Raw genomic sequence first — 70,272 nt, 5'->3', positions numbered from 1 at the left:
TTGCATCCCACACTGAATAATAGGAACTCATTTTGTTAGATAGAAACGACTGTAGTGTGGAATACTAAACAAAGAAATTCTGGAGACAGCAGTTTCTAAAGGCTGTAGCAACAAGAACAAGTTCTGGCCAAATTCCAGCAGGCAGAGCATAGATGCTGTGTATATCAGCAATACCTTGCTGCATCTCTTCCTGCATCTGGAGTGCTGCTTCTGGTCCGTAGCTTGACTTGTGGTTTAGGGAAATGCCCTTTCTGGTTGCTCTCAGATGTCAGAGCTTCCTTGTGGGAGCCAAATCAGCACCCATGAAGTTCAAGTAAGTTTCAAGTAAGATAGGAGAAATTTCCATTTTTATCAGAAACCTATCTTTAACCAAGATGTTGCAGATCTGCATGAGGGTAGCAATGGCAAGGAGAAGCTTCTCAAACAGTAGCATGTGTTCAATTTCATTTTTTTGTTCAGACTTCTGTTTTAGTAAACAGCCAAGTCTGTAATTCTTTTCAGGTAGGGAGGAAGAAAAACAAGCAACAGGTATATTTGACTCAAAGCTAAATGTAGCAATGCTGTGATCAACTGTAAGAGAGAGTTTTGTAATGGTTAATTACTACATCCACACTTAATGGTTTGGAGCGCCCATTTGTTGTGGGACTTAAAGTAATCTAAAGTCATAAAACATGGTTGTGTAGATGATAATTTGATGGTCTAATAGCAAAATGTTTATTCATGCTGAGCCTGCATCTTCATTGCAGTAGTGACACTGTTAGTATAAGCCATGTGTCTACTCAGAGAAGAAAAACTATTATATAATATAATTTAAAGAGTGTTGCTGGCTTATCTGTATAAATTGCTGATTCCAATCACTAATGGAAATTTAAATAGACTGTGTGAATATGTATAACAACTGCTAAAATAAATTCTTTGGTGATTGAGATAATTTGTTAGGAAGTCAAGCAGTAGTGAAACTGGTCGTATGAAAAGCCCTTAATAAACTGGCTACATTTTTCTTTCCAGCTTCTCAAAGAATACATGTTTTCTTTTCATAAAAATGAAATTTATCAGACACTCATGAGCCAAACAGATCAGGTTTTATAGGTTGGGGAAAATGCCAGGTAAATTTTTAATTTTTGATAGGATAGTATGTATTTTGGAAGCTGTTTTTGCAATACGCAGATTTGTGGGGGGTTTTTTTTCCGCCTTTCCCACTCCCCCCCATAATGAAGATACTATGGAAAGTTTTCAATCCAGAAAAAGCAAGCTGTGGGGGTTGCCATGGAAGTTTGTTCAGTAAAAATAGATATATGCTCTGTTCTTTCTCGAAAAATGCATGTTTGCTTTGAAAATACTTCACACAGGCTGGGAAGAGAGAAGGTCTGGATGAACATCTGGTTAGTGGGATATTTGAGAAGGGGCCTCAACTTCTACTAAAATGAAGTGGCAAAGCCAGTTATTGAAAATTGACTGAACAATAGAATTCAGTCTGGAATGGACTTGGCTAGGTTGCACTGCTTCAGCCTGTGACAGCAGAGCTTTTTTCTTATGCTGCTTTTCTGAGCTCTGGCTCATGAGGCAGACGTCCCTTGCTGAAGTAGATCTGTGCAGTTTGCTCATTTCCAAGGTCACTGTCCTTTTCCTGCTGAAAAACAGCATGTGAACTCAGTTACTTTGCCCTGCTTTGAAAAGTGACCTCTGAGGTTTTTTACTGTTGGTTGTACTGACACTTTCCTCTGTTTGGCTTTTATTTGGAAAAAAACAAACTGAGGAAGGTGGGCAAAACTTTTCAGTCTGACTCTTCTGAATGTTCCAGCTTTATCTGTGTTTCAAAAAGGAGTTTATGAATTAGATTTTTTAGTTGATAAACCTTTTTTAGAGATCATGAATAGATTCCATAGTTTCTCAACTGAATTTAAATTTAATCAATTTTCTACTTCTAAGTTAAATTGCTGTTAAATACTTCTTGATCCCTACAAAATTCTTTATGTACTATGAAATACTACTACATGAAACTGTACCTGGTAAATTAACAAGTCCAAGTTCTCCAGATTCAATCCAAATTGTACAAAATAAAAGGTAGTGAGGGAGAAGGTCCTTGACAACATCTGTGCACTGGATATTGACATATGGATATACTTCTTTTCATAATAACATGCTGTATTTAAAATTTTTTAACTGGTTATTGCATACTGTGTTTCCACTGGCCTTTCTCCCTTCCTCCCCTGATGTTCTGTGTTTTTCTAGAGACCTGTTGTACGTGACACCTTTCAGGAACCTGTGCAGTTTGAATACATTGGATTGTTACATTCTGAAACTTCCACCATGAAGAGAGCTGGGCAGAAGGTGGTGGCTGGAACTGAAGCTCCTGGAACATCACAGACAAGCAAAAAACAGAAAACTAATTTATATGGTTCAGGGTTTGGGGAATCTGACCTGTGCACCTCGATGGACTGGGGCAGCCTTCCACACCACGTGATTCTGCGTGTTTTTCAGTTCCTGACTTTAGTGGATCGAGCCAGGGCATCTTCTGTTTGTCGAAGGTGGAATGAAGTTTTTCACATCCCAGATCTCTGGAGGAGATTTGAATTTGAACTTAGCCAGCCAGCCACTTCTTATTTAAAGTCTACACATCCGGATCTCATTCAGCAGATTATCAAGAGGCACGCTGACCATCTGCAGTACGTCAGCTTCAAGGTAAGCTGTGGATGAGCTGTGGGGTCAGTGTCACGTCACTGAGCACGAAGGATGCAGCTGTTCTGTGTCAGCTGCCTTAAGGGTTGTACCTGGCAAGTCTTATGTTTCAAAATGCAACTACTGCAACATTTTATTCCCATGTGTGCAGACAGTTTTATCCCATTTTCTGCACTCTAACCTCTGCAGAGTAAAGAAATGTTGTGCAAAACAGAGGTTGAAGGTGAGGCAAAATAAGAGATTTGTTCAAAGTTACCCTTCAGGCTTACAAATTTTGAATCCGTTCATTATTTAAGATGCATGTAGATAAAATGGATTTGTTTGCTGGAGCAAGGACTTTGTTAAGTCTTTTTTGAGCTCTAAAAATTGGCAGTTTAAAAAAATGCATACATATCACAGTGTATTGTAGCACCAGTACTGTTACAGTATTGCAGTAACATGAGGTTGTTTGAAGACAAGACTTAGATTTAAGGCATGTATTCAGACTAGAATTACCCAGCAGTGACACTCAGGAAGATTTTCTAATAGTAACTTCCCTGAAGTCTTTCTGGTCTTGAAATTTTCAGTCAATGTTGCACTTTGTGCCTGTGATGATTGCATTCGGGCGCTGAGTAGATCTGGAGCCTGCAGTCTTTAGTATCCATGGTGCTGTTTTCTAAATGATACTGCAGAATGACTTCACTATTTTTAAATTGCTTTTATAGGTTGATAGTAGCACTGAGTCAGCAGAAGCAGCCTGCGACATCCTTTCTCAGTTGGTGAACTGTTCTATCAAGACACTGGGTTTGATCTCTACAGCAAAACCAAGCTTCATGAATGTCTCTAAGGTAAAGTTCTACAAACTGTAACTAGCATATTTTAATTCACTCTTAAATCACTTTAGATTTCCTAATGTTCTGTTCTTAAGTTGATGGTGATGTTTATGAAACAGTCTCTGGTTACTTTGAAGTAACAGAGGAATTACTTTCTGGAAAATAAAGACTTTCTTTTTTTTTCTGCAGAAAAACTCCACATACTTCAGGCTCAACACTGTGTCCAGTTATCCCTGTAGTTATCAATGTATTACAGTGAAATGATAAATCAGAGTAGATAAATAATGAGTGTAAGGTTAATTTTGTCACATGCAGCAGCATGTTTTTAAACAAAGATCCCCTCTGTTTATATTGAAATAATCCTTTGTTACATGAAAAACAGGATCCATGGGAAATGTTTATTTTTGTATTTTTTACCTATGTAGAATGTGAGGTCAAAGCACTGAAGTTTTGCTCATCTTTTCATAAGAATTTTTTTCCTTCTCCAATTTCTCTAAATAGGCTCATTTTGCATCAGCACTGACAGTAGTTTTTGTGAACTCTAAGTCATTATCATCAATCAAGATTGATGACACACCCCTTGATGATCCTTCCTTGAAGGTTCTTGTTGCTAACAACAGTGATACTCTAAAACTACTAAAAATGAGCAGCTGTCCACATGTTTCACCTGCTGGTGAGTACTGAATGTATGTGAAAAATGGAGTCATAAAGTATCAGTGTCACTATTGACTTAGTCTTGAGTTTGAAGTGTTGGAAGGTGAAGAATGAGGTGGTTGTTAGTGGATGAGTTGGGTCGAGGAAGGTGGGGGTGCTGCTCACTTCACTGCATTTTCTGGAATTCTTGGGATATTTTCTCATTTTCTCCAGCTCCTTTGCTACCTCTGATGATAGGCCTTGAGGCCTTCAAAAGTAGTGCAAGGATGTGGTGTTCATTGCTTTACTATGTGAGGGTAACCAAATGGGTGCTCCTTAATGTGTGCAGATTTGTAAACTTCACTCACCAGTGTTCTGTGGGAACACCACAGAACCCCTGATCCATGAATCAGCTACTGCTTGGTGGGATAAAGGAGATCATAACAGTTGTCAGCAATTGTTTTCCAAGGTGCTGCGAGTGTGTACAAATTTCAGAAAACTGTGCTGTTAGACTCTGTTTCCAGCTTCCAGAGTGCCCTGGTGTGTCCAGATCTGGGACTGGTGACTTCCTCATTGGTTGGTGAAGGACTCTCCCTTCAAAATACACCCTTGCTGAAAGTTCAGAGGCCTTCAGGGTCCCTTATCATTTTGCTTTCTCCCAAAACCTTAGTGCTGGGGAAAGGGAGTCTGGGTCTGGTCTATTCCTGTATTCTTTTCTGGAGTCCACAAAAAATGACTTAATCTGTGTACTTCATATTCCAGCAGATTAGGAAGAACTAACATTATTTAGGTCTTAATTCACAGAAGGTTGTAGCTGTTAAACTGGGTGGTGGTGATTGATATAGTTGAAAGTTGAAGGAATGAGTTTTAGGGAAGGGACTGGTGGCAACTTCAGCTGAATCTAACTTAATTTCAGTTGCTTCTTTAAAGCTGAGGAAATTGTGCACAGGGAGTGGCAAAGAGGAGATACGCAGATCCCAGATGAATGTGACTCGTGTCTTTTACCCTAAAGTGTTAATGGCCAAAACTCTGTAAAATTTTGGGATACCTAGAACTTGGGTAATTCATGGGGTTTGGATATAAGCATGAAAATTCAAGCCAGCTTTACAGAGAACAGCTATGCTTATATTCACTTTTCATTTTAGAGAGTAAACTTTTTTGTTCCTCAGGCATTCTTTGTGTGGCCGATCAGTGTCATGGACTTAAGGAGCTGGCTTTGAACTACTACATACTAAGTGATGAACTGCTGCTGGCTCTTTCAAGTGAAAAACATGTTGATCTCGAGCACCTTCGCATTGACGTCGTGAGTGAGAATCCCGGACAAGTTCAGTTTCACACCATTAAAAAGCAAAGCTGGGATGCTCTTGTTAAACACTCCCCCAAAGTCAACATTGTGATGTATTTCTTCTTGTATGAAGATGAATTTGATGCTTTCTTCAGAGAGGAGACACCTGTTACACACCTGTACTTTGGTCGTGCAGTGAGCAAGGCAATGCTGGGTCGCATTGGCATGAACTGCCCCAGGCTGATCGAGCTGGTCGTGTGCGCCAATGGACTTCAACCTTTGGATGATGAACTGATCCAGATTGCTGAGCGCTGCAAGAACTTAACGGCCATGGGGCTGGGGGAGTGCGAAGTCACCTGCAGAGGTTTTATTGAATTTGTAAAGATGTGTGGGGGCAGGCTTACTCAGCTTTCCATCATGGAGGAGGTGCTGATTCCAGATAGTGATTACAGCTTAGATCGGCTTCATCTGGAGGTCTCCAAACACCTCGGAAGAATGTGGTTTCCTGATATGATGCCGACGTGGTAAAATCTCTTTGTGGATAAAATGGTGGAATCAGAGTGTTGCTTTCTATGCAAATAAAACATTTAAAAATCAAATGTGAAAACTTCCAGATTTAAGTTTTTCTTCCTTGAGAAAACCTCTATTAGACTAACAGCAAAACACTCTAAAATATTAATTATATATTGAAATAGAAAATAGATTTAAGTGTACTTAACAGCTCTGAAAGTATGTCTGTGGTTTACAGGTGCTTCAAACTTCAGTGAATTTGGCCTTCTCTGAGCTTCAGTTTAAGCATTCCATCTACTTTAAAGTGGGTTTGCATTTTTGGAAGGTTTTTTTGTGTCTTTGTTTACTCTTTTGATCTAGTCAGAAGAGAAATTATTTTCCTTTAGGAAATCTATCTGTGGAAAGCTGGATAGAACTTTGAGTACAGTATCATTTATCATGATGTTTTATATAGCTATTTTTTAAAATAATTCATGTTTAAATTGTAAAAGCCTGTATATTAAAATACATGATCCCGGGTTAATCAGATATAATCTAGCTTAAATTCATGGCAGTATAATAAAATGTTAATAAGCTTATGCTTAGAAAAAAATTTCCAGCTTTAAATTGCACTTTAAGTAATTTTGTCAGATTACAAAACTAGGGAATGCATTGTACAGTATGTTGTTTTTGTCTTATGTGTTAAAAGGATGAAAAAGATTTTGTTAAAATTACTGATTATAAGTTTGGCTCTAGATTGATTGCTGGAGTGAATAATAAAGCACTTTGGAAACTGTCAGGACAGTAAGGAATAGCTTTGGATTTGGACTCAAGTCTTTGTAATCAAAGACTAATGTCTGAATGCTGTTCCATGCTTTCCTTGCTAAGAAATAAGACTTCATAAATGTAGCTAGTAAGAAGGAAAGATCAAATGCAATACAATTGTCTTTGATCCATTTCTATTTGGAATCAAGAATTTATAACACTTAAAATTGTCACTTAGAGGACTAAATGGACAGTAGTAATTTCACCTGTTTCTTCTAGAGCTTTGTGTAAGCCCTGATTTCTAGAGAAAGACTTGCTGAAGGTAATCCTGAAATATTTAATTCAGGACTGTTTTAATACTTGTTGCTATTAATTGTTTTTTGAGACAGATTGTATTATATTTATTTTCTTAAAAGGGGAAAGGCATGGTGAGTTGATGTAAATTAGAGTATGTATTTTTGTGTTAACATTTTGCACACTGTAAACTTTAATGCATTGTATATAAATTTTTGCTGTAATTATTTTGGTGCCACTCTTGTTGCATCTTCCTATTGATGATAAGTCTACAAGAATTTGCTGGTGGTGGTTGTCACTGTCGTGGCTTAACCCTGGCTGTCAGCTGAGCCCCTCACAGCCAGAGGGATAGGGTGGAGAATCAGAAGGTGAAAGTGAGAAAACTCCTGGCTGGATATAAAGAGTTTAATAGTCACACAGGCAGGCACCCCCCAAAAAGGGAATCCATTCACCACTTCCATCAGCCATGTCCAGGAAAGTAGGGCTCCATCACCCGTAAACACCCCACTTCCTCCACCTTCCCCAGCTCTGTATGCTGAGCCTGATGTCACACAGGATGGAATGTCCCTTGGATCGGCTGTCCTGGCTGTGTTCCCTCAGCCTCCTGCCTGCTGGGGCAGCCCAGAGCAGGGCTGGGCTCTGTAAGCACTGCTCAGCTACAGCAGAAACATCCCCAGTGCTGTTTGCAGTACAAATCCACAGCTCCATTCTAGCTCCTGTGAAGCAAATGAATACCCCAGCCAGAACCAGTGCATTCACAGCAGAGAATAAGTGAGTTTCTCCCCTGCTTCCACAAAACAACAGCTAAAGGGTTAAACCACCCTTTTCTTGGACACCTTGTTCCCAGCTGGAAGCCCAAGGATTCAAGGTAACACACCTCTGAGTCAGTAATGCTTTATTGCCTGTTGCACAGTTAAGAAGCATCTGTCTGACTGGTTAGTAGAGCCTGTGAGCTGAACACTTTCATAATCCAGGGGACTATAATTTAAACGCGAAATTGAAAAATTTCCAAACAGTATTTGGTTCAATATGTGTTATTTGCTTCAAATGGAGGTGTAATAAAGTGGTTTAATCCATGCGCTAGACTCATCCATCTGTTGCACTGTGTCCTCTTGGGGTCCTCTCCTGCTAGAAGCAATGTATGAGAAAAGCCTTGGGAGAGACTGCAGAATGGCAAAGTAGCCATTGTCATTTCACTTTTGTGCCTGAAGCCTGACATGCAGACTATAAAATGGAGTGTGGACAAAGCTTGTGAGTTGATGGGAAGTCCTGGAGTCCTCCTTCTAGCCAACAGAACAATGTTAGTGTATTTATAAACACTGGTGACACAGTTACAGTTCAGGGGGAAACTTAAAAGGCTGCTTCGAATATTATCCCTTTCACACAGGCAGTGTTTCTGTGAAGCCACGAATCACAGAATCACTGAGGTTGGAAAAGACGTTTAAGGTAATCAAATGTGGCTGTTGAATGTCAGCAAGTGTCCAGTTAAATAGGCCTGCATTGATGAATGTTGGGAATTTGGATGAACTGATTTTTTTAGAGTATTTGTTCTTCTCCCTTATCTGAACAAATGAGGCCAGCTGGTGTTCAGGGAAGAAGCTGACAGGAATGCACCTTCTCTGCCACAGGAGGGAGTGAGCACTTCACATTTTAGCTGATTTTCAGACTTTGAGAAAGCTTATAGCTAGTCATTGCTAATTTCCTGATGCTCTGGTAAATGCAAATTCCAACAGAAACTCAAATCTTTTTTTGTTTTGTGTATTTTTGTTTTCTGTTGCCATCCAACAGACACTGCTTTTGTAAGGTTCAAAGTATTGATAGGTGATAGTATGAAGTGTGCATGGGAAGAAAAACAAGTTTTGGATGCTGAGATGGATTTATTTGGAATTTACTGTGTTTCCATTTCAATCTCTTTGCCCTTTCCCCCTTTCAAGATTGCTTGTAGGATCCGAGCGGTCGCAGTTCTCAATGTGAATATGAGATGTGATCCCAGGAAATACTCTTTGCATCGGCAACATTTTCCCAAGGACTTGTCCCTTGGAAATTGCACCACTGTATCTTATGGGATGGATACAGAGTAGTTTCACACAAAACTCTGGTGAAAAAACGAGGGAAAACCTCAGATGACTGATGAAGCATTTGTTCTTCTGTACTACATTTCAGAAATATTAACAATATCTGTCTTGTCTTTTCCACTGAGATAGCAATAGTGGAAATAACAAAATAGCAGAAATACTGTGATCATAAAAATTAGATAGTGGTTGGAGTGATTGACATGGTAGAAGAGGGAAGGCAAGGAGAAGGTGGGGATTCGTGCTGTAGGAAAGGGAAAAGCTTGAAGACATTCTGCAGAAGTCAGTTATTTGCATTGTAGCAGGAGCAAAAAATTCTGTAAGTGGAAGAAAACATGGCTAAACTACTTGGCTAACTGCAAGGTAATGCATCCTATATGAGCTCAAGGCAAATAAATGTTAAAAGACAGCTATTTACCTGGTCCCCTGATCTGGACTCCATCATCAATGGCATTTCCATTGTGGAAGAATTTAATAGGCCCGGAGAGCTGGCCAGAGAAGGGAGCGTACACGGTGGCCCCATCAGCACAGATGACATCCACTGCCCGGTGCTTCCCTTTGCCATTGCGTCTGGAAACAAACACATCTTTATAGAAACCTCTGGTCAGGCCCAGTGCTGCAGAGAGAGGTTAGGCAGCGCATGGTGAGATCTGGAAAAGGGCTGTTAGGACAGAAACAGTCTCAGCAAACCGGCTGAAGGATCTGAAAAGGTGTAGGTGAAGCAATGTCATGTAAGGTGATGACCTGTTGGAGAAAAATGCCTTTCTTCCAGGTCTTTAAATAAAGACCACAGAGTAGTAAAACCATAGAGTCACAGAAAGGTTCATTGTGTGAAGGACATCAAGTCCAACTCTCCGCTTGAGTCATTAGTGTTCCCAACACTAGGTCAGGTCAGGCATGGCTTAGTCTGATAAAAAGCTCCAAGCAGAGAGGTGTTATGAACAACATGGGCAGCCTAAAAGTGTCTCATGTCTAAGCCTTCAAAGCTGTAATTTTTATATGACCTAAACAAAGTTTAATTCTTACTTCAGTGGAAATAGAACAAAACCCCACGTGTTCCAATTATATATTACCTTGGAGCTCCATAGTATCCACAGCCATACTTGTCACAGCCTCTTATCTCATTGGTAGGGTTTCCAGCACACACTGCAGCCCAGCGCCCATCCCGTTGTGGCAATGGTGGAACAGCTTTGAAACACAGGAACACAGCATATCAAAGTTCTAGATTGTTTTATCACTTCCATGTTTGCAACTACTATGTTTAATTTACAGTTAGGTAGGAACATACTGACGTTACATCCCATGCTTCTAGTTGGATTTTTCTCCATAAAATTTGTAATCCTTTAGGAAATGTAAATGTAATGTAGACCTAAGCTAATATTTCTAGATTAGGGTTATTTCACAGAAGAAACATACTTTAAATAAAAATTCAAAAAGAATATCACAGGTCCTAGAGTGCAAATCTAGTCTTGTTCTGAGTTGCGTTTTCTGTTGTTAAGGCTGTTTTTACCAGGTGTTAGCAGATGAGTAGGATCAGAGTGGTCACAGTTCTCAACGTGGATATGAGAAATAATGCCAGGATATACTTTTTGCATTGGCAGCATTTTCCCCAGTCGTTGCCCTCTGTTGATTTGGCCGTGGTACCGGATGGGGTGAATGCAGACGAGCTTCACACAGTAACCTGGGAGAGACAGGAGAGGAAGCAGGGTCAGGAAACATCAGCTGCATCTTCTGCTGGGGTGAGCAAGAAGCATTCTCTGCCAGCCTCTTACTGGAGAGTATTAGAATGAAGCAGAAATGTAGTCAAGGTACCAACAATGGTGAAATCAAAATTACTATATTTGTCAGGGCAAAAAGGAAAAAAGGGTGTTGGAAAATAGAGCCAGGAAAACATCCTCTCAGCAAAACTGAGGATATATTTCCGTTGCTTTATTTTTACCATTTCCTATTTTTTGATTTGGGGTTGTTATTTTCCTGCCACCTGTTTTTCAACTCCTTTCTTCCCTCCTCTCCAAGAAAAGCATAGGAAAGGACTACATCCTGCTGGTGCTGTCTTCCAATATTTCAATGTACTAGAGAGGATGTAAGATTAATCAGCATTGTGCCCGAGTTGAAGAACCACAGAAACCTCACTCAGGTAAATGAAGTGATTACTTGTGCATACCTCACAGCATACCTGCTGTTAATTACTTGCCTTCTCCCATGATTTGGACTCCATCATCAATAGCATTTCCATTATGGAAGAACCGGATGGGTCCCGAGAGCTGCCCGCTGAAGGGAGCGTACACCGTGGCTCCGTCAGAGCAGATGACATCCACACCCATATGCTTTTCTTTGCTACTCTGCCTGGAGGCAGAAATACATAATTAGGGACATCTCTCAAGGTTAATGTTAAGTTTCAATTGGTCACTTAATGCAGGATGATAGCTGGAGCTTGTCTAACAAAAATTTTTTACCTGCAATGAAATTGGACAGAAGTAGCAGGTTTGAAGCATCTTTTTGTTGTTGTTGTTGTAAATTGTTCACATTACTCTGGCCTTCCTCACAGTAGGATGAAATTTCAAATTTAAGCATTTTTTTTATTTTCCTAAGTTCATGGGGTATTTCAAACTGTTAGAGAAAAGTACCATTTTATCCCAAAAAAATCTATACCACGTAAAATAGAATCTTGGCTGGCATTTTCTCACTTAGAAATTGGGAAGCTGCATGATGAAGATGGACACTTTTAGAGCCTGGGGAGAGGAGATGACAAGAAAATGCATTCTACATATAAAAGCATTTTTTTAGAGAAATACAACCTGTTGTTGTATGAGGACCCTACTTAAAGACAGTGATGCTGACAGATTTTTAGTTTGTGTAATTGAATCTACTCGGCTGTTGCTGAGTGTTGGTTAAATTTCTGGAGTATAAGCAACAAGGGTAAATGGCACAAATCCTTGCAATACTTCTGTTTCCTGTACTCTGTGATTCATGAAACACTCCTGCTCCTTCACCCCTGCATCCGTTGTCAGCAGTGGCATCACTGTGCTTCTGTAAGATTGCCGAGGAACATCCCAAAAATCAGTGAGAGGTCCTGCAGACAGCAGTACTCTCTCATTCTGAGTGTCAGCTCTGTGTAACTGTACTTTCTCCTGCCTGAACATTTAACTCAGGGCCCCAGGCAGCCGTGTTACCTGTCGGCGCCGAAATTCCCGCAGCCGTATCGGTCGCAGCCGCGGATGCGGTTGGTGGGGTTCCCGCTGCAGAGCTGAGCCCAGTGCCGGTGCTGCTGTTGGGGCGGGTGTGCGTCCAGCTGCTTGGTGAAAACTTCACATGGAAAAGAGGAAAAACAGGCAAAATTCAGCCATGGTCTGAGTCCAGTGCAACAGAAAGTATTCAGGGACAAAATGGGGTGTTTAAAGTGAAAGACATGAGCTCCAAGGAGTTTGTAATTTCAGAAACCGTAGTATACAACCTGCTGTATAGACTTGATCCATTTTTCCCTGATGTCTTACTGTAAGGTATATAAACCAAAAAGAAAGCAAAGCTATAGATAAAATTGTTTAAAAATAGTTTGTGAAATAAATTATTTTTACTTTCTAATGGTGCTGGGTTAATGGTTGGACTTCATGATCTTAGAGGTTTTTTCAAACCTTAATGATTTTATGATTCTTTCTGAAACCTCCCACTACTTCAATATATGTCTCTTAATGCACACCTAATTCCATATTTTATAATAGTCATAACTGTACATATTACCACCATTCCTCATAAAACTAGAGGGAAAAAACCTCAGCATTATTTATGTTCAAGTGAATGTCAATAATTCATTATTTTCTGCCTAAACCCAGTCAAGCCCAGCTGCATTACAGCAATCTCAACTCACCAGTGGACACCAAGCTGACCAGAGTGACCAGACTGAGACCTGCCATTTTGGGGCCGTGTCACCCGTGTTCTTTGATCCAGTCAAAGACGTTGAACAGCTGCCACCTGAAGTATTTATGTGCTTTTGAAAGCCCAAGTCCGTTGTCTTGGCCAATCAGTCTCAAGCAAAGTATTACGGCTCCAGGCAGGTGGTGTTGCCATATTGGGAACTGTGGTGGCCTGCAGGCTCTGGCAGTTGTTAAAGCTGGTTGGGAAAGATGCATAAAAGAATTGGGCTCTTAGCAGTAAGAGATGGAAATGACCCACATTTCAGGAAACTCTGGTTGAGCTGTTTCTTAACACCTTTTCTTCCCCTTCCTGGAGCAAGGTCACATTTAAGCCAAAAATGGTAGGGACCACAAATGTGGTTCAAAGGATTGAGCTGAAGGGAAAAGGTGGTCAAAGCTCCAGAGTGGATGTCACCAATTTGTCCTTTGCTGCTCATTTCTCCCTGGGTGTTTGTGCCCACCAGAGCTTTGTGACCAAGAACACAGGAAATGTTTGTCGTTAACGAGTATTCACTTATGTAATGAAAAAGAGATGCTTCTGCATTAAAACATTTCTTTTTTCTGGTTGAGCTGATATTGTCATTTATTCCACTTAAATCCATGAAGTCTGTTCACTGAAGCCCTGGGTTTTTAACAGTGCAATACTTATTAAAACATCTTCAAGTTCTGAAACAAATGTTGCAAACCCACGTTGCATGGGTAAAACTGGCCTGAAGTTCAGTAATTCTAGTTTTTAAAGTGATGCCTTTAGTACCTTCTTGGTTTCAGGTATTGTACTATAATAAATTAATTGTACTTTGTGTCTCTGGTAATCCTTCAGTTTGATTTTTCTGCACTACTTACAGAAAAGTGTTAGATTTTCTTTACAGACATGTCTTGGATAATATGAAATTTAAATGAGTCATGGTGCTTTTACAAAAATTATTTGGTATTTCAAGTTACATAAACCTCTGGAAGTCCCACAGATTTTATTCAGAGAAGAAACAGATGTATGTCTGCCCCACTTCTAGTTTGCAAAAGCATCTGTACATTTTGTTTTCTGAAAACCACCATGGAACAAGCAGTTGGAGACAAATTTTTCACTTGTGTTTCCAAGCTTTTCTTTACAGCCAATATTTAATCCCCAAACAATCTTTTAGCCCTCCCTGCGGTTACAACAAGTGGTTTGGCTGGTTTTATCCCTGCTGCTTTCTTCTCCATCCTGCCAGGAAGAACTGCTGGTTTCCACACTCATAACCACCAAACAGATATTTATGTAAAAGTTATATCCCTTCAGTCCAGTTTGGATGGAGCTTTTGTTGTAATTTGCTTCATATAATGGAGTCTTGGCTGATAAATGACACAATGTGCTGGTAAGAGCTCTTAGTGGGCATTCAGGGTTTGGGAATGCTGCTTATCCCTGAACTGAAAGATGGGATGTGTGGCTTTGTATGATCCTTGCCAGAAACAACATTCATTCTTACTCTCCTTCATTTGACACAAGTTCTCTGCAAAGTCTCTCAGCTCTCCTTAACAGCAGGAGTCAGCAGGGGAGGTGGTATGGGTGGTATTTTAAATAAGGATTTCATAGCAGAGAGGTTGTAAAGTGTTTCTGGGCTTGGCTAGCTCAGTACTGGCTGCTGGAAGCTTTTTCCCTGCTGCAATCAAAACCATTTTAAAATAAAGATTTTTTTTTTTTCAGAGGATGCCTGGCCATTCCCATTTGAGGGGTGTCCAGTGGGATTTCTGCAATAATGATCTCTTTCAACTAGATTTTATTTGTGATTTATTTCAGTTTGCAGTGGGAGAATTTTAAATACCTCATTAGATAACTTTAGCCTGGGGCAGACCTGCCTTGAAAACCTGATTTTTATAGACTCCTGTGAACTCACATGCTCCAAATTTTACCAAGGAAAGAATTGCAGAACTTCAATCTGCTCTACAAAGTCTGGTGAAGGAAAGGATTAGTGTAAAGCCAGCCAAGCTGGTAGGCTCGGGAAGGGGAGGTGTTACGGATGCACAGACACTGAAGAAGGTTTTCCTTGAGTCCTGTTTTGCATCCTGGTGCTTTGTAAAATGGCTCTAAGCTGCCTGCTCTTTGCAATTTTTTCCCCATCTCTCCTGAATTCAGGGCTGACTCCAAATTGCTCATAACTGTGTGCATTTATTTTTATTTCTTCTCTGTAAGAGATCCTAACAACATTGTGTCTTGCTCTGGTCTTTCAGAAACACATCAAAATGCCATTGCTACTGCAATATATTCAATGCACGTGTGGTAAAGTACTCCTAATAAAAGAGCTTTTGGGATGTCTCAGTGCCTTCCCCATCTTTCCTGGGGGAGCTGGCAGGAGCAGAGCTCTCACCTGGGGCATGAGGAAGTTCAGAGCTGAAGCTGGAGGGATTCTTGTGCTGGGCTCCAGCTGTTGATTTAGCCGTTGGTGAGTGCAGTTGTGAAAGCCATTAATTGGCCACTTAGCACCCAGTAACAGAAGGATATGGAACAACCCCTGGCATTGCACCCCTGGGAGCTGCAGTTGCACCATTTCCTTCCCTGCAGTGGCAAGGGGGCATGACGATGGAGGGGAGCCAGGTGGGTTGAATTGGGAAATGCTGATTCCTTTCTTTTGCACAGGGTGTGAGGTCTCCATTTTCCCCTTTAGTGTCAGTAGTAACTTAAGTGGCTGTGTAAGAAAACCCTTCAGGGTCTTCTGATGGACTAAGCAATTGCTCAGCAGGAAAATGGGAGTGTTTGGGCTGATATCACTGAATCACAGAATAAGAGACTGGTTTGGTTTGGAAGGGAACTCAAAAACCATCTTGTTCCAACCCCCTGCCATGGGCAGGGACAACTTCCACTATCCCAGGTTGCCCCAAGCTCCATCCAGCCTGGCCTTGGACACTTCCAGGGATGGGGCAGCCACAGCTGCTCTGGGCAGCCTGTGCCAGGGGCTCACTGCCCCCACAGGGAAGAATTGCCTCCCAATCTCCCATCTCACTGGCAGTGGAAGCCATTCTCCTTTGTCCTGCCACTCCGGGCCCTTGTCCAAAGTCCCTCCCCAGCTCTCCTGGAGTCCCTTTAGGGGCTCTCAGGTCTTGTGTTCTGCAGGTGAGCACCCCCAGCTCTCCCAGCTCGGCTGTAGAGCAGAGGGGCTCCAGCCCTCAGAGCATCTCCAGGGCCTCCTCTGGTCTTGCTCCAGCAGCTGCAGGTCCTTCTGCTGTTGAGAACCCCAAGAGGCAGAGAAGGACAGCCTGATGCTGTCCTGAAGACATCCCTCCTTTGCTGTTCAGCCTTTCCAAGATACCCTGATTCTGCTGTATAAATGATGTATTTCAGCAGTGCAAACTAACAGTTACCAGGGCTTTGGGCTGGTACCTGCCACACATGTGTACATAAACCTTGCAAACCTTAGACTAGTCCTCCTAAAATTATTTGTTATCTTAACCTTATCTCTTAATAAATAAAGTTGCATAGTAGAAGAATGGAGTAAGATTTTTGGACGAAAAGACCCCAGAAAACTGAGACATGCCTGGGCAGTGGCAGTGGGGCCTTTGGGCAGAAACATCAGCAAAGCCAGGGCCAAATCAAGAGCCAGAGCAAATCTACCCCCCCAGCAAACCCTGTGGTTTCCTTCCAGCCATGCTGCCTCCCACTTCTGCTGCCCACCAGTGAGGGCTGGTTTCTCCATTGTTTCCTTTACACAGTTGGATTCAACCAACGTCCAAAAATTGATAAAGTTCTCCCTCTTTGCTACCCCTGAAGGGGCTGTTCCCCAGTGAACTGCATAAATGAGTGCTGAGCATTTCATTTCTTGGTCCTTTTACAATCCCACAACTGTAGGGTTGCCAGGTTTGTTGGCAGGTGATTGAAAAGGTAAATCCTCTTCCTGTATCTTACCTTTGGCTTGGTCCTTCTTGGCTAGCACAGTGTTTCATGTGGTAACAAGTCAGTGCTGAGAACTCAACTCCCAGCTGAGCTGTGGACAACAGGTTATTAAAAATCCCTAAAAGCTGTTTCTCTGAAAAATGAATCATATTCTATGTGCTAATCTTCATAAAATGAAATATATTACAAGAATGACTGTAGAAGAGTTTACTCATGCCACTTGCAGTGCAGGCTTTTGTGGTGAAAATCCAGTGGGCAGAACATAAAACAAATTGCACTGGCTAATAATTCCTGATAATAATTGCACTGGCTAATAATTCCAGGTTCTGATGCTTGAAGTGGGAGGAGTTCTGCCCCAGCAATTACCAGCACTGTGCGTAGGGCTGAGGCTGTAGTTCTGGTGGCTATCAGCAGGCTGTGCTCATTGATCAGCAAAGGGCAGGGCTGGGTCTCAGTGTGGAGCAGCTCTCAGGCTGTGGCAGAGCCATTCTTCCCCCTTTTCACTAAGTATGAGCTGAAGACAAAGCTGAAGTTGTGCTACTGCACAATTCTGACTGAAGGCTCCATCTCGAATTTATTTGCCCTTAATAACAAACATAGCTCAGCCTGAGGCAGGCTGGTTTCTGTAGGGTGGACTGAAGAACACAAAATAACTTTCTGCTACTTGTGTTCTATCTCCTGGGGAGGACAAAGCTTTGGCTGAACCCTCCAGAAATCCTTTAGAGCTTGAGGAAATGGAAGGACATAGCTTAGATTTGGGTTGAAACTTCATGCAGTTAGTCTGGGACCTTGTGATACAAGTTTGTAAAACAAAAGGGATAGAAGGAAATGAATCTGTGCAGAACCTGTGCAGAAACAAAGCAAATCTACCCAGCTGAGTTTGCTAGTTCTCTACTCAAAAACCCAATTGTCCCTGTTCCTTCCCCTCACCTTAAACATTTCTAGAACTGTCTATTTTACCAGCTTTTTATTTCCCTCCCAGAGTCAGCTGCACATTGTATTTTTCCTTCCTCCCAGTTAATTTTTAATAGACTGAAAAGATAAAACTGGATTTCCTTATACTGTTTGCCCCAACTGGTCTGTAACCTGAAATAGAAAGAAATATTTATTTGCTCTTCTCTGCTGCTGGGTGGCAGCCTCTGCTAAAACTGTAAGGTTTGATGTAGGAGCATCCCTGTGCTGCTGGAAAAGCTCTGATAAAATAATGGAACCCTGAAAATGCTTGGGAAACCAGTCTGTGGGACACACTGGGAAAGTGCTGAGCTGTGGTCATTAATGTAGAGGTGAAAATGTTACTCTTGGAGGGGCAAAGCTGGGGTGCTGATGGAGGCTCAGAGCCCTGCTCAGTCACAAAAGTCATCTCAGTTCTCATTAGGCTTTGCATGGAGAGGTGGGGGTTTGAGTGGGTTCTTCTCTTTAAATATAAGCTGATAACTGTGTTAGAACATGGAATTTTAAACAAGTGAATCGTAGGTGGGACTCTTTCTTTCATGAGGGCAATCAAATTCCTCATATCAATTTTTAAATATTTGTCAACCTGGATAACACTGGAGACTTCTGAAATATAAGAAAAAGAAGGAGAAGAAGGAAAGGTGTTAGGGTTTTGTTTCACAGCAGATTTTCACAAGTCAATTGCACTGACTTGCCTTCAATGTCTCCTCACTATCTACCTCTGCAGGTGGGGCTGAATATTTATGTGGACATGCTGATTTTTCATTCATAGCAAAATTCAAGTGGTTCCTGGGGAGGGTGAATAAGACACAGCAGGTTCAGCACCTCTCACAGGTGCAGAAATCACCTTTGAGTAGTTAGAAGAATGAAACGTGCTGCCAGGACATACGGAGCCCCCACAGAAGCAGATTCCCTGCTTCCCCAGGGTAGGAGCTGTGCTGGGAAATGCCTGAGCCTGCAGCACTTGCAGAGCACTTTAGCCCCTGACACTCCCAGTAGCATGTTGGCAGCCTTGGCCTGAGGAGCCCTGTCCTGTTAACAAGAGCTTGTTGTCCCAGGAAAGTCTTCAGCTGATTTACTAATGGAAAGAAATGCCTCACTTGGACAAAAAGAAACCTGAGTGTGCCAAGGCAATCCTGAGGCAGGAGTCTGGGGAAAAGGAATGAGTTACTTCATCAGTGTTGTTTTATGGCTTTGGTAATGGGCCCCAGGGAAGATTTGGGTTTCAGCTATATACAGGTTTTTTCTCCCCAGCTGCCTTAAAAAAGCAGAACCTAGCCCAAACTCTATGACAGCACCAAAGAAATTCAAAGCAATTTGTAGTGAGGCAGCCCTTTAATAATGTGATTTTCCATGTTTAAGCACAAAGTGAAATTTCTGGCTTATTAAAGAAATCTTCATTTTGGCTGAAAGAAAGCAGTGAAATCCAAGAGGAATGAGCTGCAGCAGGGCTCAGGCTGCTGAGCACTGAGGATCCATCTCCTCCCACATCCTCTGTCCTGCTGCATCAGCCCCCACCCAAAGAACAGCGATGGGCTGGACACGGTAACAGCTTTAAGGCAGGTGCTGTACCTTACTCTGAGTCTGCTCTTGCTCAGAGAACCACCAGGATTTTGTTCATGGATACTTCTGAGGTGGAACAGCTGCTGAGGCTCACTGGTTTCCACTCTGCTGGAGTGACTATCTGTGCCCAAGCAGTGCCCCACAAGTGGGGGCTGGAGGTTTGACCCTGGTGTGCAGCTCACAGGCTGGGACAGGATCTCTTGAGCTCTGGATATGGAATAACCATACATCCATGGAATAAAACTCCTCAGTCACCCTTTGCATGGGCACCAGGACATTGATTTTCACTCCCTTCTTATGGGGCCACTGCACTCGATGGGCTTGGTGTAAAACATCTTCATTCAGAATCCTGTTAACATGGCAGAGACAGAAGGAGAAATTTCCTCTTATGAAATGGTTTAAAAGCCTGCCAAAATTGTAACATTCAGTAGCAAAATACAAATGACAATAAAATGGTAAGAGATTTTGCAGCAATGCTTCAAGAAGAAGCAAAGTGTTGAAGGGAGAGCTCAGCAGGCACAATTCCCCTTTGGGCTCCGGGAAGAGGAAGGCAAAATTACGTGCTGGCACCGGAGGCCTGACCTAAAAGAGTGCAGGAAATATCTAATGCATTTCCTAAGTAAAAGATCCCAGGCCCTAGGCAGTATTCATTTATTTTGTGAATTGTGTATTCTTTGTGAAGTCAAAGGTGCTTGCATTAAAGACAGAAACATCTCTGGACACGCTCTGTACTGATTTTCAAGTAAAGGGCTTTTAAGAAACCAGGCATGCTGGCAGGAATCAATATGCCTCAGCTGATTCTTGCTTATTCATTCAACATTATTTCTTCAAGAAATTTCTCCACAATCCTTGACCAGCTGATGCTGGGCTGGAGTTGCCTGGTGGAGACCAGATGAGGTGTTTCAGCTCCAGACAACCCCCTGAGATCAGCAAGATCAGAGGGGGCATTGTGCTGGTCCTGTTACCTGAGGGGTTTTAAGCCCCCACTGTCTTCCCACACTCTGCTCTCCCATTTGGATCCCTGAGTGATTTTTTTCCTCAAGAAGAAAAACTCTCTTGGTGTGCTGTTTTCCTGCTTGTCAGATGTCATACATATAGCAGGGAAAATCTATTTGACATTTTGAAAAATGTAAAATTTTGAAATAATATGCTTAGACAGACTATATAGGCAAAAAAAATTATATATAGCAGCTGCTTCTGTGCACTGCTTCCTGTGCTCAGGGCTCAGATAACATTGCACCATCCTAAATTAATTTTGTTAATTACCAATTTTGTTTGAGCTATCAAACAGGAGAAAAGAATGAGTGAATCAACTTTACGTTTCCTCAGAAAATGAGTGGCTTTTTTTTCCTAATTCTTCTAATAAACATCAGGAGGGCTAAATACTCTCAGTTTCTTGTTGCACACTCAGTTTAAAGCAGTGGAGGTGAATGCACAGTGGTGAGAGGCCACAGGGAAACCCACCAGCTTCAACAGCATCCTTCAAGCACAGCAGCAAGGTCACCATGCCTGATGCTCCTCTGGCCCACAGGAGAGCAGCCACACAGCTGGCTTGTGCTTCTGTCCCCATAGAGGGCCACCAGCACTCTGGGCTGCAGAAAAATGTGCTCCAGCTCTTGTGCCACATGGAGAAATTTAGATTAAGAGCTCTATGGAAATCTGGATTTCCTGGCTGCAGATTGGATTTTCTTTTATTAAACTTCTGCCTAGCTGCCACTAGTGTGGAAGAGGAGAAACTGGTGAGGGTCTGCAAGGCCTGGCTCCTGGCACCCCTCCAGGACAATTGTTGGCTTCACTTCGATTTTGGTGAGACGAGTTTTCACATTGAGTGAATTAAACATGGAAAAGACCAAATTACTTGCTGACATTTTGCATTATACCCTGAGATAAAGATCAGGGAGGTAAAGGTGATTCATGAAGGTTTTGGGTGAGCTGTGCAAGAGCAGTGGATGCTTTGCCTGCCTTCTCTCCCCCACCATGCTGCATCTCATGGGGGTTTGGCCTTATTGTGTATATGAACAACATCCCAAGGCTTGGAGCAATGCAGATAACCAACCAATTTCTTCACATTTTGCTTATTCCTAAGTGGATTGGAAGGGTTTTTTAAATTTGCAGAAAAATCCTGGCAGACAGGTGGCAGTGATTGGCAATTACTGAGTTTTGCATCGGTGGCAGGAGTGTGGGAGAGATAAAGCAGGACAAGGGCAGCAAAGGGCAGGGGTTATGTGGGGGGAAAGTGAAGGAGCCCCACTGGAAGGAGATGGGGAATTGTGTGGGACTGAGGCAGGATGGGCTTGTCCTCATCTCAAATTGTGCTGGAAGCCACTGAGCAAAGGGGAAGGTGTGTGTGAGGCACAGGCAATTCTTCAGCTGTGGCTGCAGAGCCTACAGAGTGTGTCTGAATGGGGAGAAAATCACAAGAAACCCCAAACCCTGCAGCTCTGTAGGCTTTGCAGGTCCCCCTGTGGGGCAGGAATTCCCACTGCTCTGTATTTGGGGGCTGCACCATGGAGGATGGGTGCCTTGCTTGCAAAAGGATAAATAAGTAGCAAAATGGTGAACTGCTTATGTGCAAGTAAGCACCACAGAGCAATCAAATTAAATGTAATTCAAGTAAGATTAAATTTAAAAGACAATGGCATTAAATTCTAGCTCTCAAACTCATAAAACTCTCTAAAAGCAATTTCCAAAATCGTAACCATGCTGAGATCTAATAAAGTTTTCACTGAAGAGGAAGTGCTTGACTCATTCTGTCACTTAGCAATAGGAGAGTTATTTTCCCCTGTTGTGGAAGGGATGCAAGTAGTTATAATAGTTTCCTTTCTGTTTTACCAAGTACCAAGGCATGACTAAAGTGGTTGGCAATGCTCTAAGGGATGTGAATCCACAACTTATGCTAAAAATGCTCTTTTGGTAAGACAGGTGTCTGAAAACTCACAGCCTGTTCTGGCCTTTGACCCATCAGACTAGATCCTTCTTGCTTTTTTCCATCCAGCAGTCAATACAGCCTGACAGAGCTCAATGTGCTTAAACAGAGACCCAAACAGAGCGAAATCCATGGGTATGGGTAGATGGCAGTGAGGGATAGAGGGTGATTTGCGTTCCTGAATGTCAGGTTTTGGAAATATCCAGGTTTTGCAAGATTCTAGTTTAATTTCTTACAGGAGATAAGCCCTGGGGCACAGCACTGCAGATGCCTATTAGCAATGTCTTATTTTTCCTCAATTTTTTTTTCTTGCTGGTGATAAATGCCACATGAACCATATGAGATGACAAGCTGCAATCCCATGTGCCAGCACACTTTTCCTCTGAGTTGTTTCACTTCTATTTCCTAGATGCTCCAGACTGCATAAAAGAGGGCCTGAATTAGTGTAAAAGAAGAAAAAAAAGCTGTTTTATGGAGATAATAACTTATTGTTTATTGATTCTGTTGGTTATTCTTATAAAAATAATAATTTGGATGAACTAGAGGGGCATTCTAGAGGACACTGTGATGTCCAAAGGCAGCTTTTGCCTTCCCTTCTCTGATAACATTTTGGGCCTTCAAAAAAATAGGACATCACTGAACATCAAAAAGCCTTTTAAAAATTATTTTTTCAAAGGAAATATTGTTGTTAGCATGTAATGGATTCCTGAAATGCAGCATCCAGCTTGTGTAATGGGCTCCGAGGGAAAGGATGGTAATGAAACCAAATTTAACTAATGAGTGTAATTTAGAAAGAGACTTCACTGCAGCATTTCAGAGGAAATAGTTTAGAAACATTCTGCCCGTGGAGAAGAAGGGGTTTGTGGTCCTTCAAGAAGCCTTGCTTCAATCTGCAGAAACACATGGTGGTTTTTTATTAGTCAATGTGAGCAACGGGCATTGCTGTGTGCAATCCTGGCATTGCAATTGTCCCCCAGTGCTGCCCTGGCTGGGGGACAGCTGCCTCTGCCTGTCCCACCAGATGCCCAGGCAAGGACATCTCTGTCAGTGCCTCCCTGCACCACATTGATTATTTATCCTCTATCATTTAAAATCCTGCCCTTTTCTGTGCACAGCTGGCTGTTGGTTCTTGCAGCGAGGCAAAGTAAAAATTTAACAGAGTAAAAACCATTTAAATTTAAGTAAAATGTGCCACCTTAAGATTACTAGATATGCTGTTAAATCTAGTAACTGCAACCCTAGCATAACTATCCCAGCTACAAAAAAAAAAATTACACATTTCCACACTAAAAGATAAAAAATAAAAAAGACTCCTCAAACCTTAAAACAAACAGGGCAGAATAACCCAAGAGTTCTTTCTGTACTTTCTGACAAAAACTAAGTACAAGTGTAACTAGCTATAAGTATAATATAAAATCAACAAAATGAATATACATTAACCTATTATAAAATTCTATGTATATAAAAATTAATAAGGGTAATAAAAACCCCAAAATTTCTCAAAAATACACATCCATTAAAAAACAGTAAGTTCCAACATACGTGCACAGCACTATAAATAAACTTAGCGTTCCCTACAAATATTTATTAAAATTATAAAGTTTAATTTTTCATCCACGTTTCAGCAGAAAGGAATTTCTTTGGGGTTCTGGGTCTCCATCACTATGCACAGTCCCATGTCCTGCAGGGGTGCTGGGATGTCCCTCATGTCCCACCAGGTTAATGGTCACTCCCTGTGGTCCCCATCAGTGCTCTCGTCCTGTTGCTGGGCTGGGGAGTATTTTTGGATGCTTTTTTCTCCCAAAATACTTGTTGAGCAAGAGCTCACCTTGGCACATCAAGGCTCATCCAGGACAAGCCTGTGGAAACCTGGTCCCAGCCAGGTCTTGGCTTTGGGCACTGCAGAGCCAGGGATGGGCAGCACTCGGTGTTGGTGGGATGAACTGGGCTGTGCAGGGGGCAGTGGAGGTGGCAGGGCTGCCTTGCCCTCTGATGGAAGGCAGGTGAAGGCAGTTCCACTGAGCAGCCTGTCCTGATCCCCCTGGAACCTCCCTGAATTCTCATGGCTGTGTATAGGTAGAGATAAAATGTCTCTGTGGGGTGTGAATGTGTGTATGTGTGTGTGCATATATATATATATATATATATATATATATGTGTGTGTGTGTGTGTGTGTCTATATATGTATCTCTCTCTCTCTCTCTCTCTCTCTCTCTCTATATATATATATATATATATATATATATATATATATTTGACACCTGTCCTGTTCCTTCCCTTGTTAAGGGGAGCTCAGCCCCACTGTTGGAGTTTATGGGGATGTTTTGTGTGTGTTGAGGAAGGGCTGTGTAGTGCACAAGTCCCTTTGCCTTCTCTGCTTTTTATCTGACAGGAAATGATGACCTGGTGCCTTCTAATAGCAGATGTTTGTGGGCAAAATGGAAAAATTGCTTTTTTCCCCCTTCATTTCAACATCTGTTTATCCCTGCCCCTCCTGGCATCCAAGGTCGTGCTCTAGCACCTTTGCTTTCATCTGGAAGAAGGAAGAGATATTTATCTCACCTTGAGTAGTTTAAATCAAAATCCTCAAACAGGTCTTGTGTTGCTCACAATCCCAAATCTCCCCTGCCCGGGTGCCTCAGCTTCTGGGATCAGTCCACAAACAACTTCTCAGAGCTTTGGCATTAACAGGATGGAGAACTGCAATATACTGCATATCTAATTATGAAAACGCATAAAGAAGACTATAAAAATAAGTTGTACAGCTATTGTGGTGACTGCTACTCTTTTGTCTTCAGCAGATTTCTTTTACCCTTTAAGAGGAGCTGTTGATGGATTTAGAAAAGCTGCAGACAGAAATGTGGTGCTGGTTTCGCTGATGGGCAAAGGCAGACACCACCTCTCCCCTCACCTTCAGGCTGGCAGGGCCCTGTCCTCACTAAAATACAAACTGCGTGGGACTGGCCCCTTGGCAGGTCCCTGAGCAGAAATTATAATAAACCATATCATTATAAACCACTGTCTAGCCTGAAGTACTGCTAAATGTTTGAGCTATCACATTTCCACAGCTCTTTCAGGGGTATTTTTAGTGCTGGTGGAGAAAGTTGCTGACTGCAGGTCAAGTAATCCCTCCCAAGGTCTATGGTCCTGATTCAGGGAAGATTTGGTTAAATGTTTGCTCTGGTGAAGCCTCTCTCCCTGCCTCTGCCCAAGCCTTCCCATGGGAGGGGACTGGTTGCAGGCATGAAGAAAAAAGACCAGCTTGCACTGGCATTCAAAGTACACAAAGTCTGTTGCTGCTAAAATGTAGATATCTGTCTAAATGCCATTTCTCTACCTCTTTCCCTTGCTCTGCTGGATTTTCCCAGAGTGGAGGGAGGCAGCAGGGAGCTGCCTCCATGCAAAGTGCCTGGGGCTGTTTGGGGCTCATGCATCCAGCTGTGCAGCACAGCTGGCTCAAGAGCTTGGACTTGTTTGCTTTACACAGAAGGCTCTTGGTAAGACAATGAAGGGAAGGCATTGTTAAACTGTCACTGACCCTGCAAAGAGCCCAGAGCTGGAGCTTGCATGGCCCTCGTGGTGCTGCTGGTGTCTCCAGTGCCTCGCTGCTCCACGGCTGGTGGTCCCACCGTGCCCCTGCTCCCTCCTGGCAGGGATGGGTGAGGGGCTCACAGGGCTGAACCCACGGAGGATGACAGCAGAGGGACACCACGGTGGCCAGCACCAGGGGAAAGGGCTCAGCTGGCTTTTCCATGCAGAAGGGAACTTCCAGGGGATGGCTGAGGATGGTTTCTGGGCGGTGGAGAAGAGCTCTCCTGCATGAGGAGAGTAGCTGGGTGATGGAAAGGAGGCAGCCAAGCAGGGCACTGGCTGGAGTTTGCCTCTGGCAGTGGAGGTGAGTGGGGCTGGCAGATTGCAGGTGGGTGTTGATGCTTTGACAGCACGTGGGAGAAGACCAGTGCTGGGATGAGCTGAGGAGCTCTGAGATGAAGATGAGTCGACATGTTTGACATAACAGGGGGAGCCGTGCAGAGAGAGGAGAGATGTGGTTATGCTGACAAGCCAGAAAATGAGCCTGGGCTCCTCTGAGTGAGGAGATATTCTACAGTAGAGCCACAAATGCTGGGGCCAGAGTGCATTATTGAAATAATCCAAATTCTAGTTTAATTAAAAATAAATTCGAGAAAATACATCCCATTTAATTTTGACCTGCCAATTATTATCCAGCAGTAAGTCTTTTTTGTGGGCAACAATCCCTCAGAGTGGAGGACATGAGCAGGGTCTCCCTTGATACATTTGAGGGGTCACAGCTGCTTCATGATACCTTAAATGCCATTTCCAGTGGTATCAGCACCCTGCTGCTGAACACATGCTCCAGGTTTGCTAACTGCATTTCACCACTGAGAGAGGGTTTGCAAATAACTCCTTCTTGTGCCATTAAATTCACTGATCATTCCCTGTGGTTTTATTACCTTTGTGCTGATAACTTTCCTCTATGAGTTCTCTGAAAACAGTATTTCCTGCTAAGAGTTTCCTTTCACTGGTGGGTGAGGATTAATTAAAACATCCCTAGGATTTGGTGCTTTGGTGCAATGAGGGATAGGGCAGGGTTTTTTTCCCTTTTAAGACATAAACAATTGTCTCCAGGTAGTCTGCATGCTCCTGCATCTCTCATAAGAAATTCCTATGTTTTTGCAAAGTCCTTCTTGGACACACAGCTTTGGATTAGTTGATCATATTGTGAACTGGGGAAGACCTGTGGCTCTAGAAAACCTCATGGACTAATGGTTTGTTATGGAAATTAGGAGTTCTCTATCTCAGGTTGCCCAGCTCTGGAGCTCAATGATGCCTCTGTTTTGTTCTGTTTCCCCTCAGAATTTGGCCATGCTCCCCCAAGAGCAGTGGGATGTGATCAGGAGCTCACATGGGGCTGAGGATCCCCAAACCTGCTTGGGTTTGGAGTATGTCTGGGCTGTTTCAGCTGATTTGTGGGTGCTCTTCACCCCAGCACCCCAGGGGTGCCTGGCCCTTCTCCCAGCATTTCTGACCCAGATATTCCCAAGCCAGTAGTGTTGGATCTCCCCCATTTGCTCCTGGATGCTGCTGCAGGTCTGTCCCTGAGCACTTTGGATACTTAGTCTAAAGGGATATTTAATTTTAAATATTGCTGGAAGCAAACTTGTTTGCTGCCCCATTACCTTGTAGGTGTGGCTGACACTGAATTTATAATTCCTGCTATCTAGAGCACAATTTGCACCACTGTGCATCCCTAACTGGGATGAGAGCTGCTGTGAGCCACGTTGTGCTTTCATCTGTGCTGTACAACTGGAAAGACATAGTCAGGAAAAATTGATTTCTCTTGTGCAGGACAGCACAAATGTGTACAGCCTGCCTGAAGTCAGTCTCCAGGAGTCCCTCTCCAGGCTCCAGCAGAGGGTGCAGTGGCTTTTTCTGTCTCCAGAGCCAGCTTTTAGGAAAGGTTGTCTTCCCTCACTTCTCTTTATCCTTTTTTGTTTGATTGCAAGGCCCTTTTGCTTCCTGAAAAGCGAAGTTGTTTAATGCCCATAACAAAAACAATCTCTACTAAATCTTAGAGAAAAATATTGCAGTATTATAGTCCATTCAGCAAACACTCTGTATCCAGCTGTCAGAAACCTTTGTCAATAGGCAACAGATGGGAGGTTTATAAGAGTCTTTTTATATTTAATCTTGCATTTTTTAATGAAGCCTTTATCTATCAAAGTGTGCTGCAGCTGTTACAATTTTGTAATACTTTTTGGGGCGTGCTGATCCCAGTGTCTGTAGTGGGGGCAGGATATTTCCTTCCTCATGTTAGCAGTTCTCAGTATCACAGATGCCAAAGGAGAGCATTATCCAGTGGATCATCTCAACTTTAGACTCTTGCTTCCAAAATGCAAATACTGTGCAAAATTAGTTTTCCTTTGCAGCAAGTACAAAACCTTTTCCCAAAGGCTGCTCCTTCCAGTGTCTCTATAGACTGATGTGAGTTTTTCCCTTGGAATAGCAAGTTCTAAAAAGTGCCCATGCTCTATGCACAGTTTGGTAGCAGGAGTCTGACACCCCAGTGATGAAGCCCTTCCTTGTGGTACTGAGTTCAGAAGTCACTTTGATGCTTTAAGATTTTAGCCTTTATATTTTGCAAATCTTGCACTGTATTAGTGCATAACTCTAAACTCCATATAGAGTGTTAGCTACTGTCTTCACATTTTGGTCAGACAAAACAATTACTTTAGGCCTGAAAGTCAAGGACACCCTATAGCCTCAGGCACTGAAAATTATAAACAAAAGTGAATTAGGGGGGAGTGAACTGGGGGAATATGACTTCATTACCTGAAGCTGTAATTGGAGGATTAGCCTCTGATATGCAAAAAGACCAAACTTTAAACTGTATGAAAAACTTGTGATGACTATTGTCCATCTTGGGTGAAGCCCCTCTCAGAGGCTCCTGACTGCTCAGGGTACCTATTGAAGGCCATTAATAAATACTCATTTTATTCTCTTAACCTTGTCTAGCCTCTGTTCTAGGTAGCCACTCCAAGGCATCAGCTTGGTTCTGACCCTTATATCAACCAGTTGTGAATAATTCCTCTGCCAAAAAGGGTCAGCCAAGCTGTGCTGGAGAACTGCCGGGGGTCAAGTTTCGGTCAGCAAAGTCTGGTTTCATGGTTTTTTAAATTGGAAAAAAAAAAAAAAAAAAAAGAAGAACAAAAGAACAAAAATCCCCAAGCACTGGTCCTGCAAAGAGCCTGAAGGGCTTTTGGCCCTGCTCAGGCAGGAGCAGCCATGGTGAGAGCTGAGCAGCCTCACCTCACGCTCACCCTGGGGCTGTGGGCTCTGTGTGCCAGTGCCTGGTGAGAGGGGGCAGAGGATAATTCCCCTGGATTACAGACCAGGGTTTGATGCTGCAGGCTGTGTTGATCAAGGCCTTGATATTCTCATAGCAAGGAGCTTCTGTGCCAAGCTCCTCCACTGGCGAGCAGTGACATGAGTGCCAAGTCTCCAGAAGGTTCCCAATCTCTTTGCAGCAGTCTGGGGGCTTATTTATTTCACAGTGCCAGTTATGATTGACAGGAATTGGCATGGGGATAATGAGGACTGCTGCAGAAATGATCAGTGGGTTTACAAAATCTGCTCTTTGAACTGCCAGCATGTAAACTGTACATCTCCAGTGGGGTGGGGCTTTTGTGGTCTCTTTAAGACCTGGAACATGGCAACTCAATGCAGCCTAATTGGATTCAGCCTCCTAGTTTAAGTTTATATTCTCTTCATAATGAGCTACAGATCTTACAGAGATTATTGATGGGCTATGTGTTGTGAGCAATGCACCAAATTTATTCTTCCTGCAAAGGCAGAGAGAGCCAAGACCTTGATGATGCTGCATGTGCTGGTGCACCCAGGCAGAGCCCCCCTCGCTGCCTGGCTGCTGCAGCAGCCCTGTGCATTGATCTAATGAGGGCCAAAGAGTGATCTAATTCCTGCAGGACCCACACTGAGCATTTCAGCTTCCATATTCACACTTGCTGCTCCCATGGACAGCTCAGCTCAGGTGTGGGTACAGCTCTCCTGGGACCATGTGCTCTCCTGCTTATGGCTCTTTGATCTCTTTATTCTAGGCATCACTAAAGGGCTTGCTAATTTGTTTGAAAAGCCTATTATTTCTCTAAATTCCCTCGTTTAAATGTGACATTTCTTTGTGTTTATATGTGCCAAAATGATCCTTGTTTTTACACCAGGCTTGGAAAGTTTCCACTGAACCTGCTCAGATGTGGTGGAGTCAGACAATTCAGCTGTGAGAGGCACAAATTCAGCAGCTCCTTGTCACTGTTTTCCTGGTAGAAAGAGACAATGAGTAATTCCCCGTGCCAGTGAGCAGTCTGAGAAATTGGGTAAACTTCCCACATCTGTCAAAGAGGAAACCAGCCAGATGCTGGTCAGTCAGTGCTCCAGTTTCCCCATGACTTGTGCTGTGGGTCAAAGCTGACCTGTGTGAAGGTCAGCATTTTCATTTCTGGAGATAATTTCTCAGTGGAAGGGCTGAGGCCCCCATTTGTTATTGAGGGTGGCCTGGAATGCAGTAGCAGAGCAGAAGAGATCTCTGCAGGAGGATGGTGTCAGTGCAGGTTGGGATGAATTGGAGGATGATATGGGGATGATATGGAGGGCAAGATGAGATCCTTTCACATATTTCTCAAATCAAATCATGTAATGATTTGGGTTAGAAGAGACCTTGAAGTTCATCTTGTTCCAACATCCCTGCCAAAGGCAGGGACATCTCCTACTAGATCAGGTTGCTCCAACCCATCCATCCTAACCTTGAACACTTCCAGGGATGGGGCAGCCACAGCTTCTCTGGGAAACCTGTGCCAGTGCCTCACCACCCTCACAGGGAAGAATTTCTTCTTAATATCTGATCTAACTCTCCCCTGTGGCAGTTTAAAGCTATTCCTCCTTCTCTTCCTTCTTGCTTGTCTTCGTGGCCCCTTGGTTCAGGGTGGAGATGTGGCGAGTTGGGAAATCAGCAACTCTGTTTCAGCAAATTTCCAATGGGAAAAAAGGAACAAAAAAAAGAGTGTGAAGTCCCCTGAGACATTTTCCTGCACCATTTCTTAAACTCGTAAGTCAGTATCGCTTGGACTTGGGGGAAGAGGAGTTGCTCAGGTTCTCTGCAATGAACAGGAGTTGTGAGCTGGCCCTGAGCAAACAGCTGCCCACTGCCCTGCTCTGGTGATAAACAGCCCTGGAAAACTTTCAGCCAGCTCTTGCTGGCAATTAAGAGGTGACCAATTAATAGGATTCCATAGTGGGTGCTTCCAACAGGGTATTGAGTTCACTGCTCCATTAGGGTGTTTCCCTAATGACCAAAGCAAGCTGAAGCTGTGCTCTGCAAGCTGAGCTGCATCCTGTGCTCTGCATCCCTTCAGAAAAGGAAGCTTTGTTCCCTCAGCATGACATACTTCCTAGCAAAAAGTTCAAATCCTAGCCTAGCTGTATATATGTTCTTCAGAACTGATGAAGCAGTTCTTTCCTATTGAAAAGTTATTCCACCTCCACTCCCCCTTCAAGTGAGCCTTCGTTTTCACTCTTCTTGAAAAAAAGTACATCTTGTTTCAGCTTTGTCCTGGTCTCAATTTTTTTTATTTTCATTTTCACTTAATTTCATACTTCAAAGAAAAACAGAAAAGTTTTTGATTTACTAGATTGTCTAAATTCAATATCTTTTCCAGAAACAGTGGCTCAGTGTTTCCTAAAAATAAGTTCAAACTTTTGAGTGAAACAATTTCCTCACTTCTGACACTCATCAAAATCAGCATATTGCATCCAGTATGGGCTCCTTCATCTCCCTGTGGTAAGCTTAGCACAAATTTTATCCACTTTAAACAATAGCTGTGTTTGCCACACAGTGTTCTAAAGCTGCAAAGTCTGATTTGTGATACAAATAACATGCACAGTTGGATACCTACATTAAGTATGTATGATGAGATCACTTCCAGTAAAATCTTGAAATGCAGTAATGTGAAAAACATCTGGTTGTTGTGTGTTTGATTTAAAGTTGGAAGTCTTGGACAAAGAGACTATACATTTATTAATGAGTTCTCTGTTTTATGGAGGTTTCCATGCAATTTACTCATTAGACTTCAAAAGCAGGAAATTATACCACCTTTTGATTGAAATTAGCTTTATAGACATCAAAAGTAGGAAAATATATGATCTTGGTGGAAAATAATTATTGCATTGGTTTGGTTTTTTAATAAAATGTTTGAATTTAGCAGAGCAATTCCCTCCTATGAACTCTCCACTGATGCAATATGTCTGTGTTTGTTTATGTATGCGTATGCCAAAAAAAAAAAAAAAAAAAAAAGGATGGGGAAAAATATTTGGATGCTGGCAGTTGGCCAAGCTGAGCTGTGCTGGTGCCTTAGCTGGAGGTGCTGGTGCATGTACAAGGGGTAATCCCAGAGCAGGGACCTGAGGGTCAGCCCTGTGGCCTTGCCAGATGTTTAAAGCCACAGCAAGGGGACACATCTCTACCCCAGAGCACGGAGAAGCAAGGCCAGAGCACCTTCCCCCATCACCTCTGGCCTGGGTTGGTGCCTGACACCCCTCGGTGCCCTCAGCAGGGCTCACTGGGCTCTCACTGCACCCTCTGGTGTGTCTGCACCCCCAGCAAAAACACACAGTGTTTGATCCTACCATCAGCCAGCTGTGGTAACCATGGAAATCCCACTGTTTAGCAAATTGTAGAGAGGAAAACTCAACAGAGATGGCCAAGGGGATGAATTAGAGATGCCCCTTGGCAAGCACAGCAGAGAAACTGGTGTGTTTGGGTTTTTAAAAAAAAAAAAAAAAAAGCCCACATGCACATGTGACATTTCTAATTTTTCATTCGCTGCTGACTTTCTCCTCTGAGAAGGGGAAAGTATTTGCAGGGGCATTGCAAATTCTGCCACATTTCTCTTGTGGTCCTGCCTCATCTTGGCCTCTCCCTGTGCCGTGAGTGCCACTGGGCTGAGGTGTCCTCTGCCCCCTCCACCCTGCAGGAATGTGCTCTTGACATCCCCAGAGTGACATGTCCTGAGGGGAAGTCCCCAGATATGTGGGAAAAACTGCTGGAAATATTGCCAAGAGCCAAACTGGCAACCAGCTGGTCCTGTGTGACTCATTCATTTGCCCATCTCTTTCTACACATAAATCTTTGTATTGGATCTCTCTGTTGGTCTCCTGTTGTGCCAGGTCCTCACAAATACCCAGTTATGGTGGGGTTTTTTGATAATTTTTTCAAACAAGGAAGCTATGATGGCATATTAGACTGGAAAAATCTAAGAAATGCATATTATAAGGTATCTATACTTCTGGAATTGTTTTGTGCTACAGTCTTTCTAATGCTGCTTGAAGGTGAATTTGTTTCTGTATTTTGTTTGCTGCTGTTGATGATTTTGCTGCATTAATCCTCAGTTTCTAATAAATTGCTATGTATCTATAGAGAGAATTATTATTTTAGTCCTCACAACCTCTGGTGTAGGGAAACACGGGATGGCAAAGCCGTGTATCTCTGCAGCAGTCACTGTGTTGCCCTTAGAAATATGGGCAGTGAGCCAAGCAGAATTTAAACAGTTTATTCAGAAAAACAGTTATTTAGATCTTGCCTCAGGCAGCATATTTGGGATGTTGATACACAAATCCTTTGGCTTGGGCACAGCGGGAATAAATACAACCAGTTTGCACCCCATGTGCAGTTCCCCATGAGAAAGAAAGATGGAAACCTCATGACTTTGCAATCTGTAAGCAGTTTTTCTGACCAGTCATTTTTAACTCGTTCTGTTCTGGCTGCTTATCTTTTGGGTCCAGAAGTGTTTCAAACACGACCATGCTTTGCTGTATCCCCCTGCATGGGCCAGGAAGTGTCTGAAGAAACCTGTCCTCTGGATGTACAGACCATTACAAATGAGCCATTACTGGAAAATACTCTTCTCATGAAACCATCTGCGTACAGTCTGACTCACCGAGGAGCTGACGAAGCAGACAAGCCACCTCTCGTGTTTAAAAAGCAGGTTAGCCCCGTGTACAAATGTTCTTTTCCAGTAACACCATTACTTTATCCATCAGGCATGTTCTGCTGAGCCTGCTGTGGGTCAGCTCCCAGGAAAGCACAACCGAGGCATGACAGCCCCACTAGCACAGCACATCTGCTCTGTGTTTTCATGATTTATGGCACCGTGTTGAAAATATATGTGCAGATGCATGTGTATGTATATGAACAAATAATACCTTACCACTGATCAAAAATCCTGCTTACTGCTCTAATGCCAACAAACGTAATTTTTAGGCTTCTCGGATCGCTTGCTGCCAAAATTCCCTCGTGGCATGCTTACATAATAAAGTAAAATGAAAACAGCAACTCCATTGATCTTCAAAACCAACTGCACTTCATTTTTCCACATGAAAAGATGATGGAGAGATTTATATATGATATTCCTATATTCCTACAGTTAAGACTAAGGTGCTTAGCAGGAGTACGGTTCAGCTTTGGACTGTATGGAATCATTTATCTTCATGTAATACCAGTGAAGATCTCTAATTATTTAACTGCTTACAGGGTTTATAACATTAGCTCAAATTCCTCACATTAGGCTCTTTATTTGCTTTTTATTCTGAAAAAATGTGAAGAAAGAGAAGCAGGGTTTCTTTCTAGATAAACAGAAATTGGAGCTATGACTTGGCAGGAAATTTTCTTGATTACTTTTTTACAGACTAGGTTTCACTATTTCAATGCCCGAGGAGGGCAGGAGGGAGGCACTGGGAGGCACTGGGAGGCACTGGGAGACACTGGGAGGAACTGGAGGCAGCTCTGCTGGGTTCAGGCTTGGGGATGCACAGGGCTCAAGGGAAAGGAGGCATGCTGATATATTAGCACAGGGGACCCCAGTTTTGAAAGTTTCTGGGGTTTTGGTGAGATTTCCTTTATTTCCATTTACTTAAAGGAACAATTTCTATGAGGCAACTCCCCAGAGCATTGGGGAAGGGAGCAGGAAGCAAGGGAAAGGGTGGGGGGATGGAAAGCAAACCCACCTTCCAGGCAGGGAGAGGAGGGACAGGGCTCTGGCAGACAGGTATCCCCAAATTTCCTCAGGGAAAACCTGACCTGAAGCTCTCAACTTCTGTGATCCTATTTTGGAGAGAGCCAGTGGTCTTCTCCTAGGGCCAAGGATCTGATAGCAGTGCAGGAAAAAGGGAATAAACCATCACTGGGAACTGTGTGAGAGGCAATGAGCTGAGTCAGCACTTGTAGGCTCAGTGTCACACAGACACAGCTTCGAGTGGTTTTGGTGTCAGGAAATTTGGAGCACTGGTTCCAAGCAGGGTTGGCCATGCTGGGCTCCCCTGGCTGATGTGAATCTGGGAAGGGTTCAGCCTCCAGCTGCTTTTCAAATTGATGTGATGTGAGCTATCCCCTGCAAAATTAGTGGATTTGAGTTAAAATGAGGCAGTAATGTCTCTGAGGAGGTATCTGTGTTCTTTTACAGCACATGGTTGTCCTGTTTTGCAACCAAACCTCGTTGTTTGGGATTTTTGCTGAGTTGCTCTATTTTCTGCTTCACTCATTTATGATACATTGCTGTGGAAGTGATGCTGGTGCTGAAGCTGGTTTTACACCAGGCAGAACATCTCAACCCATGACAACTCTGCAGCACAAAGAGGCGAGCAAGGGCTGACCTCTTGGATTATCTAGCAAATGTCTGGTGCTTGTTCTGAGGCTGCACTCAGTTTCACACACACAGAAGTGTTTGCCCACCTTCCCTGGTGCTTTGTGTGTCCCCACTGGACACCTGGTACCTCGTCACTCAGGGTCCTGTTGAGCTCCAACACAGGCTGTGGGCTGGCTCCTGCACAGGTCAGCACTGAAGCCCACAGACAAGGAATAAATCTCCAGGAGATGAACATTTCATCCTGTCAACCTGGGAGATATTTGCTCGGATGACTTACATTAATTTTAATGGGAACTGTGTGCAGAAACCACAAGCTTAAATCAAGAAGATTATGTCAAAAGAGCAGACTTCATATTCATAAATCCAAATGACAGACTCCAAGTGGGTTTTTCTGTTCACTGCAAAGAACCCATCACTATTTTCAGCTTCTTAGAGCTGACACAATGCCCAGCCTTCATGGGGATCAAGTTTTGGAATGGTTTTTGTAATTCAAAGGATAAAGGAAGAAATCTCCCCAAGTAGGGTCATGTTAATAAGCAGCTGCACGAAAGGAACAGTTCTCAGAGACTTCAGCACAAGTTCTGGCTTGGCATCTCACTGCAGTCTCCATGCCAAGGTGGGATGGGCTGCTGAATTTCCTTGTGGTGGTGTGGTTTGGGGCATGGCAAAGGGTGTTGCATCAGTCCTGCCTGCCTGCCCATCCCAGTAAGGAGACTGGCACTCTCCATGGAAGAAACAATCCTTCCTGTCCAGCTGTACTTTAAAAATTCTATCCATTAACTGCAATGAAAGGAGGGGAAAATATAACCTTCAGAAATCTCCACAATGGATAGTACTGATTTTTTTGAGGATAATTTAGCTTGACAAAGTACCTCTTGAGCTTGTGTGGAGATGGAGGTATAAGACAAATCCAACACAGCAATCACAAACTGATCAAAATGCAATTGAAGAAAGTGATAAAATTTGATGTATTGCAACAGGTCAAAAAAACCATGACATGTCTTTGGGCAAAGAAAAGGACCTGGCAGGCAGGCTTGGAACCAAAATCCTGTTGTGTTCTGTGCCTGAGACAGCCCCTTGTCACAGAGTCACAGCTGACTCCATGAGCAAGCCAAGAACCCCACCACAGGGCTCTCCTTGCTTGTGTGGGAGGAACAGTCAGAAGATTTCCCTCTCTTCTATCCTGAACTGCTCCCAGCCAGCCCTCCCACCTGCTCCTTTTCTCCAAAGCCATCCTGACCTCAGTGCCTGCTTGAGTTCCAACCTGGCTCCCTGGGGCTGGCATTACCAGCACAGAAGTCTAATGCCACCAAACCTTTGGAGAACCTCACAGCCTGGGGCTGTCAAACCCCACTGGCTGGAGACAGATCTGCTGCTTTTTTCCTCTCTACAGATCCTAAAATACCTGTGCAATGTGGAGCCCTGTGCTCCAGCAGCAGCTCTAGGGCAGGTCTCAAGACCAGCTGGGATGGAGATCTCCTCATAACCCATCAGACAGCAGCCCTCTTTGTGGGGAAGTAAAAAAACCCCTCCCTGCAAAACCCTCCCGGCTTTTGGAGGCAGGGCAGAAGAAGCTCTTCTGCCAGGAAACAGTAGCCATCACTAATGAACAGGGAGCCACTTGTCATTAGGCTCTTGTCAGTGACTGACATGTTTGTGGCTCTGGACATCTGGAAGGGATTTAGCAGAAAGGTCTGGATCCTGTGACACTGCTAATCTCACTGGTTGATGGATTGAAGGGAATGAGGTAGAAGGAGAAAACTGAAGACCCAAGGGCTGATTCTTCCCACATGTGAAATAAATAAAGGACCTGCTCAGGAAAGAGGGTAAACAGCAGCATTCTGCAGCATACACCACTTTCTCTTGCTTTTCCATTCTCCAGTTATTTACTGCAGTTAGCTACAGTGTGCCAAAAGTAAAACACATTCAGACCCACAGGGTGTGGGTTTCTGCAGGGTAGTGCAGGCTCAGGGACTCTCCCCTCTCTGACTCCCCAGCCCCCTTCCCCTCTTGGCCAGACTGTTTGGGGCTCAGTGGTGATTCCCTACAGAGCTGATGAGCAGAGCTTGCACTACACCCCAGACCAGCTCCTGCTACAAACTCTCACCCAGATTTTGTGAGTACTTTTAAGGCTCAGCCTGTGACCCTGTCTTTGTGCAGGATGACCCCAGCAGACCTCATTGCTGACCTGAGACAAATGTGGGAGTCCTCCCACTGCTGCAGACCTGGGGGAGAGACATGGGGACCCAGAGGTTTTTACTCTTGTTTTCATCCTCCTGTGATGTAAGAAAGAAGAAATATGGCAAAAAACAGCAGAGAGATTTCCCAAAGTCAAATCTGGTTGGGACACATCTCGTGTGTGGGAGACCTGAGCTTGCCTGCAGGTAAAGGGGCCGCTCTGGTTTATGCTCAGAAATCACTCAGTCTTACAGAAAAATGCACAGCTAAAGTCTGATTCAAAATAAGGGACATGATCTGCCTTTTCAATCTTCTTGAGTACTTGGTTGTCAGGTTCTTCTGAGTGACTCAAATTTCGTCTTGACTGAGGTTTGGGAAACCTTCCAGCTGCAAATGCCACCCACAATAAGTTGGTTTTGTTCTTTCCCTTGGTTCGGTCCTGCTGAAGATAACCTCATGCCTAGACATGGTGCTGCTATACATTGTGTACTGATGAGCAACATATTTAAAGTTGTTTCTAGGAGTATGACACATTATTTGGACTATTATCTTAAGCATGGCATTCCAAAAATATACTATTGGATGTCTCATGGTTTTGAGATGGTCTTTTTTTAGTCCCATCTGGGCTAAAATAATAAGGGTCTGTCCAGGACCCATGAGCTCAGACCTCAGTAGGATTCACATACAATTCCTAATTTGGACAATTTTGGATTCAAACAGTCACTGGAGGAAAATGGTCAGGGAATTCCCTGGTTCCCTGGTTTAAAGTGTAAATAACCAAAGGCCAGTGAAAGCTAATGAGCAAGTCAAAGATACCTTAACCAGCTAAACAAGTATTCCCAGCAGTAATCTGCTCAGAGAGCCTTTAAATGACATTTTAAAAATGTTTTGTCATACTCTTCAATTTTGAGAAGAGTTTTTGCTTAAAAGGGCTTTCAGAGAGTTTGACAATTGGATTTTGCTGAGTTCTGGAAAGTTAGAGCAACAGGTGCCCACAGCTGGTGCTGGAAATTCAGTGTTGGCAGCCCTGATGTGCTCTGGAGCAAGCCTTTGTGCATGTTCATAGGTGTGTATTTGCACATCATGTCCCTAAACCCCTGTGGTTTTTTTCCTGGCCAGCCCCAGGCAGGGATAAGTGTGCTCCATCTTCCACCTACCTGAGCTGGCCTCTAGAAAAACAGGAGAGTCTGGGATTCAGCAACCATGACCTCATCCAGGGAGTTTCACATTACTGCAAGGATTAGGACCATATGACTGGAAAGCCCATCTGATAAATATTTGTTCCTGCTCATGGCTGGAGCATCTCTCCTGCAGCAGCTGGAGGAGGGAATGTTGTCCTGCTCCTCCTGGCTCTGCCAGCACGCTGGGCTCCTGGTGTAAATCAGCCCATCCCTGTGCTGTAATAAAAGAAGCAAATGTGTCCACTTGCCAGCTTCAGAGTTGGAGAGTGATGAGTGTGGACAGTGCCAAACCATTGTGAAAAGCAGACTTAGAAGAATCAAAAACTAATAATGAAGAAATTAGTCCGTCTTGGTTGTGTGAGAACTGCCAGACTAATCCTACTGGAATCCTCCCAGGCCAGAGCATCACTTACTCACTTTCTCAGTAGCTGGCAGCTCTGCTTTTTAAAAGTAGTGGTGGAAACTACTTTGGTTTTAAGAAAATCTTTATTTGTAGTGAGTTTTTGCTTCATTTGAATTCCAGATTTCCAGGCACTTGGGGCTGATGGGAATACAAACTGCTATTGCATCACACCAAAGAAATCACTTCTCTGATTCTTCCCGTCAATGCCCAAAGCTGGGTTTGTTGACTCTTTCTGAGTGAGAAGCCCACCAAAATCAAGAGCTCAGTTCACCTAAAAAAGAGGAACTGGATTTTAGCCCAAGATGTCTTGCTTTACGACGTGCTATGTCTCCTATAAAATCCATGTCTCCAGTTTCTCACTGCTTTAGCTATGCCAAAGTCCTGGTGCATGTTCAGACATCCTCTACAAGACCTATTCCCACACATCTCTTGTAAAAAGAGATAAAGCTACATGTGCATGAGCTCAGAAATTTGTGCTTTGCAAGACAAATCAGTGTGTGCCTGCTTCAAATACTTGACTGAAACCTGCAGAAAATGCTGCTCCTCATATTTTATGGAAAATAAGCGACATGGCCCTGGCTAGCTGTAAAAGTGTTTTATCCAGGAACATATGTCTGTACATTGAGCTTGCATAATGAAGGCAATTATTTTCCATTCAACCCTCCTGACACATATTGCAATGTTCGTTCTCAGCAGTGGTGAGGAAATGGATCCAAACCACTCCAGCTCTGCCTGGCCCTTTATCAAGGAGCCTCTGCAAGCACTGCAGATTATATTATTAAATCATCCCCTCCTAGAAACAATCACTAGCCTTGTCATGTTATCTGCTCAGCTGTAACAAGAAAACCACTGCAAATCAATTGAGGTGTAAGTACCCCAGAATTCCTCATGGTGATGATGGACTTGCAACATCTAATTGAGAAGTGTGTGTCCCTGTGGTTTTGGGGTTTCTAGGTGCATGTGCCTCATGGACTGAGGGAAAGAACTGCTTTCTGAACATGCAGCTCCAAAGCAGACAGTGGTGAATGATGTGTTTCTGTCTGAGGAAGCAGAAGGAAAAGGTGAAATCCAGACATGAAGGAGATGGGGAGGTATAGAATGACCTTCAGAGTGTGATGTCAAAGCTGAAGGAAAGCCTGAGGAGGTGTTTTGGTGCCAATGGTGTGATTCCAGGCAGGAGAGCATGAGGTTGTTCTGCTCTTGTGCCTACACAGTCCAGCCCCGTGGGGATCAATGTGGAGTGGCCAGTGACATCTTTCCAAGCTGTTACAGAAACCAAGAGATCTGTCATTTTTCTCCCTCCCATTTGTGCAGTGTCTCTCCAGTGTCAGGTCTGTATCAAAGCGAATCATTAAGGTTGTAAAAGACCTTTAAGATCATCATTTCCAAACATTGACCCAGCACTGCCAAGCCCACCACTAAACTATGTCCCTAATTGCCACGGGGCCACATCAGCACGTTTCCTGAACACTTGTATAACTCTATAGAACTGGGATATCAGGGATGTGCAAATACTTCATGTAACAGATACCAATCATTTTTATCTTTCATGATTATTTCAAGCCCTATTTCTCCTCTTAGATGCAGCATCTCTTCTTAAGGTATGACTCAAACAAGGCAAGGCAGCCCTGAGAAACACTCTGTTGTTCTCCAGTTTCTTACCTTCCCAGAACTTATTGTTTCTAAATATTTTTAATATGCTCCTAACTGCAAGAACCCACAGGGCTTGGATAAGCCTTTGGGATTACTTCAGAAGTATTGATAATATGTTGGAAAAGGTACAGTAGGGAAGGTGCTGGCACTTTTGTGCTTTAAGGCTCTTTTTCTTCTCTTGCATAACACATGCAATGCATGGAGAGATTCTTGTGCAGATTCACATGATCTGTGAGCAATGCCCACATTGCCATGTGGTACAGCCTAGTAAAATGTGAAAATCTGAAATTACTCTTCTGAGCCACATAGGCACTTTTTGAGGCTGGCCTTGAAGCCAGAGTTTTGTCATGTTTTCAGGGAGCTGAACTTCATCCAGAGTCTGGAGGCCAACAGGAGCAGCCTTCTGGCTACACCTCCGGTATGCGATGGTCTATTGACATAATGGGGTTTGTGTATCTTCTTGGCAGGCAATGCCTTCTTCTGCCTGTTCTATTTAACCAGAATTAATGAGTACCTTGGGTTTTGTTTGGTTTTTTCCTTTTCTTTTTTTTTTTTTTTTTTTAAGGAAGTTCCAATATATCATAATAAACTAAATTAATTCAGATTTCAAAGCTTAGCATCCCAAAATAACAGTCAGTTGTAATTTGGCTTAGGATGCTCCAATGTTTGCTCTCTTCCTGCATTACAACATGGCCTGGGGCCAACCCCAGCAGATTACTGTGCTGATGCTGGGCGTCTATCAGACCTTTAAATCAGATGAAGCAGGCCAGAAAAAACTTGCTTTTATCCTTTTTAGGTCCACAGACTCTGCTTGTCAAGTGGTTTGCTCTCCAGTGATGCCACAGACTTCTCCATGGCTTATACAGCTATGCATGGAAATGAATATTCCCCAGAAAGATATGTCAGAATATGATTTCTTAGGGGTTTTCTACTTCATTGCTGGCTTGCTGAAAGTAAGAAGATGAATTGCAGGATAAGGAATAAAATGAGAACATGCAAGAGCTAGAATGCCTTGTGGGAGCAGCTTTCTATCTCTCTTCTTTACTTTTCATATACATGGATGATATGAATAAGTGACACTGAATTATTCCCTGAAAGTTGAATTGCTACTTCTTGTGACTTCCTGCTCTGTAAATCTACTGTATCATATATCTACAGTATTGGGCAATGGGAAGGAGAGGAAAATAGAAAACAGGTGACGAGACACCAGCTTGGCCCACAGCCCTGTGCCTGAGATTCAGTGGCTTTGTTTTGTGTGTGTGCCTGTCAGCAGATGAGAGAGCAACAGCAACAGAGAGGTGTTCTTAAAAATACTTTTCTCAAAGTATCTGATGTGGGAAGATACTTGCAAGCTTAATACGATGAAGTAATAGAATTGTTTTGTTTATACAAGAGTAGATAAAGCACGTATTTCATCCATCATAATGATATATTAAAAGGAAGCAGAGTATTGTGTGTAATTGCCTTTTTGGCCAGCACTCCTGAGGCCCCTGAGGACAGGACAAGGGGTGCCTATCCCATCTTAACTCAGGGCAACAGCCCTGCTTAAATGCTTGGGGGAGGCACTTTAGCACTGCTCAGTGGAGATTAATTGGGCCAGACCTAACAAGACTTACAACAGTATCTTCACCTTTAATCACAGAAGAGACAAACAAACAGTACCTCTACATGGGCATGTAGTGACAGGACAGAGAGGAGTGGTTTTAAACTGACAGAGGGCAGGGTTGGATATTTGGGAGAAATTCTCCCATGTGGGGGTAGTGAGACCCTGGCACAGGTTGCCAGTGGCTGTTGGCAGGGTCAGGTTGGATGGGACTTTGAGCAACCTGGTGTCAGAGACTGAAATGTTACAATTTATGGCTAAAACATCTTAATGAAGGACTTTTGCCTATTATAGCAAAACCCTATTACAGCTGCAGAGAAGACCACCACATCCTGACTAAGGCCCGGGACTGCTCGTTGATGGAATAAAATAAAGTGACTCAGGTTTGGGCTGGAGGAAGAATAATATTCACTGAGGGATGGAGCTGAGCACCTTCAGGGTGGAGAGCACAGCCCTGGGGTTAGCAGCTGCCAGGCTGGCACAGACCCTCACACAAAGGGTGAGGAGAGTTTGGGTGTGTAGGGAAAAGCCTCTGTGAGAGGCACTGAACACCCATCCTGTGCTGTGCAGAGCAGCTCAGATGAGAGGCCCCTTCACCCAGGGAGAAACCCAAGTGAAGGACAGCAGAGGGAGTGTCCTGACCCATCAAAGGCCCCACAAAGGGGTCCCCAGACCCTGCAACAGACCCTCAGTGTTGCAGGGAACAGTGCTAGACTGGGACCCTGCAAGGGATAAACCTGGGTGTTCCCACCTGGCCGAAACGTGTGTCAATCCCCTGGACTCTGTACTTGGCACCATGGCAGGGGACACACCCCACCAAGACCAGATGGAGGGAAACCACGGGGTGTCCTTGGGACCCTCCAAAGGTTGATGTGTTTTACCTAACCCCTGTCAGTCTCTCCCTGCCCTCCTGCCCCTGCACACTTCTTTTCCTGTTTCTTTGTTTTTTTTTTTTCTTTTCTCTTTCCTCTGCTTGCCACTTTTACTATTAAATAAAATATATCACTTTCTTTGGAACCAACATCTAGCTTCATTTGGTTTTAATCAAGTTTTGGGGTATATTTCAAACTTTTCTGTGTTTGATCTGTCTTATTCACAAAGATTTCATTTTCTTTGCTCTTCTGTGTTTGAACTAGTTCATAACACATGGTCTAGGGTCTTCTTATTCAACAAACCTGCCTTGGGCAGGGACACCTTCCACCAGACCAGGTTGCTCAGAGCCCCCTCCAACCTGGTCTTTTATGTGTGTTACTGAATGTTACTGTACATATATGTATTTTACTATTTTATTAGTATGCTACTGTGCATAATAATAACACTTCAAATATATAGAGAGCCTTTTGGACACAGTTTAGAGTGGAGCTGAAACATAAATCCCATTAATTCCCTATCGTGTGTGGTAGAGGCAAGTGGGATTAGCTCTTGTCCTTTTCCAGCACGATCTGGACACAGCAAAGGGAAATGAAGAGAATTATGTGATCTTTATCAGGATCTTTTTCAAAGACTGATGTGTGAAAGCAAGAGCCCGGTGTGAAGGACCATCTGCCACATCGTTAGCACATTGGACATGGAAAGCAGACCCAAAAGGCAAATGCAGGAGCATTTGGGGTGAAGAAGTTGTTCCAAAAGAACTAAAAAGACACAGAAGGGAAATATATTCCCCTGATGTTAGTATGGATAGTGAAAACAGGGAACAAAGTGAGGGTGTGGGATGAGATGATTGTATCTCACACCAATGTATGGACAAGCTTGTGGTTACTGTAATTTCCCACCAGTTACTGGCTCCTCTGAATTCCCAGACCAGAGCAGGATCTATTCCCTGGCTGTCACCAGGGAATACTGCTCTGTGATAATCCAAATCCACCTCTCTGGACCATTCATTGTTTGCTTCAGCCCCATTGATGCTGGAGCTGCTCTGATGCTGCTGTGTCCCTTGCAGGACTGTGCCTCCGGCCGTGGCAGATCCCTCTGCCTGGCATTCCAGCAACACACAGGAGACAGCTGAATGATGCATCACATTCTTATTCTTCCAAATAAATTCTGATGAGTTTCAAACAAAAGCACAACAAACATGCTCAGAGCTGATTTCGGTGCTTTTTCTCATTGTGAAAACAAGAGCAGAAGTTGCTCTGGGGGAAAGAAATTCAACCTGAAATCACCATTAAGTAGAGCTCTGAATGAAATGGAAATTCAGCCTGTTGCAGGAATGTTAGAGTTACCAAACATCACTATGACTTTTTATTTTGGGAATTAGAGATTTTTCTGAGGATAGCAGACATTTAATATGGCAGACAAATACAAAGAAACTACTTTTAATTTCATGTGGTTGATTATTTACCTTGAAACTATTACTAGAGAGGTGGAAAGGTGGTTTTTCTCCAAAAGCTCTCCTTTTGGCCTTTCTGTGCAGCTCACAGAACAACGTGAAAAATATTTATGGTCTTAATGATTCAGTAGTTTCAACCTTCAGTTTTGTTTATACAGGAAAAGCTTTTTAAATAATAGATGTTTATTATTGCTGAAGACTTCTTCGTTTGGCTTAGGGTACGTCTTTCGGTTCCTCCCTTTTGGTGGAGCAGCTGTTATGTCAGAAATGTGTACAGAAGGGTCTATTTGTGTAAGTGCAATTTTCTACGTGATTGATTTTAGAGCATTTGTATGAGTGTGCAGAGAGTCCACTGCCCGTGGATTTCATTTCAAACTAAACATCCGTCTGGAGGCCGAGGTTAAAACAAGTGCAAATCAAAGCACTGGTTATTCACAAATAGGTTTGTCACAGTCTGATAGCCAAGCATATTTAAATATTTCTTTGCAACACTTGAACTGCTCTCAAACAGATTCTAGAAGCTAATTGAAAGCTCAGTCAGTACAGAAAGTCCTGTTGGAGAGGAATAATGAATAAAGATGCAGTGAAGAAGAACGAGGAGGCAGCTGGACGGGGAGGGAGGGATGGGGAGGAAGCAAACCAGCAGTGGAAGATAAAAGCAGTGGATTTGCCTGCATGTGACTCGAGGGAGCCAGAACCTGTCCGTGCTGGGCACAGCGTGGCAGTGGGGCTGGCCCATCCCTCCCCACACTCACCCTGAGCCCTCAGCTGCCTGGCCCTCCTCACTCCCTGCTGGCTGAATCTCCAGGAAAACACCAGGAAAAACCTTTGTCAAGTTGATTTCCAACATTCTGGGTTCAATAAACTCCTTCTGGACACAGTGCAGGGTTTGGTGTCTCAAGGACATCAACGCTTGTTCTGGAAGGTTGTGATAGGAACACGGGGGTCCTGGTGAGCTCATCCCTGTGCTCCTGGAGAAAGATGCTCTTCTGAGGACCTGGGGTTCCTGCTCCTTGGGGTGTCTGGGAGAGAAGCTCACACATCTATAAACCAGCTTTGTGAGTGAAAGGGACCTTGTGATTCCCAAAGCAGCAGTCTAGCACGTGGGGGCAAGGCAGGAGCCTACACTCAGAGGCTTGGCTCTGCCACCACGTGGGATCTTTGATGTTCTTCAGGGAAATTGCAATTGGCTGCTGTTTTCAGGGGCCGCAGCAGTTGGCAATGCCTCTGCTTGATTTGCCTCCGCTTGTGATTAAGTTTTTTAAGTGTTTTAAGACTTCCCCTGGCAAAAAAAAAAAATTGTAATAGCTTGTGGAGGAGCTAAAATATACAAGCATCAGATCAGGCTTCACAGCTGAAAATCATTGCCCAGAGACGGGGAACCAAGTCACCCCTTTCTGGGTAGAGCATAGATCACTCTTCTCTTTTAAACAGAGAATCAGAGGCTCATTAAATTGCCTCCATTATATAGAGGTGCAGCTGAGGCTCTTAGGCAATGCTCAAGAGGGTTTAAAACATCACCTTTTCCTCAGAAAGACCTGAGACCTCTGTTTCTTATCTTTTATGCTGGAGTCATGAGCCTTTGCAGGTAAGATTTCATTATTTACCTATTTAGATGGAGGAAATAATGAAACACTCCCTGGGGAGAGGAAACCTGACTGAGGAATGGTTTAATTGGTTTTTTTTTTTTGGTTGTTTTTTTTTTTTTTTTTTTCCAATAAGCATTAATAGATTTTATGCAGATCAGATTATTTTATTGTGGGGGAAAAAAATGTGTAAATTTAAAGTGCTTGATATTGCTAAGTGCTTGTAAATTTAAAGTGCTTGATATTTTTCTCTGGCTCAGCAGCTGCTCGCTGGACACATTTAAATTCCCATCCTTTGCTGTGCAGCTGCCCTTTCTGGCCACTGCCCAGTCTGCAAAGCCGCAAGAGGATTTTACACAGATCTGTCCCTTAGGGCAAGTGGCCCCAAAGGACCCCTTTTGCTTCCCAGGCAGATTTAGGGAGGAAAGAACCCTTCAACTTTGATGTCAGTCCAGTCAGAGCAAATCCTTTACAAACACTGGGATGCTGCAGTGAATCATAGAATCACACAGAGGTTTGGTTTGGAAAGAACTCACCAGCTCATCTTGTTCCAACTCCCTGCCATGGACAAGGATGCCTTCCACTGTTCCAGGTTGCTCCAAGCCCTGTCCAGCCTGGCCTTGAACACTTCCAGGGATGGGGCAGCCACAGCTTCTCTGGGCAACCTCACAGAGAATTTCTTCCTAATATAAAATCTAAATCTCCCTGCTTTTAGTTTAAAACCATTCTCTTTTTTCCTACCTACCCATATAAAAAGTTGCTCCCTTTCCTTTTTGTAAGCCCCGTTTAGGTACTGTAGGGTCTGTAAGATCTCCCTGAAGCTTCTCTTCTCCAGGCTGAACACCCCCAACTTTCTTGGCCTAAGAGCTCCTGATTTCATTTGGTTTGGTATAAAAGCAACAAGAAACCTCTTGCGGAGGGTGACCCCTCCCAGTGCTGGAAGTGCTGGGAGTGGGTGGACACGGGAGGCACAGAGGGGACCTGGGGTGACATTCCCGCGGCGTGGGCAGCGCTGGGCTGAAACCAGGAGAGCCCCCGGGCAGGGGGACCACGGAGGGGCTGGAGTCGGTGGGACACCCGCTCTGCGTCCCGACTGGGGGGAGGATGGAGGGGAAAAGTCCGGATGGAGGAGAAATTGAAGACGAAACGCTGGTCTGGGCAGGGGGATATAAAACATCCCTGTCTGCCTTCCCCCCGCGCCGCGGCGGGTCTGCGGGCACGGACGGAGCGACGGAAGGGCGGGGGGCGGACGGAGGGACGGGGGATGCCCGTGGTGGGGGGCGGCCCCTCTCCCCTCTCCCCTCCTCCGCTCCCCTCCCGCCGGGCCGGGCCGGGCCGGGCGGCTCCGCTCCCGCCCCCGCTCTGCCGCCGCATTTAACGGGGCTCGCTGCCGCCGTGCCGTGCCGAGCCGTGCCGTGCCGAGCCGTGCCGTGCCGTGCCGTGCCGTGCCGTGCCGTGCCGTGCCGTGCCGTGCCGAGCCGTGCCGTGCCGTGCCGTGCCGTGCCGTGCCGTGCCGTGCCGGTCCGTCCCGTCCCGCCGCCCGGCCATGGCGCGCCCGCTGCCGCTGCTGCTGCTGGCGCTCGGGCTCGCCGCCGCCGCCAAGTCCCCGTACCAGCAGGTCCTGCAGCACAGCCGGCTCCGCGGCCGGCAGCACGGGTAAGGGGAGGCAGCGATGCGGGGAAACCTCTTCTAAAGCCTTTTCTTCCCCAGGTCTGCCCGGGTCCCTGCGGGGTCTCTGCGCGGGCACCGTGCGGAGCGCTCTCGGTAACCGCTGCTTTCGTTTCCTTCTCTTTCGTCCCCGCGTAACTTTTTGTCTTTCGGGAGCTTTTCCCCCTTTCCATCACGGAACTTAGTGTTGCGGATGTCGGTTCTGAGGTTATCTCTGTTAAGGGAAAAGGGTATAAAGGTCCCTGGATTTTGAGCCATTAAAGATTTCGTTGAAAGAATTGTCATTTTTATAAATTTTAAGGAAAAAAAAAAAAAAGAAAAATCACTTCAATGTCTCCGTGCAGTCAGCATCAACTTACTCTTTGACTGGAAACCTCAGTTAGTCGTGGAAGTTTTCTTGACAGAAATAATCACTTACTCATAAACCTTACAAGATAAGGCCTATGGAAAAATGCATGTAGACCTCTCTTGCTTGATACACAGCCTGTTATGGAGTGAGTACTTTGAGTCTTCAATAATAAGCAGAAAACTAACCCAGTGTTAATAGTTGTTCCCACTGTTTTAAAAATTTATTAAGAATTAGGAATGGTGAAAGGATGGAAGACCTTTCAGCTGGCTTCCATCTCTCAGGATAGTGACAGTGATTGAGTTTAAGCTTCTGTTTAAGTGTGTTGCTGGAAGCAGGGTCATGAAATGCTTTAAATTAAAAAAAAAAAAAACAAAAAAAAAAAACTCCCAAGATTTAAATATTGCAATTTGACACATGCTCTGGCAGGGATCTAGGTTAGAATTTATGACAAGGGATGTGTTGTTTGTATGCATGACTGGGGACACAATCCAACAGGCAAATTCTGAGCTGATATTTATTTGTAATAGGTCAGTAATGCCAGAATTGCAGTGATTTACGTAGAAATACAGGAGTCTTGTTCACCATCTCTATGTGATGTGAAACTAAATAAATAGTTCTGCTGATAGCCCTGAGATTGAAGTTTGCTCAGGCTGAATAAGTTAGGGCAATCCTGGTGTAGAGCAGTGCTTTTACACTCATCTCTGCAGAGAGATGCTTGTTGCATTACTCCCTGCACAATTACCAGAGGCACTGGGTAAGATGTGACTGGTCCACTCTGGTGCCCGAGATCTTTGGAAAACACAAGGAGCTGGAATGCCAAAACTTCCATCTGAGTTGAGATAAACCCAGTGTAGCTGACCACAGCTCTTTGCTCACTGCTCCCATTCTGATGGAGAGAGTGATTTATACCAAGCTAACTTTTGAACATACATGGAATTTTGAGCATTGATTAATGATGTGCCAAAGAGATACAGCAGCACAAAACCAGCCAAAAACGTCCTGGATGTGGGGTGTGTTGTGTTGCTTGCAGGAGCCAGCTCCAGAGGGATGTGCAACAAGCACTGCCACCCTTTCACTGCTGTCAGCATCCCCCACACCATCAATGCCCCTATTGAGCCGAGGGTGAGCTGGGAGGCAGAGCTTGGCTCTACAGCAAAACTTGTATGTCTTAATTAACTTTTTTTTTTAAAATGAACCAGCTCAAGTCATTGAGAGGAGCTGAAAAGTGCATAAGGAACATTAACATTTGAAGATGAATATGTAGGAGTGCTCTTCCCAAACCCAGCCAGCTTTGTGGGCACAGCGTGATGCTGGGGAGCGCCGTGGCCACATCCATTGCAGGTATCTGGGGCTGTACATTAAGCCCTGCTTTTCTCAGCCACTTCCCAAGGGCAGCCCCTGTCCCAGCAGCTCCCAGCTGCTGCTGCCAAGCAAAAGGCTTTGGCTGAAGGGGAACAATAGGCAGTTTTATCCTGGAGTCAGCGCGGCTGGCTGGGAACGGCGTGGCAGAGGTGATGAACTCCAATGAGGAGAGAGAAGAGTGTTGACAAATTCATTTTAAGCCAGACTGGGCAAGGAACCAGAACATGCAATGCGGGGAGCCGCTACTACAGCGTGCCTGCGGGAATCATTGATAACACACTCCTGAGCAGGGATTTTTCCACACTGAGGAAAAACTGTAAAGAAATTTTCCCCCATCAGTCAGGGAGGGAGGAGCGGCCCCGCAGAGCTGCAGTCCCGGGCAGGGAGGAGGGAGCAAGGCAGTTAAGTCCTGTCCTGGAGGCACAAGGGTTTTCTTGGCAGGCTGCTCCTGGGGATGTGGGGGAAGTGATCAAACAAGTCCTTCAGTAGCCAGGCTTGTCAAGATGAATATTAGAGGGATTGTCCACTGCCGTCAGCCAGATGCTAAAATCGAGGCAAGGTTTGGAATTTCCATGTAATTGGAACCATATTTCGCCACGGCCGGGCCGGGTGGCCAAGGTGGGCTGAGTAAGAGAGCACAGACATCTCTCTAAGTGATGATTTGGCTTGGAAGTTGCTGAGTCTGGGCCAGTTTGCACCAGCTGAAAGTTTGGTTTTGTAATTTCTAACTTTTTTTCAGTAGGTTCTTGCCCCTTGTTCCCTGCCTTATATACAGGAACTGAATGAAATCCTTTCATGAAGAAACAAACTACCATTACTGGACGTGGCAGTAACAAGAGAACGATGAGCTGAGTCTCCCCAGGTGCCACGGGTCCTCTCTTTCCCCTCGGGGCGGGATGGAGGTGCCTGGGACACAGGGTCGGATGCTGCCTCGGCAGGGCCCTGCAGCAGCCACACCAACAAAGGCTCATTGAAGGCAAGCCAGGCTCCCGCAGAGGCTGGCACTGGAGTCAGCCAGCTACAGGAGACCCTCAGGTTAATGATGGCAGGCTGGCCCGATCTGGGATGCTGCTGAAAAGCAAGCATGGCCACAGGAGGACTTGGTGGTTGGGCTGCAAACTCTGCTTTTGTTCATTCTGGGGGGCAAGCGGGCAGCGCCTCGGCCAGACGCAGCGGGACACAGGCTGCTGCCTGCTCTCCTCAGCACATCAACAAGACCTTCACAAGAGCATCTCCAGACCCCATTGGGAGTTTCGTTTGTGCAAATGAAAAATCTGCCTTGGACAGCACAGAGCACTTCTGACAGGCTGAAGTGATGATTTATGTGTTTTGCTTAATCATTTGTTTTCCTTTCATCTGCTTGGCAGCCAATACTGTGTATACTTTTAGTGATGCTGCTGCAACTGGGACATGGTGGTGGTGTTGGGAATCCAGCCTCAGCTGGGCTAAGCATCCTCAGCCTGCTTGAGCATTTGCTACACCTCTGGTCAAGCCCAGAGGCAGTTGATGGCCTTGCAACCCAGATCCATAAATCATATCTTTTGTGCTGATCATGTTTTGCCTACACATGTGGCCAGGGCTGCTGGCCACAAACCACAGAGATGGTGAGCTAGGCACTGCAGGGAAATGCTGTGCTGGCCAAACCAGCAGCAAAGAAACTTCCAGCTCCAGCTTGACCACATCTCTGCTCATGGTGATACCACTTCTTAGAAAGCTGCAGGCTGCAGTCGGCTCTCAGCAGGGTTACTCACACATGGAACACCAACCACCTGGGTTTTTAACTGAGGAGGAGCTCTGGGTACCTTATGGGCTGGTGCAGCCCCTCTTGATCTGTGCTGTCATATCTGATGTGTTGAAACAGGGGAGGGCAGTGCCACTGCCCCTTTTCCCCTCATTCAGCTCAGCATCCATGTCCAGAATTTGCCAAGTCTATCATACAGCCAAAGTTCTAGGTTTGATACAAGTCTGTAGACTGATAAAATATCTCTTATCCTTTTTTATGTGCTAGACAATAAAATAATGGTTTCTTTTGCAAGGATTTGTATTGCTGCATAACTTTCTTGGATTTAACTGATTTTTGATTTTAAGTAGATGTTCACCATGGAAATTCTGACGGAAGGATTTTCACTTGATTTCTTTACATTTTGGTGAGAGGTGGAACATGGAAAAAAAGTCAAGAATTTGTACTCAGTGAAGAAAGAGACACTCTGGCAGAGTCAGGAGAGATCTCTTCTACTGCTTCCTCCACTTCATTGTAGGGCTAAATTGAGCAAGTTGACTTGCAGCTCTCAAGGTTTCCTGCCTTGCCATCCCAGCTGGCTTTTCAGGCACTGTCAGGTGGGGTCTGGCTGTGTGTTGGGGGTCAGCATTGGAAAGAGGGAGGCTTACAGGACCCTCCTCTGCTCTGTTCCCTGCAGCCCCAACGTGTGCGCGGTGCAGAAGCTGATCGGCACCAACAGGAAATATTTCACCAACTGCAAGCAGTGGTACCAGAGGAAGATCTGCGGGAAGTCCACGTAAGTCCCCGAGTGCCAGACAGGGTCTCCCAAAGACCCCCTTGTGGAGTGGGTGCTGGGTGGCAGAAGCACACAGCAGATGTGGGATGTCAGAGCCCATGGTGTGTGTGTCACGTGTGTCTATGTTAAAAGTTGTTTTAGCTTTTTACCCCCTAAGAAATGCTTGTTTTTCTAAAGCACTTTGATGTTAAGAATGAAAAGTGCCATGTAAATGTAAACCCTGGTGGTTTATTCTAATTGCATTTCTATATATACTTATATAGCTCTCTGTGCTGTAATGAAGTGTGTGCCAGATGTTTTCTAGTACTGCCTGTCTCCATGATAGGGTCAATGCTGCCTAGATTTAAGAAATAAAAAAGGCAGCCCGGAGCTGATGGATATTGGAGAGAATGTAAAATTCATCTCCATCTGTTTGCTTTGGAAGGGAAAACAAATAAAAGGAAAGAGGTGTCAGCTTTAGCCAACACTCTCTGACTCCACCAGGAAAGTTAATCAGACTTGCAGGCCAATTCCACATCTAACATTGCAAACAGTAATATTCAAGTAGCTGTTGCATGAAGAATCTGTGTGAGCAGCCTCGGGACATTCTTTTGAAAGATGCAGTCAGCAGATAATAAAGGCTATGCATGCTTGACTATCTGCCAGGCCTTAGAGCAGGAGCAGAGACTTTTCCCTTGCTGTAGTCCAGGCTGGGCTTTTGGGCTCCCTTGCTGCACCCAGGCTCTGTGCAAAGATTCCCTGAGCAGTCCTGGCTGTGGGATCAGAGCTGTGGGCCAGGTCTCATCCCAGATCTCCAGGGTCCAGAAGAGAGAGGAGAAAATAATCTCATTTGTTTCCTGTATGGCTCAGTGTGAATTGTAATTAGATCTATAGCAACATGCTGCTCTTCACTGAGGCATTGTGGTTGCCATCAACCACAGCCTTGGTTTAGCTGTGACACCTGGCTGTCAGGATTTATGTGTGCTGCTGCTGTGGGGAGGAAAGAAGCAAACCAGGAGTCATGGCTGTGCACAGCTTTTGGCTTTCCATTGTACTTCACGTGAATTTGCTCTAAGGAGGAAAAGTCTGTACTTAAGGAGTATGTATTGCTGCTTGTACCATGTAGTGTGCATGTACCATTGCTTTCCTTATGTCCAATTGTCTTTTCAGAAAAGAAAAGGAAAAGCAATATTGTAAAAACAAGCAACCACATGCCCTCCCCTTAATTCTACAAACAAAATTTTGGGAAGGCTTAGCTTGGGTGATTTGAGTTCAGGCTGTCATCTTGGCTGAGTAATTGTGCTCCTTGACATGAAATGGACGAGTTGCCTTTCATCATTGCCTTTTCTGATAACAGAGTAGCTCAGTATGTCTCCAAAGAAAACACGACTCAGCTGTGTATGTGGGAGACTTTTGCTGCTGGTGGTCACTGAAAGGCAAAGCAGTCCAGCCATGGATTTCTTTAGCTCTGAAGCAAGTGAGAAACTAAACTTATGTAAACCAAGTGTGCAGCAGTATTTGGCACAGACACTCATCCACTTATCTCGAGGAGGAGGTGGAGTAACTGGCATCTGGCAGTATTTCATTATTCCATTTGAGGAGATGGGGTGATCTCTTCTACCTCATTTTCTCTGCTTTTACCCAAGTGTCTCACCCAGTGATGCATCACTGAGAGAAAAGTGCACAGACCATTAACCTGCATGTTAACCTATGAGGTAATATTTCCATTATGCACAGAATTTGCTCACTATTCTTCACTTTACCTCATCTCCACAATGGGTGTTATTGTCTTCTCTCCTCCCAGCCATTCCTGAGCCCAGGCCCTGCTTTCTCCTGTAGCAGTGCTGGTGCAGAACAAAAGACACGTGCTTTGACTCAGATTTTCCGGGGGACCCTGGGACAGGTCTGATTACAAATGTTTGCTTGAATGGCTCCCACTGGACGTGGTGTGCCTGGCATATGGAAGCAATCAGGAGTCATTTGGGCTATAAAGGACAGGATGCATTATGCTGTAGCAGTCAAATTCCTACAGCAGTGTCCGGAGTCTGATGCTGTGGCGTGCTCAGGTGTCAGAGCCCAGGAGATCTGGTGGGCACAGCTGATGGTGCTCAGCATGAACCTCCAAACTGGCCCTTCCTGATGGACTAAGCTGGTCCATGAGAGGTTTTGAGAATACCCTTAAATCCTAGAAAAAAAAAAAATCAGGATTTGGCACATTTATCATAACTGGGTGGATCCAGCCTTTGCTTGGGATCTGTAGTCAGCAGTCCTCTCCTAAAGCTGTGTGGGTGGTCCTCTCACATGCAGGGGGATCCCCTCCATCAGCTCTGGCGGGATGGTGGAGCTGCAGAAGCTTGGTCATTTTCTCCTCCTCCTGAAAGGTTTTTCCCACCTGAGAGCAGCAGTCCTGGGGAGGAGACACTTGGCCCATCTCATCTACTTCACATTTGACCTGGCTGTTTTCCCCTGTGTTTGCTTGAACGGTCAGTGGTGCCACGAGCTGTGCGTGGTGCAGGTGAAAACGCCTGGCTTTGGGATCATAACTTTGACTGCTTTGGTTTCTTTCCTTTTCCTGCTCTGAGCACCTTTTCAGACAGGTAGTGGGAGGGAGTCAGTGAGGGAGCAGGAACTGCTGAGGAGCAAAGCTGGGCTCCTGCAGAGCTGCCTCTGAGCAGAGAAATTCATCCCTCAGCAAGGAAGGCAGAAGATGCTGCAGCCTGTAGCATGACTTCACTCCTTGTGGAAGGATCACATCCTGTGTGGGGAGGCTTGGAGAGACTGGAGCAGCAAGGAAAGCCAGCCTGAAACACAGATGTGCTTGTTCTGGAGTCTTGGCTGAGTGTGCCTCACCTTTGGGTGCTGCTCCAGGCTGGGAGGGCTCAGTGACCTGGGGAGCAGCAGGAGCTGTGCTGGGCTCCTCCGTGGCTGCTGGCACAAACAAAGGGTTACACTTTGGAGGGTTTGTAGATTTGGTGGTTGGGAGGCATTTTCTGGCCCACAGGGGTGGAGTAGGTCCACTGGGGCTGTTTATGCACAATTGAAGTTTTAATTCATGCATCAGAAGGAGACTTCTACCTCTTTATCTGCTTTTTTTTTTTTTTTTTTTTAAGTTTCTTTTTCTCTGCTGAAGTATTGGCTCACACGGTTACAGAGAAATTAGGGAGAGGATTTATGTAGAGTTTTTATCTTTGCTGATGAAGTGAGATAAGGTAGTTGGCAAGAAGTCTGACACCGCTTTGATTTCAAGGAGTGCTGAGACAAAAGTGTTCTAGTAATTAGGTAACTTTCCACTGTTAGTTATTCCAAAATCAAAGAAATTGTTCATTCAGGGTATATTTTCATCATTTTGTCTGTGTATTTTATATTTTTCTCCTTCCCTTGTGCACTGGACTCATTCTTCCAGAATTGGGGTTGCAATAGAACACATCTCCACACACTGTTTTGTCTTGAGAATGAAGACAATTCATAAATTTTGGTTTTGATTATTTTTTGAGGAATAACCCATTAATAGGTTCCCTTTTTTTTTTTTCCCCTTTTTAAATTAACTTTCCTTTTTTCATGTGATCTACTTTCCTCAGTTTAGAAAAAAAAATACTGGCACTTATTTTACAAAAACAAAACATATGGGCTTTATTACAGGAAATTATTACAAATGGATCTTTTTTCACTAATATATGCCTAAGCTTATTTTTATTACCTTGAAAAATGCACTTTAAATTTAATTTCAGCTCCTAAGAATGCAACAGCAGTGGAACAATGACTAATAAAAGCCTAAACTAAAGGAGCTTTCTTCTGCAGGCGGACACAAATAGACATTAAAGAAATAATGTTTCAAAACCAGAGGCTAAAAAACTATAGATTTGACATGAAATTACTCACTGAGGAGGCCAGGAAATTGTGGTTGAGGCGTTGCAGAGGGGATGACAAATGCCCTTTGTGTGAGGGCAGTGCTAACTCACCCACATCGCTGTGTCCCGGCGCACGGGCTGCAGGAGGGACTGGGCACTTCCAAAGGCTTTTGTGCAGAACCCACGGTGTGAGCAGTGCCTGGGAGCTGCTCCAGGGAAGTTCTCCTCCCTGGGCAGCAGAGTGTGGCTCTCACCCAGATGGAGCAGGGTGTGTCAAGAGCAGCCTCCCTCCCTATGGATGTGTGGGGGAAGGCAGACTGAGATGCAGAGCATCCTTCAGCCACGGCTCTGCTGCTCCTCTCTGGGGACTAGAGGTGGCTGCAGGACCCTGGGGCCACTCTTGAGCAACCCCTTCAGTGGTGCCTTTGGGTGGGCTGGGTGATTTTTTGTTTCCAGCTGGTCCACCAGCCATGGGAGGCCAAATGCCTGAAGCTGAATCTGTGTTTCATGACCCTCATCTCTGGCTCCTTGTAGGTGCCAACCTTGAGCACCTCTGTGTTCCTCTGGCCCTTTGCAGCAGTTTGCCAGAGCTCGGAATGGTGATGTGCCAGACACACACCAGGTGATGCTGAAGGCCACCTTCAGTGGGAGAGTGAGACAGGGGATTTGAGGGAGTCCCTGCCCAAATGGAGCTGGCCCCGTTTCTGCCCTGGTGCTTCTTGCCATGAGCTTCCCTTCCTGCTGGAGATGCCCACAAACCCAGTGAAAAGCAGGAGGTGCAGTCATGGAATCACAGAATGGTGTGCCTGGGGAGGGACTTCAGGCACCATCCAGATCCACCCCCCTGCCATGGGCAGGGACACCTTCCACTTGACCAGGTGTCTGCATCCCTTCCCTGTGCCCTCCCCTCCTGGCAGGCACCAGGGGCAGCTCTGAGCCAGTGTGCCAGAGGCTGTGTGCATCCATGTCCTGCCCCTTTGGAGCAGCTCATTGGTCTCCAACTGATCCATAAGTGAGGCTTTTAAAGCCTTCATCAGCACTTTGGAATGATTTCTCTTTAATCAGCTCTTCATCTTTGATTACAGGTCTGAACCAAGGGAACTGTCTAGACTGGATTTAGTTTCTAGGGTGAAAAAGAGAAAAATTGGAGGTAGGGGAGGGAAGTGGTGGGGGAAGAAAGTGTGTGTTTCCAATGAACACAAGACAGGGGGCTGGGAAAGCAGAGCAGCAGGGTGTTAAGATCTCCAGTAGTCAAAGGAAGGGATTGCTTTAGGCAAACTCTTTCCCACATGGAATATATAATGTCTAGACAATCAGTCTGGGTTTGGTTTGTAATTCTCTTAGGAAACCGTGACACAGAATTTATTTGCTTCTGTCACACAAAAGCAGGTATTTGTTTCACTTTCTGGCTCTTAATTACCCTGAAGAATTCCCTATTAAACCCCAGGCATTTCTACTGTTTGTTAAAATGATGACAAATATCTGAAGCTGGAGGATTTTCCTCTCTCTTTGAGTGAGTGTGCTGACCTTGGGCAATACAGCATCCTACTTGTCTCAAATTCAGCTGGGAGCACAGAGGAAATGCTTGTCCTTGGGAGGAACATCTATTCCCTGGTTCTCTCAGCCCATCAATCAGGTGGCCTTGTTGCTTTCACACCAAGCACAGAGCAATAGGTGAAAGAATCCCCTGGGAAAAATAAGCAAGCAACTTCTGGGTTGATTTTTGTTTTCCTGATTTCTTTTTTTTCTTCTCCCTCTTAATCTCAAGCCATGTTCTCTTTGATAATCAGATGATTGTTTCTCATTGAGCTACAGATGATGGATGCAGTTTTCAGGCAGCTCTTGCTTATTTAGGGTCTGCAAATCATCAGAACAGCCTGGATTGGTGCCTCTGACCCCTCTGGTTTTATGGGGTAAAGTGCTGCCAGTCAGGAGGAATTGCTGCTCTGAGGCTGCTCACAGGGACTCAGCTGAGCTCTGCTACTGCCCTGTGGATGCACATCCCACCCATGGAGGAGTTTCTCCTTGCAGGGCTTTTCCCAACTCCTTGTGCCAATGCACATATCTGAGAACCCTTTCCCTCCAGACCTGTCTTGTGGGTTTTGCCATAAGTAAGCAAATAATTTCTGGTGGTGGACAGAAGCAGGGTGAAATGAGAGGGAAACGCTTGGCTGGTTTGGTCAAACAGCCACGGTGGAGTGTGGGTGTTGCCTGAACAGTGATGAGATGTGACAGCAGCAGTCAGCCGAGGAGATCCCCAAATCCCATGGGAAATGTGCCCAGAGGAACCAGCACTAGCAGTCTCGTTGGGACTGTGGAATCAGTTTCCAGCCACTGTTTGTATAAAGTCTCCTGGAAAGTGGATTTTTTAGAAGAAATTTTGTCTGCTTTTGTTCTGTGGAGAAACTGGCAACATGCAGCCCTGAAGGAGATAAAAGTATGGTTAGTCTTTTGTTGAAGTCTGTATTTCTAATGGAGAGTCTGCTTGGAAATATCCCCAATATGGATGAACCCAGAATTATATCAAATAGAGAAGAAGCTGTGAGACACTGCTGGTTAATCTGCTGTATCCATCTCTTATTGCAGAGTAATCAGTTACGAGTGCTGTCCTGGATATGAAAAAGTTCCTGGAGAAAAAGGCTGCCCAGCTGGTAAAAATATGTTTGACATTTTTTAGACTTCTTAAAATTATACAGCTGCCTAGTAAAGGGAAATGTTAAAAAATTGCTCAAAGTGGATTTGATTTTTGCAATTTCTACACAATATTGCCATGAACAAGTCCAAAATGGACTCAGTGGAGCACCAGCCAAGAGTCAGATCAGCTCCAAAGCATGCTAAAAGTTCCAGACAACTTAGAACCTTGGATGTAATTGAACTTAATCGAGCATGGGAAAGCCATATTCCAGCAAGTAATATATCTATATTGGAAATTCAATTCAGAGGAATGATAGAGTAATAGACAGCTCTGCCAATCTCTGCTCATTTGCATTTTTATAGATTCATAGAATGGTTTGTATTGGAAGGAACATTAAAGATCATCTAGTTCCAACCCCTGCCATGGGCAGGGACACCTTCCACTAGACCAGGTTATTCCAAGCCCTGTCCCACCTGGCCTTGAACATTTGGCAAGGATGAGATTAGCAAAGCTTTATTTAGGAGAAAATACAGTTGATATTGGGGGGGAATAAACTGGGTTTATTGAAGAAAGCCATATTCTGCTTTTGCTTTGAGAACACTTCATTCCACAAAAGTCTGATGCCTCCAAGTTAACCACATGGGCTGGTCAGTGGGCACTGAGACCAGCAATATCCAACACCAAATCCCAAAAGCCTGAATACAAACAGGACTGGGTGAAAGCAATCGATATATTTGCTTGCCTAAATCACATTAGTATAAACCCAGAATAAGTCCATTCAAACTTGCAAGAATATAGTGGATCCTGGATTCCACTGCTGTAATTGAGGGTGAAGCTGTCAGGCTGTAATTATTTATTATCTAATTATTGAACAGACACCAATCCCCTGATGTGCTTAATTTCCCAGTGTTCTCACCAGTTATGATTTAATTCAGCCAGAAGGAGGAATGATGTTTTGGGAACTTGACCTTCTCTTCTTTCAGCTCTGCCACTTTCCAACATCTATGAAACCCTGGGAGTAGTTGGGTCTGCCACCACACAGCTCTACTCCGACCGCTCCAACCTAAGGCCAGAAATCGAAGGACCTGGAAGTTTTACAATTTTTGCTCCCAGTAATGAGGCCTGGGCATCCTTGTCTGCTGTAAGAGAATTCCTCTGCTTCCTCCTTTTCCTCTGATTTTCCCTAGTGGAGATCCAGCTCTGCAGGGGTCTGGCAGATAGACACAGTACTGATAGAGGAAGGACTGTGGATTTCCAGGATGGTTTTCATTGTACTGGCCCATCAGCTCCAGAGCTTTGCTTCTGAAGGATCCCATCACCAGAGAGATGTGGATATAGAAATCCCCTCATTCAGCTTTCCCTGCCTGTTACCATTAGAGATTGAACTGAGACCTGAAGCAAGAAGCTTCCCATTCCTTACCAGTTTTCTTGTTAACTCATACATTGCCATTCTGGTTGTTCTTAATTTGTACAAATAGCCAGTCCCAGCTGGAGCCTCAGTAATTCCCACATGACTGTGTCCCGTGCTCAGTTAGAGATACATTTTCCTTTATGTTCATTTTGATTTTATCTTTCCATGTCTTGTGATATTTCCCCTCCTGAAGTGGTCACTGCTGTCCTGCTGCTGCTCCCATCCCAGTCAAGCATCCCTGTGAACAAGAACAACTACTAGGGCAGGGAGGAGGGATATTTATGGGTCTTGCCACTGCCAAGCCTCTGTCCCAAATGCCCCAGCAGAGCCCCTTGCAGGGATGATGCTATTAGGAAAGGTCTTTTAGTGTATTTGTCAGTGACCCTTTTGCCTTACTGCTCATTTCAATGCAATGATCCCACTCTGGAGCTGCAATCATCCCTTTGTGAGCCGAGGACTGGGTGTCAGAGCTCTTGGCAAAAGATAAAGATTCGAGAAAGCTGAGCTCTTAATTTACACAAATGGCATGAGGCTGAATGAATCACTTAATATTCATGCCCACACCCCCACGTTGGGAGCACCTTGGGAGCAGCCTGGTACTCTCTAACAGATACCTAATTGCACTCAGTACTGAAGAATTGATTTTTCTGATTTCCAGGAAACTCTGGATTCCTTAGTGAGTAACGTTAACATTGAGCTGCTCAACGCCCTCCGCTACCACATGGTGGACAAACGGGTCCTGACGGATGATCTGAAACACGGCACCACGCTCAGCTCCATGTACCAGAACCTGCCCATCCAGATCCACCACTATCCCAACGGGGTGAGGCGTTCAGAGACTGCAGTGGGTACCTGGCCCAACCTCCCTGCTCAAGCAGGGTGGTCCCAGAGCACACGGCACAAGGTTGTGCCAGTGGTTCTGGGCGTTTCCAGTGAGAGTGGATGTTTGCACACCCTCTCAGGGCAGCTTGTTCCAGTGCATGGTCACCTGCATTAAAGAAGCTCTGCCTCATATTAAACCTACCCACAGCAGGCTTGCTTTCTAGCTGCCTTGCAGCTCCTGGGACCTCCAGGACTCTGTAACACTTAGGTTGACAGCTATTGATTCAAGATACATACTATGAAGGAGTTTGAAAAGAATATTTTTAAGCAGATGGTTTCCTCAATGCTGTTGCAGGGAAGTTGCCCACACTACTGTGTAACTCTGCTTGCCCAAGAATTGGTTCTATTATTTTCTTGGTCTTGAGGGTAGACAAAACCACTGATGATTTTCAAAGCTCTTTAAGCTTGAAATATTTCAAACATTCTTGATAGAACATTCTCACTTTTGGTGTGTATTTTAAGGAAATACAACTCCTCTCACTGCATTTGAAATAGAAATAGAAAAGCAGCAGAGGCTGCTTTACCTTCTGGTTTTAGTGCAAGTAACACCCCATGGGTCTTTCCCTCTGCAGATTGTGACTGTGAACTGTGCCAGGCTGTTGAAAGCTGACCACCACGCCACCAACGGAGTGGTTCATGTCATCGACAAAGTCATCGCCACCACCACCAACAGCATCCAGCAGATCATTGAGACTGAGGACAGCCTGGAAACCCTCCGGGTCAGTCAGCACATGGCTGCTCCACGTCTCCTTGAGATGCTCAGGCATCCCACTCCCAATGAATCGTCCTGAAGAGCTTTGTCAGTGTCTTGGGCTGTGACCCTGGAGCTGCTGATGAAATCCTTGTACCAATGTAGCTCCTTTTGATTTAGGAAGAGAAGTGTTTGTTATGAGTGCAAGTAGGGTTTTATGACAATAATTGTCACCCTTCTATGGCTGCTCAGAAAATAGAGAGACTGAGTCTGTCTCTTCACTCTGGTAGGGCAGTCTTAGCCATTGGAGATGTTAACTGTTTCAATTAGATGTGTCCTGATTTATTTGCTTTGATATTTGCCAAATTAGGGAAAAGGCACAGGGGATTTGCAGTTAGCCAGCTGTGGGTTCTGATCTGAATTATTCACTGGAAGTACTGTGAGCCTTTCCAGGCATATCTGGGTATTCAAACTAGGTCTCAGTCTTGCCAAAAAAAAGGGCTCTTGTACTCAAATTTCTGGGAACACCAAAGAACCATGGGGGTGGGTCAAATTTTTAAAGGGACCAAAGTACTGAATGAAGCTATTCAGGATTTTTTTGAAGTCCTCTGAAATTATAAAAGCCTTAAGAAGTCTGGCCCTTAGTGTGCCACTGGACAAAGTTTTTGACCTTTGTATTCTGGCTGAATGTGTTTTTCCCTCTCTCCTTATCTCTGTGAAGACTGCTGTGGCTGCATCTGACCTCAGCAGCTTGCTGGAAAGCGAAGGCCAGTACACACTCCTGGCTCCAACCAACGAGGCCTTTGAGAAGATCCCACGAGAAACACTGAACAGGATCCTGGGAGACCCAGAAGCCCTGAGGGGTAAGTGCTTGTTTGCTGAGGCTATTGAGAGACTGAAGAGTATTTTTCAGTTCTTCTAAATTTTTTCTCAAGGACAATTCAACAGCTGCTTGATACACTCTGACAATAGCTGCACTAAACAGATGTGACAGAGTCCATCTTTTTAAACTGGACAGCCAAGCTGCCTTTGGTTGTAGATGTGTAGACATAGCAGGAGTGGCATCCAGATATGGATGAGAGAGCTGAAGCAGTCCCCTTTCTGAGTTTTCTTTTAGCAGTTTTTGCAGTGATGATTTCCATTTATGCAGCAAGATGCAAGAAAAGTAAAATGTAATCAATGTAACTTCCTCTGACAAGTGAGTCAAGTACCCACATGAAGCCTTTTGAAGTTGGCAGAAGTGTATAAAAAGTGATTCTTTTTAGGCATTTTATTTCACAGGCTGTGGAATTAAAATCAGCTCAATTTAAAATGACTGCATTTTATGGAGTCATTTCAGGGGTCCACTGAACTGGACCCCTGAAAGCTGCAATACTTTCACAGCTGGTTTTTGCAACTCACTAAGGCCCTCTCCTCTCCCACAGACCTGCTGAACCATCACATCCTGAAGTCAGCCATGTGTGCTGAGGCCATCATTGCTGGCCTGACCATGGAGACTCTGGAAGGAACCACCTTGGACGTGGGCTGCAGTGGGGAAGAGCTGACCCTCAACGGGAAGCCCATCATTGCCAACAAGGACGTCCTGGCAACCAACGGCGTTGTGCATTTTGTCAATGAGCTGCTGATCCCAGACTCAGGTACTGGTGCCTCTCTGCAGCATTCTTTCTGCTCTCTGTCTTATGTCTGTTTTGCCAAGGAAATCCTGGATTTAGGGGGCACAGTGATGAGTGGATAACCTTTAATGCAAGGTCACTATGTGTTGCTTTTCTTTTCAGCTAAGACTGTGTTTGAGTTGGCACAAGAATCTGAAGTTTCCAAGTCTACAGACCTTTTCAGACAAGCTGGTCTCAGTTCTCATCTAACTGGCAGTGAGCAAGTGACCCTCCTTGCCCCAGTGAATGATGTGTTCAAAGGTAAATCAGGGATTAAATCCCTTTTTTCCATCAGTTTGGGCCACAGATCTCCTTCAAACAGTTTTCAGCCAAATTTCAGTGCACAAATACGAAAATATTTTCTCAAATGCCTTGAGGCAGTGGCATCTAGGTTTACAGTTTAAAAGTAATGTGGATAATGCTCTGTATTTGAATGGTTTTTAGTGTCTCAATTTTAAGTGAATCACTGTTCTTTCCATACTTCTTGCTGCAGATGGACTCCCTGTTATTGACAGCAACATGAGAAACTTGCTTCTGAACCACATTGTTAAAGACCAGCTCTCCTCTAAATACCTGTATCATGGACAGAAACTTCAGACTCTGGGGGACAAGGAGCTGAGAGTTTTTGTGTACCGCAATGTGAGTCCTTCCCGTGTGCTGTGCTCTGTGGTGCTGAGTGATGCTCAGTGTTCTGATGCTGCAGCTGTCATCAAAAGTGGAAATGAGCATTGTGGAAAGTACCAACATCTCTCTTTTGAAGCATATTCTAATGAAACCTTCTTTTCTGTGATTGTGTTTGCAGAACCTTTGCATTGAAAACGCCTGCATTGCTGCCCATGACAAGAGGGGAAGGTTTGGGACCCTCTTTAGTGTGGACAAAATGTTGACTCCTCCGACTGGCTCAGTGATGGATGTTCTCAAGGCAGACCATCGCTTCAGGTGACCTTTCTGCTCTTCCCAAGTGCCAATTAGAATAAGAACAGCTGCCAAAGCAGTTTATATTTATTATGGGTCGTAGTCATGACAATGTATATGTTTTTTCAGCACAGAAAGTTCATCCAAAACCATGGTCTCTCTAAATTATAGGGAGTGAAACTTCAAATAACCCTCAATCAACTGTGAGCCAAGAGTAAGTGGTTCCCTTAATACTGTAAGAATCTGGCTCTGAAGCCATCTCTGCCCACCAGATCCACTGTAGCCAGACCTCTCTGACTCTCCATACCATCAGGTCCCCATGGAGTCAGCACTCCCAGGCTGTTTTGCCACTTCTCAGATGTTCTGGTTGGACTCCACAGGCTCATTTCCTCCCTAATCACCATTTTGGTATTTGATTTGCTGGACCCCAGCAGGATTTCACAACTGTAACTCTGTCCTGAGCCCAGCACGCTGCTGATCAGTGAAGTGGTTAGCAGTGAAGCATTTGATGCATGTTTGCTTTGCAGTACGTTGGTGGCTGCAATCCAGTCTGCAGGGCTGACAGAGAACCTCAACAGGCCGGGAACCTTCACGGTGTTCGCTCCCACAAATGAAGCTTTCCAAGCCATGCCCCAGGGGGAGCTCAACAAACTGCTGGGTGAGCATCTCCAGAACTTTTAGGGGATGAGCTGCTGTGTGTGACTGCTGTGATACTGGAAGGAGTATCTCATGCTGTATCTCATTCTTTGGCTCTGTCTGTTGGAAGCATGAGCTTCCTACCCAGTGGAGTTGCATGAGCAGAAGCTGAGGATGCAGAGAGTTGCACTGAATTCCCCAAGTGGGGCTTACTGCCTGTGTTCTTAGAAGATATGTTTGTAGTGTGTGTCACAAACTCACTGTGACTTTTAATTTGGTTGTACTGGTGGTATAAGTGAGAACTCCCAGATATTTCTAAAAGAACCGGTGAGGCCTCTGCCTTTTTCAAGGATGAAAGAAGTGTGAATGTGACTCTAGAAAACATAGGATGTGTCTGCAGTAAGTTTTGCAAAGAGAAGACATGATCCACATGCAGCCTCAAATTACACTCTATGAAATTTAAATAATAAAAGGCTGGGGCTGTTTCTCCTTCTCCATGTACATGGACAAAGCAGGAGGTCCAGTCTAATCCTGGGAAGCCAACATTCTAGCTCAGATGAAGACCAGTATCCTGAAAAGCAAAGGCATGCAGGCTGGGTGTGGAAAAAGGCACGGGGATGTTTAATAATTCCCTTCTGGATAAGCAGCATGATCTTTTATTTTGTTCATGTTGAAAACTGGTTGTGGTTGGAAACAATGTCAGGTATTTGAATGTAATGTCTTCTTGTCATTAAAACCCAGCCAAACATTGACATCATAATTTGGGAAGCATCTACCCATGGTAGCTGGTTATCCTTTTAAGTGCAGGGATGAGGAACCAGTAGTATCAGTCCAGTCTTATGCTTAATATATAAATATTTCAGAAGTGTTTTGCAGCCATTGTAAATGGCTGCAGGAATGAAGATTCCCAGATGTAGACACTTCAGATGTTCTTTTCTCACACAAATGTTTAGCTTATGCCTGTGATGAAGAAGTGGATCTGCTGGTGAGGATATGCAGAATGAACTATGGCCACCCAAGGAAAACCATAATGGAAAAAAGCTTGCATGCAATCTTTGAAAGCATTGAAAGAAAAAGTCCATCTTGCTGAGGGAACTGCTCTGTGGATGGAGGCCATCTTTGCACTAGCTGTCTGTAGGACTTGTCAGTGACTCTGTGTGTCTGTGTGGCTTGCCAGTGGCCCTGTGTCCTCTGAAGGAGAAGATGAAGTGCTGCTGGCCTGTGTTGTGTGTGTCACCACCTCTTCTGGGAAATAGATGGTGCAAGGAAAGCACCTTATCTTCCTAAAATCTGTTTCAAAGCACAGCTGTATGTGTAGAGACTCGGTGGGGTGGTATCAGGGCATCAGTCCATGAGACATTAGTGTCTCCAGCACTTTTCTCCTTCCTACCCAGCTGTGAGGATTGTTGCCAAGTGACAGTGGCCTTGGTGACATTTGAAAATACCAGAATGCCTTATCTTCTTCCTTATTTCACATGGGTTTTTCCCCACCCCATCCCAGACTTCCTTGGGAAGTGAAAGCAGCAAGAGAAGCAGGTTCATTCCGAGAAGCAGGTTCTCACTTGGCACAGTGAGAGAATGAGGGATGAAAACCTAAGAAAGAGAGAATTCATGTGTAGGGCAGACTTGGTAGGTACCAAGGTGGGACACTGGGAGAGTGTCCTTCTGGATTTGGGAACCTGACCTGCCCGGCCAGGAACGGCCTCGATGCCCATACCAGGTCCTTCTGCCAGCTTTTTGGGTTTGGTTTATTTTTTCAATTTTACATTGTTCTCCACACTTTCAGGAAATTGTGGTGTTTTCCAAGTAATTCCATCCCAGCACGTGAGATATAGGAAGCAATTGCTGATGCTGGTTTGCAGATGTGAAGATTTTCTTCCCACAGGTAATGCCAAGGAGCTTGCCAACATCCTCAAGTTCCACGTGGCTGATGAGATCCTGGTGAGCGGCGCGGTCACTGCCCTGGTGAGGCTGAAATCCATGCAGGGAGACAAACTGGAGGTCAGCATGGTGAGTCACCTCAGATGGGCTTCTGTGGTCAGCAGGGCTCTCCAGTGCTTGGTTGTCCATGTCATGGACCAAAGCATGTCTGTGCCACCAGTGTTTTCTGGGCTGTACTGGAGGGACTGTTGCCATGGTTCAATTCAACAAGCTGGAAGAATGAAATGTGGTTTGCTTCAGCTTTCTCCCCAGAAGACCAGTTGTAAATGATTTCCAGGAGCTGCTATAAATTTAACCTTGAGTCATGGAGGGAAAACATAAATAAATGAAATGAATAGCTTGTTCAGCTAACATATCTTTTTGTGTAATGAAAATGATCCCTGCATGGGCTCCCTTAGGGCAGCAGAGTTTATTTAGATATATAATTTCATTTCAAAAACTCTACACTACATAAGGGAATGTAGGATCCTATACTGAGGAAAAAAATCATTTCAGAAAATAAGCAATCACGACCCACCCTATGCATAAGAAAACACAATGGAAAAAAAAATGGAAGGGACTGTGTTTCCAGGTGCATTGAATTGGCCAACGTGCAACCTGGACTCTTCCCATGTCCACTCCTGCTCTGCCCTGTCCTGATCCCATCCCCACAGCCATCCCCCTGGCAGGGTGCTGCTGGATGTACTTGCTGCCATGGGACAGCATTCCCAACCAGCTGCACTGAGGAAGTCCAAAGCCTGCCAGCCATTCCAGGACAAACTGCTCAGGCTATGAGTTGTCTTTATATTCTCCTTAATTGGCAAGAGGAATGAAAGTGCTTCAGCCATCCAGTAAATGAATGAATGCAAAGTGAAGGTTTTTTTAAATAACATTGGAAATGACAGAAGATTCTCATCTATCTACATTTTTATTTTTTCTTTTACTGAACAGAAGAACAACGTAATACATATCAACAAGGAGCCTGTTGCTGAAAGTGATATCATGGCCACAAATGGTGTCATTTATGCAGTGAATTCTGTCTTACAGCCACAGGGTAGGTCCATGGTGAGAAATGTCCAGAGCAACCTTGTTACAGCAAAGCTGCTTTGGGGACACGGGGCAATTGCTTCAGTTTGGTGAGGAAATATTAGTCTGTTGTGGGATTTTCAGCAGAAAATAGTGGAAGGAAGCAGCCTGCGTGCTCTGACAAGTATTTCAATGCTCTCAATGTCCCACCCTTAGCTTCAAGGCCACAAGAAAGAGGTGACGAGCCTGCAGATCCTGCATTAGAAATCTTCAAACAGGCATCTGCATTATCCAAGGTAAAAGGGAAAAACCTCTCACTGTTAAACTGCTGAAATCGCATTTTGGTAATAATTATTGGAAGATCATGTCATATCCATATGCTGACTTCCAAGGAAAGTGAGTGTATGTGTTCCATGGAATGATCCATCCTTTCTTCTTGCATGATATAATATATTTAATAATATAATTTAATAATATATTTAATATAATAGAATATAAATATAATATATTTAATAATATAAGAAATAATAATACATCTTGCAACACAAAACTTCAGTTTGCAGCACACTGTGAATGTAACCTTGGCATGGTACTATTATATATCAGCTTCCAAAAATGAAGAGTCATCCATCCATAGCTTTTGGAGACTAAAGATAACTTTATTGACATACAAACTGTTCTTGTGGCTGTTGGAGTGATGCATTTATGCAAACCCTGTGCTTTCTTTCCATGCAGGTTTCTCAGAGGAATCCTCGACTAGGTAAAACAACCTCTCCAGCTCATTCCTAATTTCCATTGTGTCCCCCCATCCTTAAAGAGAGGTTTCTCCTGTTCCCTTCCCCTAAGAGCAAGACTGGGAGGAGAGGGGCAGGGGGATGGTTTGTGTCTGCCCACCCAACTCGCTCTTCTCCTTGGCAGCCCCTGTGTACACCCGGATACTGGCGAGGTTGAAGGAGAACTCGGGGGGATTCTGAGCCCATCGTGAGCAACCACGAGTCAGTGCCTCCATCCCATCCACTCTGGCTGACAGCTGCAGAGAAGGACAGAACCGTTTTTAAAAACCAAATGCCACCCTTAAATTTATTTTTGTTTGCAATGAAACGGATAGGAAAAATGAAAAGCCATATATATGTATATATTTTAAGACCATTTTTATTTGGTTTTGACTTTAAAGTTCCCAGACCAAGGAAATGCTTTGAGGTTTTTTTGTTTGTTTTGTTTCATTTTTGTTTTGTTTATTTTTAAAATAAAATTATTCACCAACTTTCAATTTTTTGTGCTTGATAGGTACATCCAAGGGCCTTTTATTTTTTTAAACAGGCATGTCCTTCCTTCTTCCCTTGGATTTTAAGTCTTCCATGAAATTCTGATCTGCAGGCTTTTAACAAAATTCTCTCTATTGACATTGAGAAAATTGCATAGTTATAAACTATGGTTTGACGTATTCTTTTTTTTTTTTTTTTAACTGGGGTCTTTTTTTTTATGTCTATGGGTTATAACTGTGCTGCATTTTGTTCATGAGATTTAAAATGACAGTTCTCCCTGGCTGAAGCCTTCCAGTAAGTGATTCATTTTTAATAATGGTTGTTTTTTTAATAAAAATTTAAAATAAAATCAAAAATATAAATATGGAAAGTGATGACAGTGCTTGGTTGGGTTTTTGCTTGGTTTGAATTGCCTGATGGCACCAGGTGATCAAACCTGAGCACTGGGAAGGAGGGGAATCAGACTGAATCCAGGAGGGCTGGATCAACATTGATGGGTCAAACAGTTACTTGGGTGGAATGGCAGAGCACTTCTCCTCTCTGATCATCCTTTGCTGCTGTTCTCACGAGCAGTCACTGCCACTCTCCAAGGAGCACAGGGCAGCCATGCACATCCTTCCTGCTGGGTGCTCAGCCACCTTTGCTGGCAGCTGGAGCTCACATTCCATGCTGCCAACAGCATTTACTCCCCATCATGGCTTAGAGTCACTCCCTGGTAGTTATTACCTTGGTGAAACCCAGGAGTAGGAGGCAAAAAAGAGAAAAAGAGTGTCAAGTGCAGAACACAAAATACTCAGATTGTTTTGTTTGCTCTGGCAGAGAAATACCCTGATAGTTCTCCTTCTATAAAAAGCCCAAAGTGAAATCCCACATGCTTGGAGTAATCTGCGTAACTTGAATGTGTGAAAAATGCCCAGCACTTCTTTTATCTCTTCTTTTATTTCTCTTCTTCACTACCCCTCTCCCCACCCCCCTCATTTTTATTTGTTATTTTTCTGGCCTGATACAATCCTGGTATTTCAGGCTGAGGAGGAACACTTTCAGCCACCTAATCCCAGCAGCCCAAGGTAGATTAATTGTATCAGGGGATTGGATTTTGGGAGAGGCTCAGCTTCTTGC

At 44.3% G+C, this 70,272-nt stretch overlaps 3 protein-coding genes across 4 annotated transcripts in view; 2 read left to right on the top strand and 1 right to left on the bottom strand.

The window, feature by feature from the left end:
* The window catches only part of FBXL21P (F-box and leucine rich repeat protein 21), a 13,261-nt gene extending 5,228 nt beyond the window's left edge, over window positions 1-8,033 (top strand). For both annotated transcript variants that reach the window (XM_021549472.2, XM_021549471.2), the window contains exons 4-7: window positions 2,233-2,682; window positions 3,384-3,506; window positions 3,993-4,164; window positions 5,294-8,033. In XM_021549472.2, coding sequence (XP_021405147.1) covers window positions 2,311-2,682; window positions 3,384-3,506; window positions 3,993-4,164; window positions 5,294-5,937 — 1,311 coding nt within the window. In that variant the 5' untranslated portion in view covers window positions 2,233-2,310 and the 3' untranslated portion in view covers window positions 5,938-8,033. The remainder of the gene's footprint in view (window positions 1-2,232; window positions 2,683-3,383; window positions 3,507-3,992; window positions 4,165-5,293) is intronic.
* A 797-nt stretch (window positions 8,034-8,830) lies between these two features.
* LECT2 (leukocyte cell derived chemotaxin 2) lies at window positions 8,831-12,982 on the bottom strand. Its single transcript, XM_077786757.1, has 7 exons — window positions 12,895-12,982; window positions 12,203-12,335; window positions 11,224-11,375; window positions 10,540-10,710; window positions 10,103-10,217; window positions 9,448-9,599; window positions 8,831-9,052 (listed from the first exon to the last, which is right to left on the bottom strand). The coding sequence occupies exons 1-7, from the start codon at window positions 12,938-12,940 to the stop codon at window positions 8,862-8,864; spliced, it is 960 nt and encodes a 319-aa protein (XP_077642883.1). The 5' UTR covers window positions 12,941-12,982; the 3' UTR covers window positions 8,831-8,861.
* Window positions 12,983-47,813: 34,831 nt separating this feature from the next.
* Window positions 47,814-69,527, top strand: TGFBI (transforming growth factor beta induced). The gene is made up of 17 exons (XM_021549434.2): window positions 47,814-48,054; window positions 52,195-52,293; window positions 58,707-58,771; window positions 59,739-59,896; window positions 60,825-60,989; window positions 61,621-61,767; window positions 62,461-62,602; window positions 63,164-63,376; window positions 63,515-63,652; window positions 63,885-64,030; window positions 64,194-64,330; window positions 64,834-64,964; window positions 66,828-66,952; window positions 67,814-67,916; window positions 68,105-68,184; window positions 68,624-68,648; window positions 68,807-69,527. The coding sequence occupies exons 1-17, from the start codon at window positions 47,945-47,947 to the stop codon at window positions 68,860-68,862; spliced, it is 2,040 nt and encodes a 679-aa protein (XP_021405109.1). The 5' UTR covers window positions 47,814-47,944; the 3' UTR covers window positions 68,863-69,527.
* Window positions 69,528-70,272: the final 745 nt, after the last annotated feature.

This window comes from Lonchura striata, chromosome 15 (assembly GCF_046129695.1).
Source record: "Lonchura striata isolate bLonStr1 chromosome 15, bLonStr1.mat, whole genome shotgun sequence".
Taxonomy (NCBI): Eukaryota; Metazoa; Chordata; class Aves; order Passeriformes; family Estrildidae; genus Lonchura; species Lonchura striata.
This window is presented reverse-complemented; position numbering and strand designations above follow the sequence as displayed.

What these genes read in the sequence shown, in the direction of transcription:
- TGFBI (XM_021549434.2), top strand. Translation starts at nt 47,945, where the DNA reads ATGGCGCGCCCGCTGCCGCTGCTGCTGCTGGCGCTCGGGCTCGCCGCC. An exon ending in AAGATCTGCGGGAAGTCCAC is followed by an intron (nt 52,294 to 58,706) that starts GTAAGTCCCCGA and finishes CTCTTATTGCAG; the next exon opens with AGTAATCAGTTACGAGTGCT. An exon ending in TTCTGTCTTACAGCCACAGG is followed by an intron (nt 67,917 to 68,104) that starts GTAGGTCCATGG and finishes TCCCACCCTTAG; the next exon opens with CTTCAAGGCCACAAGAAAGA.
- LECT2 (XM_077786757.1), bottom strand. Translation starts at nt 12,940, where the DNA reads ATGGCAGGTCTCAGTCTGGTCACTCTGGTCAGCTTGGTGTCCACTG. An exon ending in TACTCATCTGCTAACACCTG is followed by an intron (nt 10,218 to 10,539) that starts GTAAAAACAGCC and finishes TGTGTTTCAAAG; the next exon opens with CTGTTCCACCATTGCCACAA. An exon ending in GGATACTATGGAGCTCCAAG is followed by an intron (nt 9,600 to 10,102) that starts GTAATATATAAT and finishes GTTTGTTTCCAG; the next exon opens with ACGCAATGGCAAAGGGAAGC.